The sequence below is a fragment of the Anser anser genome (genome assembly GCF_964211835.1).
Source record: "Anser anser genome assembly, chromosome: Z".
In the NCBI taxonomy this organism is placed as follows: domain Eukaryota; kingdom Metazoa; phylum Chordata; class Aves; order Anseriformes; family Anatidae; genus Anser; species Anser anser.
In genome coordinates, this window is record NC_139723.1 from 78,570,197 (window position 1) to 78,638,102 (window position 67,906).

Consider the following 67,906-nt stretch of genomic DNA (forward strand, 5'->3'; position numbering starts at 1 on the left):
TGTGCCTCCTGCGTAATTCACAGCAGCTTAACAAGGCCACCGATGGCAAATTAGCCAAACATCAGTAAGCAGGGAATGTGGTCGTTACATTCATCCTGTTAACTGGTGGCTAATTATCTCATTGTGCCTCCCATGTACTAATTGCAAAATAACTGTTTCCCATAGCCTACCAGTAGCATTTTAACTTTCAGGAAGGATCCAGGCAGCAGATGTATTTTGCTAGCATTTTCCATGCACATGCCCTCCAAGTGGGGACTGGCCCTCCTCCTTTTGGTGAGTGGTACTCATGGTTCAGAAAGGAGCTCTCTGCATCCATACCACATCCCTTTGCCCTCCCAGCTCCATCAGAGGGCTTGAAGATGTTGCAGCTAAGGGAAGGACAAGGCGGCTGGATGTCCTGCCCCAAGGACAGCTGCTTGCCCAAGGCTTGGGTGCAGCCTGGGAGCACAGGGCCAGAATTGTAGCTGCTTTCTGAGCCTGGGAGGTGCTGTCTGGGCACCCCACAGAGATATTTCACCACTGCTTTTGGCTAGAGATGTGCAGCTTCCCTCTGGGACAGCCCAAAGGCAGCTCTGGGCAATGCAGCAGGGCCACAGGAGGATGGCAGTGCTCCTCAGCCCCCTTTGCCCAGCACTTTGTGGTGCCGGCAGCACATCTGATGGCCAAAGGACGCTCGCTTCCCCACCAGCACCAAGAGAGAAGATCTCTGCTGGGAATGCAAACGGTGACGTGCAGGCAGGAAGAAGCCATGATAGGAGGTGCAGGACGGGGAGGACTCCTGAAAGCATCCTCGAGCACCAGGAATAATTAAGCGGGCTGCCTGCCAGATTCTCCAGATGTTTAATTAACACTGCAAGCCCCCCGCTCGGCTGGCTGATCCCGGTGCAAAAGGCTCCCCGGCTCGGCCTCCGCGGAGCTCAGCGGTGGGACAGAGGCAGCTAGCGAGCTGCGGGGCTTGGAGCTCTGCCCGCTGGCCTTCCTCACCCGGCCCCGATGCGCCGTGCCTCCAGACAGCACTGGGACAGGAATCCGGGCACGGGGAGACACGGGGAGCCTCAGCGGGGCAGGGGTCCCGGGGGTCTCCCAGCCCATCCCATCCCCTGGGTCTCTCCACCCGTGGTATGTTTCCAACGGAGGTGTGAGCACCAGCGACAGAGGAAACTTCCCTGAGGAACAAACCAGTAAATCCCAGTGGTCATGCTGAAGCTTGGCATGAAAACCTCTTCCCTTTGAGCTGTGGGTCTGCTGCAAGCATGAAATAATGCGTCGGTGTTGGGGCATAGCTCCTGGCACAGCTTGGCTGGTTGTGGTGACTGCCCAGAGCAGGCAAACAGGCTCAAACATGGGCAGTTGGCATTGTGAGCTGCAAGGTTTCTTTTTTTTTTTTAAAATATATTTTAATGAAGAGGACAACTAGCTGTTGCACAAGTGAAGGCTGATAGCAAGAAAAATTTTCAAAAAGGCCTGGCATGTGCTTCCTCCCCTGCTCACTAATCATTTCTGCAGGGCGGACAGATGTTTATCCCCAAAACAACCATGGAAAGTGATCTCCTGGATCCAGGTGGATACATCAGCTTTCTTCTGACCGAGCAGGGCTGTATGCTGGCTCTGCTGGGGTGTGGGATCAGCCAGCCTCCGAGCTGTGGGTTGAGAGAGGAAAGCAAGGCACCTCTCTTAGGGGAGAAGCAGGGGTGGGAAGCAGTGAGGCAACACTGCTGCCCATTTCCAGCTTGAAGGACACCTCCAGGGTCCCTCCAAACCATGGCTTCAGTGGCTCTTTGAAACCAAATTAGTGTAGAGCTTTTCTCCATGTGATGCTGAGATGAGGTTTTTGGCGCCAGCGAGGTCTTTGTGCAGAGCAGTCGGTCTCTGAGCCCACAAAGGATCCCTAACACCTTCCTGCATCCTCCAAGCCAGTGGTACCCAAAACCTGCCTGTGATGTGACCATTATATACGTGCAGGGACAGCAAAAATCCACCCTGCCAGTGTTTACTTGGAAAAAGGGAATGACATTGCAACGAGGGTGCTCATTAAAAAGGATCTAAAGAAGATAAAGAGCCAAAGGACGAAACGTGTGTGGGCAGCGCGGGGCAGGTTTAAAGATGCCCTTTTGGAGGCCAAGCACAGACACGTTCCTCCTTGCAGAAAAAGGCATTTGAAAGGGCATCCTGGTTAAACAGCAGGGCAAAGGAGGCTGTGAAGGAAAGGGGATGGTCTTTGCATGCTGAAGGCTTGTCCAAGTGGGGAATTAAAAAAGAGAACAGGCAGATTAAACATAAACACACAATAAAGCAGCCAGAAAAGAGTTTGAAGATGAATTTGCTGAAGACTTACAAAAAAAAAGGGTTCTTCTGGCAGCCACAGGAGCAGCAGGATCTGCAGCACTGTGAGCTGATCGGATGAGGACAAAGCAGGGCACTGCGTTTATCCAAGCACACTGCCAGCAGCTTAGGGAAGGTTCCCACCCTAGAGGTGTTCTTCATGGCCCATCTCAAAACAAACCCAAAGGCAAGCAGCTAAATGGTCATTAAAGGAGGGCAGCAGAAGAGCAGGGAGTTTTTCTCCCTGGTTAGAGATGGGCCAAGAGCCCAAGGCTGGTTTCTCAGGAAATAAACTGATCCGTGCTGGGCTTGTGAGCTGGGTGCGCCTGCTCTGCCCAGCAGGGAGCAGCACCAAGGTGGTCCCAAAATGAGAGCAAAACAGAAAACATCACCATGCAGCAGTGTAAATCTGCACCCTGTGAACAGCATGCTCCCCCATCTCAGAAAGACCAAACAGAGGTGGCCTAAGGTCTGAGACAGCTTCTGCATCAGTAGCAACTGGGTTGGGTGGGACTCTGCTGCCTGGACAAGGGATGGTGTGGAGCCGGGGAGGATAAAAGTCTGTAAAGGCATGGGGAAAGCACAGAAGAAATAAACATATTCTTCACTGTGCATTACTACAAGAAGGAGAGGTCATCAGGTGAATTTACCATGCTCCAGCAAGCCCAGGATTGGGCTGGGATATTATTGGGGGAAGGACCAGGCTTTGCTGGGTACATGATAGGCATGGGATAGGCATGGGCTAATGGAGAAGCCCAGGTCATGGGTTTGTCTCCTCTCCCAGCTGGATCTCTGGTCATCTTGGCTCCGATGAGCCCAGAGCAGCCAACAGCAGTGCACCTCCTCACTCTGCAAGAATAACTGCATCCTGAAGCCTGAGGGGCTGCGGGGAGAGGCTGGAGCAGGACCGCTGTCTCCAGCAGTCACCTCCCTGCCTGCAAAGGAAAGCAGACACCCAATTTCACCAGGACTCAAGGTCCTGCTCTCCCCAGGGCAGGCAGAGTGAGAACCTCCTGGAAACCCAGAGTCCATCCCCTTCTCTGCAACGGTTTGACCCCACACATCCCACGGGCCTCCAGCAGCTTCCACAAATACCTGCTGGGTCCTTCCCAGCCAGGGCAGGTGCCTCATTGACCCCGGCACCACCCAAAGCACCACAACTGAGACCCACAGCAGATGCCAGGTAAGTGCCACAATTTCTTTGTCTCCTGTCCACGAGGCTGGCAAACCTTTGGGTTTTGGAGGTAACGAGCTCACGGTGACCAGATGAAGTAGGAGAGCTGGCTGGCATGGCTAGCCCAAGTGCTCAATTAAAATGAATTATAATGCAGCTCCTCTCAGCCCTGATGCTGGGCAGCTCACAGCAGCACGGCTGGTGATGTCTGCAATGAAATTTGTGCCAATTTTGCCTGGACAATAATGCCTGGATCAAAGGAGCTTGTGAAAGAAATTAAATGGAGTATGGATAGGTTCCCTGTGCCTGCCTGTTATAAATACACACCACAAATGTTAGCTTTTAGGCTTAAATTCCACCTCCTGAATGAGCTATTATTTCAGCACAGCCAAGCAGCCAGATGAGATTCTTGCTTTTGTATTTTGATGAGTAAAGAGGATCTGACATCTTGGATGCCTCTGATCCAGCCCAGAGCTTTCTTCTGTGCCTAATCAGCTACGGTCCCTGAACCTCAGCCCTAATACGGAGCAGCAGGAGGCTTCAGGTATTGATCAGGGAGTGCAAAACCTTCTCTGAAAAGTGCCCAGCATCCTCACGGAGCTGTTCTGGCTTTGTTAGGATGTCTGCGGTGCCAGAGGGGTGGAGACGGTCATTTGCAGAGGGACCAGGTGCAGTACCCACCTTTTTCCTGGGCAGCACATCTCTCCCGGACCAGGAGTTAAACCTGGTGGTAGAAACACAGAAATCCCCCCTGAAATGCCGCAGAAACCTCCAGCTGCTGCTGACAAGCACTATCTTGGGTGCAGGACGAGGCATTTCTGGGGTGCACCTTTACCTTCTGGGGGCAGGCTGTCCCCAGGGAGGCAGCGGTGAGAAGCCCCCGGCCTTGCTGAGCCCCGTGGCTAACAGGCTGCTGGCTCATCACAGCTCCTTTCTCAGCTTCAGCTCAGATGCCCACGAGCAGATGCCAGTAGCTGGTGTGATCTGCAGAGCGATGATCTCTTCTGGGCAGGGCAGGAACCGGCTGCAGCTCTAAGGAACCAGATTCCTGCACAGCTCGAGCTCCAGCTTTCTCAGCTCATTTACCAGGAGCCAAACCCAGCTCTGACACAGACCAGAGACCGTAGATGGCAGAAACAAACCCTGGCGGCAGAACATGTCCGTGCCTGGTGTTTCAGCTCTTGGCCCCGTGCTTCAAGGTGATTGGCAGGGGACATAGCTTCTCTCCAGCTCCTTTGCAGTTGAAATGCAAACAAGGCCCATGTCCTGTGACAGCAGCCTCTGCCTGCTGCTGACAAGAGCAGTCTCCTCGAGGCGCAGCCACGGAGGGTGCTAGAAAAGCACCATTTAATCAGAAGCTGACCCAAAAACATGTGGGGGCTGCAGCACGAGGAGAGCAGCCTCTCCATCCAGTTATCAAGGCAGCAGCAGGCCCTGCTCCAAGGTAGACGAGACACCAGGGAGGAGAAACGTTCCCAGAGCAGCACCACAGCAGGCAGGCAGCAGCTGCATCTGTTCCTATACTCACGAATAGCAAGGTGTCACAGAAAGAGGGGAAAGCCCCTTCCCCAAAATTTGGGGGGCTAGACTCTGCCCATGGAGCCACTGAGATAACAGGCCTGGGTTCTGGGTTCGCTGTGGATTTGTTCCGGATTCACGGCGCTGGAAGCAAGAGCAGGATGCAGCCACACACCCCTTTAAATATCAAAAAGAAACATCTGTTTCTTTGATTTCTTCCTTTTTTTGTTTTTGAAACAAACCCCAGACAACAGCCTGAGTGACTTCTTGAAGATTTGGATTCCTTTTCCTTTTTTCCTTTTTTTTTTTTTATTTTTCAAATGGTAATTTCAGGCTGATGAAGGGGGAGCAGCCTGACACGCTGACTACACAGGCTGCCTCCGCAGAGGGAAGGGGCCAGTGCCCAGCAGTCCCCAGCCCTCCCCACCACCGATGCCATCACCCCGTGCCTCAGTTTCCCGCCTCGTGGCAAAGGGTGCTGTTTCCTGCAGAGGCACGGGCAGGCGGGGAGGTCACTGGCAGCCACCGCCGTGCCCCTGCGGCTACCCAGGGATGTTTTACAAGGCAAGGCTTCCTCCTCGGCACCGCAGGACAAACATCCGGCCTCACCCCTTGGCAGGGACATTTCCCTCTTATCCTGCCCATCGAGGCAGGAGGCCAATTTTAGCAGAGACCCTGCCTGTTGGGAGCCAGGGGGAGCCCACCGGTTCCATCTGGCCACCCCATCGTGCGAGGGCCAGCAACAACCCTTCGTGTCACCGGCTGCCATCCCCTTGTTCCTGTCCTGCACCTGGGTGTCACCCGTCCTCTGCCACCAAAACCGAGGATCGGCCACGCCAAGGCTTGTTTTCGCCTCCTCCTCGGTTCGGTTTGTTTTTCCACGGGCTATTTTTATTCGTGCCCTGATCCCAGTCGTACTGGGGATTTAATGTTTCAGCCAAAGCAATAAGAAATAAAGAGCAAAGAAAGTGAATCGGGATCCAGAGAATTTCAATAAATTAAAAGAAAAAAAATTAAAGGAGAAAAAAAAAAAAAGGCAGAGCCCAGCTCAGAGGAAACAAAGAAACCAGAGCAAAAAGCTGACGGCTTTGCCAGTTCCCGTTTGTTTGCAGATCAAGTTCTCTGCCTCCCTCGTCCAAAAGTAACAGCTCCGTAGGCTCCTCGCACTCCCGGTGGAGGTGTTTTCCAGACTGGAAACAAATCTGCTCTCACACTCCCGATGCTGTTTCACCCAAATTGCCCTCTGTCAAACCTCCTCCCGTGTTCCCAAGTGCTCCACACCCTGTCCCCGGGACAACTCCTGGGCCAAGGTGACCTCGGGCTGCCACCGGGTCCCTCTCCCACCCACCCCCTTGGGGCTTGGAGGGAACTGCCCCAAGCCCTGCTAACGAAAAGATGGAGAAAGGACCTACTGCTAGCTCCCCGTGGCACCTTCACGATTAAATAAATGCAGAGATGTCGTTTGGAGGAGGTCAACAGGATCTGCTCCTGCAGCAGTGGTGATGTAGGCTGGTGCTGTCAGGATGCTTAAGGGATGTTTTGCATGTAGCTGAGGTGTGCCAGTGGCACTGAATTATGCATGTGCTGGGGCTCAGGTAGGGTGGCAGCTGGCTGGTTTGTATGAAACGAGACAACATTTTGCAGCATCTCTCCTGGTTCAGCCGAAGACACCACAGTAAGAACCCTTGTGAGGAAGACTCCCATCACCACCGGTGACCAGCAGTCCTACCCAATGGATTAACTTCCCCATGCGAGTTTTATCCTATGCCAAGATCAAAGTGAATTAATTTTGAGGGGTTCCTTTGATACTCTGAGTGTCTGTGCAATGCTGGAGGGATGGAGCATCAACGGGGCTTTTCTCCCGCACACACCTATGGTCCCAAGCAGCCCCTCTGGACAGTTGCCTTTTGCAGATGCTGAACTCATAACCGAGGGCCTTTCTTCTAATCCTACCGCCCCGTTACAGCCCCAGCCCTGCTAAGCCACTGCCCAGCCTGGTCCTTGCTCCAAAAGCCTCCAAAGCATTGGGATCCTGATCCAGCCTCTGCACCTGATCTGCTTTCACCTGTGCCATCTTGTCTGCCAGGGGACTGTGCTCTCCTGATGGGTTGCTAATGGCCGAGGGATGAGGGGCGAGCAGAGAAGTCAGTTTAATATCATTTTCCTTGTTATTATCTCTCAGCTTCTCCCAGCAATTTGCTCGGATTTCTGTAAAACTCCTTGCCAAACAAGCCCCTGCCCAAATCAGCCTCCATGACCACAGGACTCTATTTATAACTGAGATCCCATTTAGCAGATAAGTGAAGGGAATTTGAACAGGTTTTAAGCTAAGCAGTTATCTGTGACCGGCGGATGCGTGAGCATCACGTTAGATTTACTGGGGGGGAGGAAGGCGGGGGGAGAGGAGAGCAAACAGCAGCCAGAGCAGCCAGCCAGAAACCAGGGGATGCAATCACTGCACAGCTCCGGGAGGCTTTGGCAGCAGCCGAAAAGGGAGAAAACCCTTACCTGGGATGTGGGGAGCATCCTACACGTGGCAGGTACCATGCAAGTATCAGCATCACCTCTCCCTGCTCCCCCGGCCACGTATCACTTGCAAGGACTTCTCTTGTTCTTCCTGGCTGGATATTACTGCCTAAGATGATGCACTTAACAGGGTTGTGAAATCTGCCATAAAGTTTACTGCAGTACATCAATATAATGCCCTGCAAAGTTAATACGGAGATACCTGTTTTATAACAAGGACAAATAAAAACATCTCCCATTAGCCCCTGGCATTAGGAGCCGTATTTCTGAGGGCCAGGTGCTGCAATGAAATGGGTGGAGAATATTAATACGCATATGTATAAAGCTACACACATATACATACCCATATATATATACACCTATATAAAATGAGACTATTGGATTTGCTCAGCTATTCTGCAGCCTTCAGAGCGCTTTATTTCCATGCCGCAGGAGAGATTGGCTGCAAATCCAGAGGCACTTCTCTGCTATTACACCATGTCAATTTTTCATCATCTCCGAGGCCCCTGTCATGGAAAATGGATAACTTTAAGCAAGAAATTGATCCAAGGTCAGAGTTAAACACCTGGACGTAAATGTGGCGAGGAGTAAAAAGCTGAGAGGAAGCAGTTGCTTCCTATGCAAAGCAATGGTGTCAGGGCCAGCCATTTGGGATGCTGAATTTGGGAATTCCTCTGGTCTCTGTAGGGAAGCAGGTGGCTGCTGGCCCCATCCCTGCAGCTCCGCAAGCCCACAAGCCCTCATCTGCCTCATCTCTGGCCATCCCGGCTGCTTGAAGCCAAAAACTTCAGCAGCCCTGCTCCTGACCTCTCCTCTTCCAGCTCCAGCAGGGAGCTCTTGTTTCTTTGGCGTTCAGCTCAGCAGCAGCTCCAGCAGGGAAAAACAGTGAGTTTTCCCCAGGTCTACCCCAGTCTCTCCCCCAGATGCCAACAGCTGGCCCCAAATCCACCCAGAAGGCGCTGGGTTAGGGCTTCGGGGCTGTTTGACACCCTCAGAGGTGGGAGAGGGCATCCAAGCTTCGCAGCCCACCCGTGCTCCTCTCTGGCCCCGTACCCCAAACAGCATCACCCCCACACATCCCAGCATCTCACGGCACCCCAAATGTTTCAGCTGAAGCTCAAGTCCCCATCTCCTGGAGGGGGGGGGACACCCTGGGGGGTGCTGATCCCCCAGCAGCGAGCCCCCCGCTGCCCCAGTGTCCCCCACATCCCACGTCCAGCCTGCGCCTGCCCTCTTCCTCCAGACACTGCAACCTCCGCGCGTCCCTTCAGAGCAGGCGCTATTACAGATATTACGGCTGTCGGTCCTATTGTGAAGTGCTGAAAGATGTGAAATGAAAGGTATTAAATACAATCAGAGAGCGGAAAGACTGTGTCAACCGGACTCATAGGCGTGATAAGAGGTTTCGCCTGTTTTCCCTCCAGATGATTGCTGCTGTCTGGCACTGACATGGCCCGGAGAGCAGCAGAAGGGAAGCCAGCGCCTGCACCCAGCCCAGGAAATGTTAAAGGAAATGTCTTACGACGCAGCAGGTGCCCATGAGCAACGGGCAATGCCCACCTGCCACCGAATACACCATTAAAGCCCTCCGATAAGAAAAGGCTGGGAGGAATTAGTTACACATGACCACCACCTGCTGGGTACCGCAGGAAGGGTCCCCAGCCACCACGGCCCCATGAGGAAGGGGACGCCCCAAAAAGCACCCCCGGAGCTGTGTCACGCTGTGGGGAGCTTAAAAGCATGTGTGCAGCCAGCCTGTGTTGTTACTGCATAGATCCCAGGTAAAATCACAGGCAGCTGGTGAGGATGGGATTAATAGTTATAAAGAAAGGTAAAATAATTGGGGCCCTGCTCACGGGGGCACAGGGAGAATAGGGCTTCTCAGATTGGCTTGCTCTAGTTTTCTGCGGAGATTATGAATTCGGTGGCAAGGGATAATGGCGTTGCTGTGATGCACTTAGGCCCTCGTAAGCCATTTGATCTGCCCCTGCCTGACACCCCGGTTAATAAACCCGAACCAACAGCGCAGTGACGTGGCACATGCAGCACGTGGGGAAGTGGCAAGTGAGGACGCCCAAATGCAATTAAAGAAGGGGGAGCTGCCCCTCAGGGAGCATTTCTTTCTCCATCTTTCTTTTCACCTCCCTTTATGGATTGGAGAGCTGCAGTGAGGTCTCCTGGAGCCTTCTCTCCTCCGGGCTGAACACCCCCAGCCCCCTCAGCCCATCCCCACAGCAGAGGTGCTCCAGCCCTCTGAGCATCCTCGTGGCCTCTGGATCTGCTCCAACAGCTCCGTGTCCTTCTTGTGCTGGGGCCCCAGAGCTGGGTGCGGGGCTCCAGGTGGGGTCCCACGAGAGCAGAGCAGAGGGGGACAATCCCCTCCCTGCCCTGCTGCCCACGCTGTGTTGCTGCAGCCCAGGACACGGCTGGCTTGCTGGGCTGCAGGTGCATGTCGCCATCTCACGTTCAGTTTTTTGTCCCCCCCCATGCCCCAAGTCCTTCTCCGCAGGGCTTCTCCCCATCCATCCGTCACCCAGTCGGTACTGACATTTGGGATTGCCTCAGCTGAGGTGCAGGACCTTGCCCTTGAACTTGTTGAACCCCATGAGTTTCGCTCAGGCCCACCTCTGCAGCTTCTCAAGGTCCCTCTGGGTGGCATCCTTTCCCTCTGAAGTTACAACTGCACCACTCAGCTTGGTGCCATCTGCAAACTTGCTGAGGGAACACCCACTCCCACTACCTGTGCCATTGCTGAAGATACTATATAGTGTTGGCCCCAGCACAAACTCTTGAGGGACACCTTTTGTTACTGGTTCCCACCTGGACATTGAGCCATAACTGTAACTTTGGCCATCCAGCCAATTCTTTATCCATCTAACAGTCCGTCCATCAAACCCATACCCCTCCAGTTCAGTGGAAAGAGTCTCGTGGGGGACCATGCCACAGGCCTTGCACAAGTCCAGGTGGGTGACACCAGTAGCTCTTCCCTGGTCCACCGACGCAGCCACTCCATCATAGAAGGCTACTGGATTATTCAGGCATAACTTGCCTTTGATGAAGGCAACCTACCTCCTTCCACGTGCTTCAACATAGCCTCCAGGAGGATCACCCTCTCCAAGGGGCTGGAGAAATCCCAAGATCCGGCTCCTGCCTCCACCAACCGCTCTCTCTACCGCTCCACCGCCCCAGGCCCCTCCGCTCCTGCCCTTTGCCTCAGAAACAACCAGGCGCTTTGGAAAGAAATGCTTTTTCATCCGAAAAGCGCCAGTTCATCAAAACACTTCCCAAGAAAAGGTCACTTCGGAGGAATTTCTCTTTCCAAAAACCTTGAGGGGAAAAAAAAAAAAAAAAAAAAGACATGCGATAGTTTAACTATCCTGTTTCAACAGCTTTAAATGAAAAAATAAATCTTTTTTTTTTTCCCCCCATGGGTGCCAAATGACTTTTCATTTGGAAATGGAAGATCATTATCATCTTCAAACAAAATCAAACAGAAAAGGGTGAAATCAGAAGAAAAATCTCTGGAAAATGTTAAACACTCGGCCGGGCCCAGAGCAGCAGGCCTGTGGATTCCCGGGGTGCTCGGCATCCCTGCTTGGGGCAGGATGGGATTCCCAAATCCAAGAGAACATCCGGGACAGCAGAGCCCTGTTGGCTTTGGGCAGCCCATTTCTTCATGCTTTGCCCCCCCCCCAGGTCGCCCCCGTCTGGGGCACGTGCTGGCAGCCCCCGGCCGTCACCCCCAGCCCCCAGCTGTTACAGTTTAGGCTGCGTGGGGAGCGGGAATGCCAGCAATCCGGCATCCAGAAGGGGATCCAGGCCCCGCTCAATATTGAAAGAGGAAGGGCTTTGAAAGGCGTACGCTCATTTTCCCGTTTCGTCCTTTGCCAAGAAAACCGGGGGGATGGAGGAAGGGGCGAACGGGTGGGGGGGGAGCAGTGGAAAAAATGTCTTGGCTGGGCCCTCTATGCCTTTTATCTCGTGGGCAGCCTGCCGAGACGGGGTCTTCCCCCTGCTGAGCCCGCTGGCAGATCAAACAGGAGCAGAGAAGAGTTATAGCCCACCCCCCCCCCCCCCCGCAGCCCCCTCCCCGCCCGGAGGCAAGAAAAGGAGAGGAAGAAAGAGCGAGCGGCCCCGCGATGCCCGCCGTCCTGCCCCGGCCTGGGGGCACCCGCTCAGCCCCCGGCACCCCCGGGGACCCAGGGGTGGCCAGAGGGGTGGTCCGTGTCCCCATGGAGGGGACAGCACTGCATCGTGGCCTGCAGCAAAGGGGAAGGTCAGCGGTGGCCCCAGCGAGCGTCGCCCCGGTCCCGCCGTGCCCGCTCCCCCATCGCGCCAGACCCTTCAGAGCCAGCGCTGAGCAAACAGCCTAATTAAACGCCTTTATTCCAAGGACTCCCTCTGTGTGTTTGTGTACTTGTGGATTAGCAGTTAATACAGTAAGAGGCTTTATTGCAGCTAAATTGATTTCTCCTTTTTTCTTTCCCCTTCCTTCCTTCCCCTGTATTTTCCTCTGCCCACTCAACAGCCCATCCTCCCATGGGGACCCATCACCTTCACCCCCCAAGGGGGCAGAAAAGGTTGTGATGGGCAGCGATCACAGCAAATCCCCGGGCAGGGAGAGCTGGGGGACTGATGCTGAGGGCTGATGTGAGGCTGATAAATGCCATCTCTGCAAGGCTGGGACCCAAGCATTGCTCCAGGCTTCCCAGGATGGGCACAAACTGGTACTGCTCCTTCTTTCCTTCTCTTTCCTTCTCTTTCCTTCTCTTTCCTTCTCTTTCCTTCTCTTTCCTTCTCTTCTCTTCTCTTCTCTTCTCTTCTCTTCTCTTCTCTTCTCTTCTCTTCTCTTCTCTTCTCTTCTCTTCTCTTCTCTTCTCTTCTCTTCTCTTCTCTTCTCTTCTCTTCTCTTCTCTTCTCTTCTCTTCTCTTCTCTTCTCTTCTCTTCTCTTCTTCTCTTCTCTTCTCTCTTCCCTTTTATCCATTCCTTCCTTCCTTCCTTCCTTCCTTCCTTCCTTCCTTCCTTCCTTCCTTCCTTCCTTCCTTCCTTCCTTCCTTCCACCCCTCCATCCCTCCATCCCTCCATCCCTCCATCCCTCTCCCCTCCTTCCTTCCCAGCTTTTTCCCTCTCCTTCCCCGGGCAGTGGGAGCCGAGGCCATAATTAAACTTGGCTGGGAGGCACGTGAAGCAAAAGGCTGTTAAAAAAAGAGAAGAAACAAGGGTACCTGTGGGATTACACGAGCCAGAAAAATGCAAAGCCGGCTTCCAGCCGCCCGTAAAATAGATGCCGTCTCCTTTCCCATTGGCAGGGTTTGGCTGCAAACAAAAAGGCTGGGAAGAGGATTTTATGGGAGTTATTTATAGCCTGGACGAGCAGCGGTGTGTCCGTCCTGGATTTCTGCCTCTTGCCATGTGCATTGCCACACGCGGCTTGGGACAGCCCCGGGGACAAGCAAGGGGCTGGCCACCAAGCCAGGGCCACTTGTGGGACAGCCCCTGTCCCCTTCCCCAGCACTGCGGGGCCTTCGCTCCTGGCCCTCCTCTTCCTCTCTCACCAGGTCTGACGGATGTCCCTGCAGAGCCCTTCCTCCACGCACACCAGGGGCCAGCACAGAGCTTCCTCTGCACCAACAAAATAAGTTTAAAAGCATCGCCAAACTCCAAGACAAGCTCCACAGTTGGCACTTCGAGGAGCACGTTCATTAACTAAGGGGTGGGGGGGAGAAAAGGGAGAGAGGAGGGAAAAAAAAAAAAAAAGGGAAAAAAAAAAAGATTACCTTGCTGAATTAATCAGGCTTCACTGTAATGTTCAGCCTCGGATTTTATTTCCTGTAATAAGCCCATTAATACGGGTGTCTATAGCGGGGGGCTTTTAGCAGCAGGCACCATTAGTGTAACGAGGAAGGGCTAATAGAGTTTTATTGGAATTTTTACTCCGACATCACAGCCTTTTAAAACAGCTGTCTCAATAGGCATTATTATTCTGATTAACATTTAGACAGCACAAATCATAGCGATGCCCTTGGTGTCCCGCAGGTTTTATCACAATCACGGCGAGGCCCCGATGCGCCTGCTGGTCCCTGCCGGGGGGGACAGGGGGCGGGTTATGGGCTGGGGGTCATTTCTTTCCTCCTGTGCCAATATTTCGGGAACTTCTAAGGGGCTGGGATGGAGCGGGGTCCTGCTGTTACCGAAACACTGCGGAAGCAGCCGGAATCGGGCAGTTGCTTTTTCAGCATCTCTGATCCCCGGGGGGATTTGCAGATGGGGTGGAAAGGGTCACAAAGCAAGCGGGGGGGGGATTTATGAGGGTGCCACCCCTGGGGGCTCCTGCCCATCCCCAGCCCTGGGCACAGAGGACATTTGGGGGTGATGGGGGGAACCCGCCGCTTACTGACCGCGTGGATGCTGCAGTGTGATGCTGTTTAATCACCTGCACGTCTCAGCTGATAACAAACGAGGTCCCAAGGGGCTGGGCTGCTGGAGCGCACACAGAGCCCGGACACCCAGCTGCAGTCCCACCGTCCCCAAGTCTCTGGAAATCCCTTATGGGGAGGTCTCAGGGACCAGCAGCCCAGGAAAAGACACCAGCTGGTAGAGACGCGGGCAAGTCACCTCCAAAATTGCTCCAAAATGGTCTCAGCCCCTTGGCAAGCCCCTGCCAAGGCAGCTGCCGAGCCCGGGGGCGATGCTGCGGGCTGCCCAGGACAAGCTGGGTGCTGTGCCAACAGCTAAAACGGAGTTGTTTTCTGGAATTTTTTTTTTTTCTTTTTTTTCGCTTTTCATTCCCCTGGCATCCCAGTTTCCAACTAGCACAGAGCTGCCTGCTGCAGGGCACGAGGGTGTTTAGCATCTGCTTAAATCTTTTTTAATTGTTTTCCATGTTAAGCACCTGATGGTGCCTTTCGGATAGGAACACGGGGATTTGGGCTGCTCCCTTCCCCCAGGAGCAACGGGGCCTTCCTCCCTCCCTTCCTCCTCCTCTTCCTTCCTCTCCCCCTCCCTTCCTTCCTCCCCTGTCTCCATCAATCCAATCACAGGCAACAGGAGGCAAGGAGAAACTCGACAATAAGGGCAAAAACAACACTAAAACCGGAATGAAATGACAGCCATAAAGCCGGTACCAGGAGGGACAGTAAAAGTGCACTTGGCAGGAGCCAGCAGGCCTGCACTAATACATTTTTTTTTTCCTGATTAAAACGCTCCGGTCACAGATTAACTTCCCTTATTTATTGTCTCACCTGTGCAATGAGGAGATGGGGGGGAGCAGCAGGATTTGGGGCTCGGGAGGTGGCACTAAAGGGATGAGCAGAGCCCTGGGGACAGAGGACTGTGGGATTCAGAGGGAGCTGGCGGTGCTGGGGGTCTCCCCCGTCCCCAAGGCCACAAGCAGTCCCCACAGCCCCCAGGGGCAGCCAGCCACCCCGCAGCCCCGCACCCAGCTTCATCTCTTCCCCACAAATCACGTCTTTGCCTTTCTGATTACAACCAGACTGCAACTACCGAAACATAAAAAGGCTCCGGGGCTTTATAGCGCGGCAGCGATGGTTCCTACAAATTGCAGGGCATTTGCATCCCCGGCTGCACCGGCCCCCCCGCCTCCCTACACCGCAGGAAAGGCTCCGTCTCTCCCTGCCAGGCTTTTCCACCCCCTCACACAAGCTAAAAATACAGGGGTATTTGTACCAGGAGCATTCAAGGGTACAAATACCCTGGGATATCTGTACCAGGAGCATCCATGGGTACAAATACCATGGGATCTTTGTACGAGGAGCATCCCCGCTTACAGCTGACTTCCCTGCTGAATTTTTCACATTTTGGGGGGTAAAAAAAATTGAAATTAAACCAAGGGAAGCCCGTGCAGTGTCTCAGTGCTGTTTCAGCAGTCGCTACCTGCGAGCAGGGCTTTGCTCCTCGGCACGCCCCGTCTCCCATCCTAAATCACAACACAACAAACAGGCTGTTCATTAGGTGCTGTTTAATTAAGCAATACGGATCCTGCCTTGATATTTACAATCCCACTCGCCGTGATTTATTGGAGAAAGCATCTCGTTTTTAAAGACGGCGACTGTAAAGTTTAATACCGCTTGACTTACTGCGAGTTTCATTTACGGCCCCGGGCTGACGCGCGGCGGCCCGGGCTGGGAGCCGGTGGGCTATTAAATCAGAGCTAACTGCGCGTGCAGGGGGATGACGAGCTTCGTTACAACCGGTTCAGCGGCTAATTACCCCAATCTGGATCGCCACACTTAAACCGATTCGTCGCCACTTTTCCAGCGAAGAGCCGGGAAGGTGCGAGGCGGCTGCGGATGCACTTGTTGCGAGGAGGAGGAGAGGGGATGAAGGCGGTCGTGGGGTTACCCCAATCGCCGCCTCCCAAAAACCCTGGGGACCTACAGGGCACTGGGGACCTGAGGGTCGGTGTGGGGGATGTGTCATGGGATGGGGACATCATCAGCACAGACAGGGACGTGTCCCTTCCCACGAGCTGCTGCCTTGGAGGAAGCAAATCAGTCCTGAGGAGGAGAACATCTCCCTGCTCACGGAAGATTTCTGGCCCCCACGGGACCACTCTCAGCCTTCACAACAATACGGGCCTCGTTAGGGAGTTATGAGAATGGCTCTTTGGTGATGATTTAAAAAAAAAACAACTGTGCGAGGATGTGATGGCAGGTGGTGCTCGGCCCCGTCCACCGAGCATCCCCATGGGGCAAACCCCATAATCAGCCGTGGGGCATCACAGGACCAGGGGTTTACCCAGGGCAAGGGGCTGCGGGGGGGAGTGGAGAGCACAGAGCTGCCTGAACCATCCCCCAGCCCACCCCAGGCACCGGGTGCTGCTGCCCCACACCGAGCCAGCCTCCCAGCCCCTCGCTGCATCCCCACACAGCATCCCTGGTGGGCAGGATGAGGGCTGCAGCCCCAGGTGGTGAGGAGGGGGAAGAAGAGGAGCAGCTCCTTGGCTCAGCAGCTGCAGGGGAGCATCCGTGCAGCGAGTTTGCCATCCCTCAGCCCTGCCCTGCGAGGTGGATGTGCCCTGGGCAGCACAAACCTCCTCCTGCTTCCCGCTCCTCCCAACCTGCAGCACACAAACAGGCTCAGAGCTCCCCCCAGGGAGGAAGAGGAGGCAATGCAGAGACAGCAGCGAGCAGCGCAGGGCTGCAGGCACTTCCCCTGCAGACCCCAGCATCATCCCCCCAACAGCTGGGGGTCCCCACCAGGGGGACCCCGAAGGCACTTGTGACACCCCACACAGCGCCAGGAGCCAGCAGGGCACAGGCAGAGGCACTTTGCTCATGGGTTTTATTGGAGATGCCCCATGGCATCGTTCCCAGTCCCACAAGTAAGACTGGACTGGGAGGAGGGTGAGCCCTTCGCTTTGGAAGCAGTAGGAACTGCACCACTCGTGCAAGGATGCTGCAGGATTAGGGCCGGGGTACCCAAACAGGTAAAAGTCACCCACGAGCCGGACCCAGCCGTGCCAAAACTCAGCAGAAGCCACCTCAGCAGGGAAACCAGAAGGCTCACAAGTGACACGAGCTCACCGGTCTCAGCTCCCACCACTCCCAGCTGGGTCCTCGCCCCAGCCTCAGAGCCCCTGCTGGCCCCCATCACGACGTCTCCTGGGGCCTCTGCTTGTAGTGCACCTCGGGGAGGCTCCTCAGGCGCTCTGCAGCCTGCGGGGACCAAACGGGGAGGCTCAGTGAGTGACCAGCCCTGGGGACAGTCCCCATCACGGGTCCCCTCCACGCTCACCTGCTCCGGGGTGAGGTCCCGCTGCGCCTGCGCCAGCATCTCGTAGCCCACCATGAACTTGCGGATGGTGGCGGAGCGGAGCAGCGGCGGGTAGTAGTGGGCATGGAGCTGCCAGTGCCCGCAGTCCTCCTGCAGGTGGGGGCCCGTGGGGGCTCCTGCCGAGGGAAGGGGGTCAGCGGCGGTGCGAGGGGACGGGGGCGCAGGGGGACGCAGCCCCCAGGGCGCAGGGGTGGGGACGCTCACCGTGCCAGCCCATGGAGTAGGGGAAGGAGACTCGGAAGAGGTTGTCGTACTTGATGAGCAGCCTCTGCATGATGGAGGCCAGGCCTGGGGAGGGTGGGCAGGGTGTCACACCCCCAGCTGGCCAGGCCAACGCCCCCCCCAGGTTGTGGGGACACTGGTGACAAGCAGGAGGCCACTTCCCTGATCCCCACCCGTGCAGACAGCATCCCGAGAGCATGGAGTACCACATCCCTCATCACCCCAAAAAGGAGGATGGACCCCCCCGCCAGCACCCATGGACCTTTCTCCCCAAAAGCACCGAGCCCAGGGGACGTGGGGCAGGATGTCGGGGCCACTCACTGTCCCTCTCGCTGTCACGCAGGTCCTGCAGGCGGAGGACGTGTCGGCGGGGCAGCAGCAGGGTCTGGAAGGGCCAGGTGGCCCAGTAGGGCACCACCACCAGCCAGTCCTCGTTCTCCACCACCAGCCGCTCCTGCGGGACACGGAGCTCCAGGGAGCCACCCAGGGACGGGGACATCCCACAGCAGGGGACAACGGGGCGACAGCCACCTCCTCACCTTGCGGCGCGCCTCCTGCTCGGCGTACTCCAGCAGCATGGGCACGCCGTGCTGGTCCCGGTACTGCCGCTGCGTCCGCTCCTCCAGGCGCGCCTCGTTGGGGAGGAAGCTGCTGGCCCACACCTGGCAGGGACACGGGGGGGCTGTGTCACCTGTCCCCAACCAGCCTGCTCCATCACCCCACCCACAAACCCCAAAACATCTCCTGGGCGCTCTGGGCTCACACCTCTCCCCAAAAGAAAACCCAAACCCTGCTCATCTGCAGGTCCGTGCTGCCATCAGGTGGGCAGTGTGACGAGTGGCAGCAAGGGACGGTCCCCAGAGGAGAGGGGACAGATCAGGCACTGGTTGGGGGGGACCCCAATTCAGGGAGGATTTGTGGTCGCATATTCCAGGGGTTTGCTCTTGTAGGGTGAACGCCGTGGGGACAGCCTCACCTGGCAGTGCGGGTGCGGGTTGGAGCAGCCCATCATCGCCCCCTTGTTCTCGAAGATCTGCAGAAGGAGGAGAGCAGGGGACAGGTGCCAGCACCCGTGTCCCCGCTGCCAGCCACCTCGGTGTCCCCAGCACACCGGGAAGAGCATGGCAGGGGCACGGAGCCCCCATCCACCTGGAGAGGCTCGGGGAGGGGTGGCAAAGCGGGGACAAGGGACCCTCACCCAGCCACGGGGTCCCAACCCCAGGAGCTACGCGGGCACCCACCCGCAGAGCAGGGAGAGGGGCACCCACGGACCTGCACCCAGGGGTAGGAGGCCCCCAGCTCGGCCGCCAGCTCTGCCCAGGCATCGATCACGGCCCGGATCTCCGCCAGCGACATGAGGGGCAGCGTCAGGTCGGACCAGGGGTGGAAGCACATCACCTTGCTGTGGAAAAAAGACACGCGTGGGGCACCCCGGGGACCCCTGGGGACCCCCGTGGCCCTGCCGGGGAAGCACAGCTCCCCAGAAATCCAAGCAGACGTGCACAGAAAAGCAAGGGAAAAGGGAGCAGGCTCCATCCTGCTCGTCCCATTGATGTCACAGCCATGTCCCCTCGAGTACTCACCACACACCCCGGGCGGCTGCTGCTTGAAACAGGGGGTGGTCGCTGTCACCTGGGGGGGACAGAGAGCAGGGAGGGAGACGGGGCCCCGGACAGCACCCACACCCCTCCAGCCCCTAAGGACCAGGGGGTCCCCAACACCCCGCTGTCCCCCCAGGACTTACCGGGTGCGGGGGCATCGGGCTGCAGCGCGGGGAAGTCGTTGGGGAAGACGAAGGTGCCCTCGTAGTGGGGGTTCACCTGCAGGGGGGGGGGGAAATGGGGGTCACAGGGGAGGACACGAGGCAGAGGATGGGGTGCGGGTGTTGGGGTGCCCAGCAGTACCTCGCCGTTGGCCCGGGTGGCCCCGGGACAGAGGGGGTTGGCGGGGTCCCATCGGGGCACGTCCTCGGCGGGGGGCTCCTCCAGCTGCCCCTGCCAGGGCCGCTTGACGCGGTGTGCGGACACCAGCACCCACTCGTCCCGCAGCGGGTTGTAGCGGCAGTGCTGGTGCTCTGCGGGGTGAGGGGGGGGCTGCAGGGTCACCCGCGGTGACAGGGGCACGGGGGACACGAGTGGGGTGTGGGGGGGACGCGAGTGGGGCACGGGGGGAAGCACATGGGGCACAGGGGGACACAAGCGGGGCACTGAGGGGCACGTGTGGGACATGAGTGGGGTGCAGAGGGGCGTGAGTGGGGTGCAGGGGACACTCTTTGGGGTGTGGGGGATCGTAAGTGGGGTGCAGGGGGACATGAGTGGGGTGTGAGGGACATGAGTGGGGTGCAAGGGACATGAGTGGGGTGCAGGGGGCATGAGTAGGGTGTGGGGGGACAAGCATGGAGAGCAGGGGGACATGCATGGGGGGACATGAGTGGGGTGCGGGGAGACATGAACGGGGTGCTGGGGGACGTGCATCGGGAGCGGAGGGACGCGAGTGGGGCGGAGGGACATGAGTAGGGCATGAGGGGACACGAGCGAGATGGGGGGGACACGCGTGGGGATGCGGGGGGGCACGAGCGGAACACGGGGGGGGCACGAGCGGAGCCCGCACGCCCCCCCCCCCCCCAGCTTCCCCCGCCGTACCGCTGGCACTGAACCCCCGTCCCCCTCCGGCCTCCTCCATGCCTCCACCACCCCGGAAGCCTCAGCGGGCCCTGCCCCGGGGCGGCCCCGTCCCTTCCCCGTCCCCCCCCCCCCGGCCAGGTCCCTCCCGGTCCTTCCCGGTCCCTCCCCTCCGCGCCGGCGCAGGCGGGCGGGGGGCGGCGGGGCCTCGCCGGGGCGGTCCCGGGGCGGAGCGGGCCGCAGCCATGGGGGTGCCGGGGCCGTGGGCGCTGCGGGCCGGGCTGGCGCTGGGGGCTTTGGCCTTGCTGCTGCAGGGCCTGCGGGGCTGGCTGGCCTGCAAGAGGTACGAGTTCCAGCCCGCAGAGATCGCCCAGCTCGCCCGGCACCACGCGGGTACGTGGGGGTGGGGGAAGAGGAACCCCAGGAAGGGGCTGGGGAGGGCCGGACCCGTAGGGCACGGGTGTGGGGTCGTGGCTTGGTTGGGGGGGGGGTGGATATCGGTGGGGTCGGGTCGATGTCGCCTTGCTGGGGTCCCGCTCGCTGCCCTGTAGGCGGTGTAGGGCTCGGTGCTGCACCAAACAGCGGGGCCTGGGGGGGTCTGGCACAGGGAGACCCCCCCCGAGGGGCACGGTGGGACCCCACGGCTGGGAATGGGGTCGCAGGTGGGGTCTGTCGGAGCTCGCTCGCTGCCGGGGACTGACGTCTTCCCCCCGGGTGCCGCAGGGCTGGACCATGAGCTGGCTTTCTCCAAGATCATCGTGGAGCTGCGGAAGAAGCACCCGGGCCACATCCTGCCCGACGAGGACCTGCAGTGGGTGTTCGTGAACGCGGGCGGCTGGATGGGCTCCATGTGCCTGCTGCACGCCTCCCTCACCGAGTACGTGCTGCTCTTCGGGACGGCCGTCGACACCGGGGGACACTCGGGTACGTGGGGACAGGGGGGTTCTCCAAGGTCTGCTAGCCCTGCTCCTGCTGGCAGCATCCTTCCCCCGGGGCTGGCATCCCTCCCGTCCCTGGCAGGGATGCTCAGAGCCGGTGCTGTGCCCTCCGCAGGTCGGTACTGGGCGGATATCTCCGACACCGTCATCTCGGGCACGTTCCGGCAGTGGAAGGAGGGGACCACCAGGAGTGAGATCTACTATCCCGGTAAGTGCACGGAGGGGGCTGTCATGGAGCCTCCTGCCTCCAGCTGGCACAGCCAGGAGCTTGGGATGGGGCGCCCCGTGTCCCCTGCATGCGTCCCAGCACCGTACTGGGTGCCAGTAATAAAAAAGCGGCTGGTAGCCCCGGTGTGAAAGGATGGGGAGGGGCAGGGGTGTATGGAGCAGGGCCTGGCCCCACACATCTCCTCTTTGATGTGGGACAGCCGCTGGCAGCAATGCCACACGCGTGTGTGTTTTGGCAGGGGATACCATCGTGCACCAGGCAGGAGAGGCCACATCGGTGCAGTGGAGCGCGGGCACCTGGATGGTGGAGTACGGCCGGGGCTTCATCCCCTCCACACTCGCCTTCGCCCTGGCTGACACCCTCTTCAGCACTCAGGACTTCCTCACCCTCTTCTACACCCTGCGCGTCTACGCCAAGGGCCTGCTCCTGGAAGCCAGCGCCTTCATCAGCACCTTGGGGTGCTGAGCCCGGCCATCTGGGCTTCCCTGCCAGCCTTCCTCCCTGCTCCTCCTCCTCCTCCTCTCCAGGCCGCAGGTCCCAAAACCTGGGGAGGAGGATGCTGGCGCGAGCCGGGCTGCCCTGTGCCCCTCGGGGCAGGGTGCACGGGGAAAGCCAGCCCTGAGCAGCCTCAGCAGAGGTCGGCTGGGAGGTTCCCTGTGTCCCAGCAGGGCTGGCGAGCTGCCTCCGCTGCGGTCAGTGCAGAGCGCAGCGTCCAGCTGGCAGCTCCTGCCCTGGCTCTTGTCCCCGTGGACATGGGTTGGCAGCACGCGGTGTCCCCACGGCACCGGGGGGCTCTGCGCCGGGACCCCCAGGCGGCCAGGGGATGCCCAGCCTCTGCGCTGGAGGGCCGTCCTGGGCTGGCTCCTGGCCCCAGTGTGCCATCTCCCCCGGGGATACGGGGGCTGGAGGAGGGTCCCTTTCCCACACACCCCCCTGCTGTCCCCCTAGGGGGGACAGCCACCGTCTGTCGCCTTAACCAAGCGTGGCCTCCAGGCTGTGCACGTACCTAGTGTCTGCGGGTGCCCGAACCCCCGAATCAGCTCAGGATGGGACTTTGCCCCTCAAAATGCTTCCCCTGCCCGAGGCCCGTCAGGGTCCCTGGCCGAGCTGGGGTGCGGACCCCGCTCACAGCCCTGTGCCCGACGCCGGACCCGCGCGGGCTCGCTGCTCGGTGAAGGGCTGTCACTTCCGTGCTGTTGCCAAAATTGTGTGTGTGTGTTTGTGTGTGTGTGTGAGTGTGTCCTGGCCACCAGGCCTGTAGCATGTCCCTCCTCCCGCTCCCCATACTGGCCCTGTCCCGCCGACCGGCAGCCCCACACGCGGGCTACGTCTTAATTTGCCACCCAAAAAGAGATGTCAGTAATAAACGTCTTCATCCCACCCGCCTGGGAAGTCTCTGGAGCGTGCTGAGCCCCTGCCACGGGGCGTGGGGCAGGGTCCGGACGGCTCCAGGTCCTGGGGACAGCCGGGTGTCCCCAGAGGGGTGCTGTGGGTCAGGGGCGGGCGTGTGGAGAGCAGGGCGACGTGCATGGGTGTGAGACGGGCACAGGAGGTACTCGGTGGGTGCACAGGCTGTGTGCGTGCACAGGTGCAAGCAGGACCAGGGGATGTGCGTGGGTTGGGCGTGCACAGGTGTGGGTGTACATATAGGTAAAGGCTGGCAGGGGATATGGTCAGGACGTGCCTGCACACACTGGGATATATGTAGAGCAATTGTGCACCAATCCATACGGTGAGGACGAGCGTGAGCACGCACGTTGGGCACGTATGCACAAATCTGTGTGTGTGCACATAGAGCAGTGTGCGTGCCTCTGTAGGGTGCACACGTGCACAGTCCAGGAGCATGTGTGTGTGTGTGTGCGTGCACAGGGATGTGTTTGTGTGTGTGTGCGTGCACAGGGGTGTGTTTATGTGCGTGCCAGCGTTCCTGCGGGCCTGTCGGGGGACGTGAGTGATCCTGCGCCGCCCCGCGCGGGAAGGCGCTAACTCAGCAGCTCGTATCAATACCGTTCCACTTACAGCGAAGGCCGCGTAATGAAAATCCGATGGGCACGCTGGTGGGAGTAAATAAGTATGCCATTAAAATGAGAAAATCAAAGCTCTGGACAGGTCTTTTCTCTTGCCCATTGATTTCTTTTATTACGGAAATATTGCTGCTAAATAACATTAGTGTGAACAATCTCAGCAGTGTTTTCCGTAGCGCCCGTGTCAATAACTCCATCGCGGGCGGGGGTTCCCTGCTCAGCTCAGGGGGCCTGGGGCTGCTCTGGGGGTGCCCTCGTCCCCCCCCCCCCCGGATGTGCCTGGCAGAAGAAGTGGGCAGCTCAGGGGGCTTAGGTGAGTGTCACTGGTACGGGGCTGGGCTGGGAGCCAGCAGCCCCAGCAGCTCCGCTGCAGCAGGAGGGGTTGTCCCTATCCCCGTGCTGAATGGGGACAGTGCCAGTAGTGCCAGGGCACCAAAAGCAGCCCTTTCCTTCAGGGCAGCCTGACGCTGAGCAGCTGGATGTCCCCAGTGATCATCAGGCAAGAGGTGGGTGCTGGACATGCTGTGTCCCACAGGCTCCTGCTGGGTCTGCTTCCTCGTCCCCACGTGTCCTCACTGGGACCTGTCCGTGCCAGCCTGACCCAGCTCCCTGCAGCCTGCCCTGTTTTGGTTCACATGGGGAAACTGAGGCATGGCGTGGGGTGGGCGTTCACCCACTGACACCCAGCTCCAGCACAGCTCCTGTCCCAGGGCCAGGGCTCATGGTCAGTCCCCGATGCAGGCATCCAGTGGCTCCTGAGATGCCCACGGGTGGCCTGGACATCCCCATGGGGCCAGAGGATGTGACCAGCACACGCGGGAGATCTGGACCTTAATGGACCCCAGGACAACAAGAGTGACCAGAGGTGGACAAGGAGACTCAGCCACGCAGGTCCAGCTCCAGCTGGAGCAGCAGCTCCCCGGAGCCATGGCCAGGACAAATGCACTTCGCTGCCCACCCAACACCTTCCCCCCGCAGCCCGCTCTATCTTGCCGTCCCTCCGCACGCAGCAGGTATTGATCGGCCCGCAGGATCTATCTCCCGATTCTTCCTGCGGTATCTCTCTGCTCCGAGTATCTCTCAATCTGCTCTGCTGTCTGCCATGCCCGTCTATACCTACAGTATCTATCCGCGCCGCCTCCACCGCGGCCGTCGATACCCGTTTGTCTGGGGGATTTCTCTTTCTCTCCACCTAGGAGCTTCACCGGGCCCCGGCAGCGCAACGATGCCGAGCGGGAGGGTTTTGGGGACGCGGCCCTGCCAGGGACAACTGGGCCAGGTCCCCGTGGTGGCCTCACCTGGGGTGATGGGGGATGCTGCACCCCATAAATCATCCTTAGCTCCTTACGCGCAGGGGATGGGCGCAACCCAGCACCCTTGGGTGCAGCCCAGATCCATGGGGACCTGCAGAGCGAGCCCTGGGGGGCTGCTGGCCCTGCGGTCCCACCGCCCCCCCCAAACTAGACTGGGGTGTAGATTCCAGAGGCACATTGTGCAGGAGCATCAGCCCATAAACTGGTGCCTGGGGGGGCTGGCAAGTGCTGGGAGGTCGCTGCCACGGCAGGAGAAGATGGGCCGGGGCGAGCTCCAGCTGTCCAGCCCCGGCACGGGATGGCCGACAGCTGCTTTATCTCCTGCACAAAGATAAACAGCGCCCGGGGGCCCTGCGGGGTCGGATGCTGCCCCGCTCCTGCAGGAAGGGGCTGTTTTCCTGCAGAGCCACAGCACGGTGCTGCGCGAGCCCCGCGGGTGCAAGGAGCCGGGTGGGCACCCGAAGCGGCGGCTTTTCCCTGCAAAGGGAAGCAGCGAAGGGGCAGCAAAGAGGCTTGGACCAGCCTGCGGAGCCCAAGAGCAAAATGTGGCTGCCTCCGGGGTGGCTTGCGTGGTGGGGCGGCTGCTGGCAGGCAGGTGGCTCCGGAGGGGACAGAGCTCCTGTCACCCCGTGCTGCCAACACCCAGCTCAGTGGCAAGCTTTCCCTGGCTGCGTGGGGACAAAGGTCTCTGTCCCCTGTGTCCTGGCGTTGGGTGCCGCTGCTGGTGCTCGTCCCCCAGAGGTGCTGGGGACCTGTGTAAGCCCTGCAGCTGCTCCAGACGAAAAAGCCCCAGGAAGAGCAGGCAGCTCCTCTGCCTCCTGCCAAAGCTGCCTCCAGAGAGGAGCTGGGCAGGAAAAACCTGGCAGGCAGGCAGCCAGAAGGGGAGCGTGGGGATGCCCCCAGCAGGGCCGAGCCCCGTGCTTTGTCACGGCCCTGGCCCACCCAGGACATCGCGGTGCTGCGGAGATTTGCTTGATGCCACCCCCCCGTGCCTCAGTTTACCCAGCTGTACGTGGTGGTACAGGGCAAGGCAGCACCACCGGCACAAGGGCCTCATGACCAGGATCAGCCCCCGGCTGGATGCTGCATATACAGGTGCACATGCGCGTGTGTGTGTAAGGGGGGGGCAGGTTTGTGCCAAAAATACGTGTTCCTGCAGGGCTGGGGGATGCACACAGCCCCCCTCATTGGGACCCCCCGGTGATCCTGGCCCCAGCCCGCACACAGGGCTTGCACAGAGGCCAGGGCTCGGTGCTTGCTGCTTGCTTCACCCTCCCCTTTGAACCCACCCAGGGACAGGCACTGCGGGTGCACACACCCGCTCCAAACCACACACGCGTGCACACACCTGCCTGTGCACACAGCGCACCCGCACCCCTCCCGGCCCCGTTTGCACACGCCTACAGGTAAGCACACAAAACGCACACGCCCAGCCCCGGCAGGCACACGTAAACCCTTATTTCTGACCCCAGCAGCGTGCAAACGCACACACGCACATGCCTGGCCCCTCCAGCAATGCACACAGCTGCATGTGTGCGTGAGCGTGCGAGTGACTGCACGACGTGTGCACAGACCTCTCCCCAAGGCAAATGCATGCCATAAACACGTGTGCACACATGCGTGCAGTGCAAACCTGTTGCATGCACACACATGTTGCATGCACACACCCATTGCATGCACACACACACATTGCGTGCACACACACCCCCACTGCATGCACACACACCCCCGCTGCACGCACACAAACCCCTGTTGTAATGCACACACACACGTTGCATGCACACACGTACTCTTTGCATGCACATACACACCCCCGTTGCGTACACACACACCCACGCAAGGTGCTCGCCTCCCTCGCTGTGCACAAGCACACGTGTGCTCACACCCGGCGTGCACCCACGGAGCACACGCACACCTCCCCACGAGCAGCACATGTGTGCGTGCAAGCGCAGCCCCTCTGCACACGCAGCCACACGCGTGCAACGTGCACCGCACGCTCCCAGCGCCCACCTAGGCGTGCGGGCACCCCCACGCGTGCACACCCACTCGTGCACACACAGCCCCCCCTCCCCAGACCCCAGGGCCCTCCCCGGATGCCTCCCTTCGCCGTGCGCTAGCAAATGGGAGCGGGGAGGGGTGTTGCTGCCCGCCTGCCACTTGTTGCAAAAAAAAAAAAAAAAAAAAAAAAGGAAGAAAGAGAGAAAGAAAGAAAAGAGGGGGAAGAAAAAAAAAAAAAATCCCTCCCACCTTCTCTCATCTGCTGCGGAATAAAAGAAATATCGGCGGGCGCGGCGCCATGTGAGCGGCGGCCCGGGGCCGGGCGGAGCAGCGGCCGTGCCCCCGGGACGGCGGGGGGAGCCCTGGGAGCCGGCGGCATGGTGGGGACCCCCAGCCTGGTGGCCAAAGCCGCCCCGGTGAGGGCCACCCCGCGACGGGACGGACCGGAGGGGCCCCGGGAGCGCGGGGGTCCCGTTGGGGACGGGACGGGGGTCCCCGGGATGGGGGGGGTCCCGGTGGGAAAGGGGGTCCCCCCTCTCTCCCCCGGTAGGACGCGGTGCCCCCGGGGGGGGGGGAAAGAGGGGAGGGGGTGGCTGGGGCTTGGGGGTGGTGGCGGGGAGGGGTCCCCGGTAAGACGCGGTCGCGGGTGGGAGCGGGGCGGGGGTCCCCGTACGGAGCCCACCCGGGAGGGACCCCCGGAGGGGGGGGGGGGCGCGGGGAGGGGTCCCGGGGGCTTCACCCCCTCCCCAAACCGGGCAGCGGCGGCTCCTTCAACTTTTGGTGCACGGCCCCCGGGGTGGCTGGAGGTGGGGAGAGAGAGGGTGGGGGTGCTTCCTCCCTTCCTTCCTCCTCCTCCTCCTCCTCCTCGTCCTCTGAGGCCGTGCCCTGTGCCCGCAGCCGGCCGCCCCACCGCGGGGGTCCGGGCCGCCGGGGGGGCTGCGGCTGGCGGCGGTGATGGAGAGCCTGCAGCGGCAGCAGGCGGCCCGCCTGGCCCGCAGCCCCGACGGCGCGCCCCGACGGCCCCCGGCCGAGCCCGCTCCGGCCCCCGGCCCCGCTCCGCCGCCCCCCGCCGCCCCCCGCCGCCGCCCGGCCCCCGGCCCCGCTCCGCCGCCCTCCGCCAGCGGGCAGGAGGAGGAGGAGGAGGAGGAAGAGGAGGAGGAAGAGGAGGAGGGGGAAGGGGAGCCCCGAGACCCGCCGCCCCCCCCGCACCACGAGTGGACCTACGAGGAGCAGTTCAAGCAGGTAAGAAGCGCCCGACGCCGCGCCCCGTTTCCAGCCCACCCCAACCAGGCGTCCTCGCTGCCCCCTACCCCCCGTCCCAGTCCTGCCCCAGGGAAACATCCCCCACCCCCCGTTGCCCCCAGACATCATCTCCATGCCACCCAAAACGGGATGCCCCCCCCAAATCCCCCTCCACTGCCCCCAAACCACATCCCAGACAGCCAGTGCGCCCCAGCACCCCCGTCCTGCAGCCCCATCCCACCCCAAATGGGCACCCCCAAATGCTCTGTATCGCCCCCGTCCCTTATCCCACCCCAACAGGCATCCTCTCGTGCTCTCCATCTCCCCCCCACACACCCTAAACCCTGTCGCACCCTGTCCCTGTCCCCCTACCTGCCCCCCATCCCCTCTGCCTGCCCCCAGGTCCCCGTGCTCGCCTCCGGCACCGCTGTGCAGAGCAGCTTGGGCAGCCCCAGCCCTTTCTGCCCCGTGGGGCTGGGAGGATGCCCTGGGGCACAACGGGGTGCCCAGCATCCAGGCACCTCCCTATGCCCGCCCTCACCCATGGCAGGCTCTGTCCCCCGTGGTAAAACGGGGTGTCCCCGGTCCGTGGAGGCTTTGTATGGTCCCCGGGCAGAGATGGAGAGGGCAGAGAGGGAGCAAGTGGAGCAGCAGCCCCGGGGACAGCCTTGGTTTTGAGACAGGATTCGGCTTTCCCCTTGTGTCTTGCTGCCGAGGGGACGTGACAAGGGTCCTGGTGCACGGTCACCCCAGGAGCTGAGCTTCCCCCGGGTTTCTGTGAGGGCTGGGGTGTGTTGCGGCTGCTGGATGCATTCTCTGATTCTTATTTGGGTTTCTTATAATTCTTATACGGGCTGCAGGGAGCAGCACCTCGACCCCATCCCTTTGCTCCCAGTGGGCACAGGGGAGACCTTCGTGGCACAGAGATCTGGGGGATCACAGGGCCCGTGGGGCTCATATGTAGGGTGGAGAAAAGGCCTCGGTATTTAATACCATGCCCCCTCGCATGGACACCTCCCTGATGTGTTGTGCAAGCCCTGGTGTGCACGCCGCGGGTGCAGGGGGGTGAGCACGGGTCGCACTGCTCAGGTTTGCGCTCCCGGTGTGTGCGCGTTGGGGTTGTGGCGAGACAGAGGGGTGATGCCCGCAGCAGGGAGGGTGCAGTGAAGGGACGGAGCGGGCAGAGATGTCCCTGTGTGTCTGCTGCCTGGCTTTTTAGGCTGGCGCTGCTCGGGGGACAGCAGGACGTCCCTCACGTCCACCCGATGCTGCAGGGACCGGGACGCTTACCGCGGTACTCACCCCCATCAGGAGGGGACGGGGACGGCCGCAGGGACCAGCCTTACTGCCTGGACATCCCATGGCACGGCAAGGTCCCCGGTCCCCCCCGAGACCTCAGCACCGCAGCCGTGGTGCCGGGGAGCCCGGCCACCCCCGGGGTGGGTGCGCTGCGTAGGCCGAATATCTCGGCGGGGAAGTGTTACGTTACAGCCCGCTGCGCAGAAAAAGGCTGACTGTCCGGTTCCCGGGGTCAGGCAGGAGGTGGGACGCGGCTCCTCCCTCGCTCCCGGGGCCGGGGAGGCTTTGCAGAGAGAAAGCATCCCAGGCATTTCTTCTCCTTCGCCCCGCGCCCTGCCCCTGGTCAGATCTGCTGCCGGGAGCAAATCACGGTGTAAATGCGAGGGGACGGATCGGAGGGGACACCGGGGTGGGGGGATAAATCCTGCCAAGGTTTCTGGGGTGAAGCTGGCAGCTTGCTTGCTTCCTCCCCTCGTCCTGTGCATGGATCTCCCGGCTGGGGGCTTACCCCAGCCAGCCAGGGGACAGTGGCATGTCCCTTAGCTTTGGTGCCCCCCGGTGCATAGGGACAAAGGGACCAATTGCTGCTGGATGGCTTATATGGGATGGGACAGGGAGAATGGAAAGGAGTTTTTCGTGGTGCTGCCCCATACGGGTGGCAGTTTGGGGCAGGCTGCAGTGCTGGCTTGCCCCAGGGGCTGCAGGGTGGCTGTCACTTCTGTCCCACCCCTGTCATCTTCTTGGCGGGGGGACACATCCCCCGGTCCCTCCCCAGGCTGCGGGGCTGTGTCTGGCCCAGCCTGGAGAACAGGTTCCCTGCTCGGGAGGGAGGAAGGGGCAGAGGAGGAGGTGGTGAAGGTTAAAAGGCAAAATGTGCTTCGCCCAGGGGAAATACGTGGGGACGTTCCCCGGGGCATGAATCTGGGGGGCCAGCAGGACCTTTGCTCTGATCTGGGAGGGCTGCTCTGATGCTGGAGGGTTGTGAGACCCCCTCACCCTGCCACCTTTCATGGGGTGCCCCCTGGGTTGTGTTTTGGGGCACGAGTTTGTCTTGGAGGTAGCTGACAAGAGCCCGGCGTTGCTCGCCCTCCTGCTCTCTCCTCGTCGCTTTCTCCATTGGGTTTTTGTCCCCGCCATCCATTGGGTTTTTGTCCCCGCCAGCTGGGACGGATGCAGCTCACGGGGGATCCCCGTGGGGAGGAAGGAGGTGGTCGCCCTGCCCCGTCCCTCCTCCCGGCGCATCTTCCACCCAGGTGCAGGAACAACAACCGCAGGGCTCTCGGGGCTAAATTAGAGGGTCTCTGGTTACACCGCAGCGGGACGGGCGCCGTGTTTGTTCCTGGCCATGGCTGCCGGCAGATTTCTCAACCGCAGACCTGCGGGCAGGGCTCAGCCGGGGTCGGGACCACCTGCGGCGAGGGGGCTGCGGGGGGAGCGGGGCTGCGGTGCCGAGGGTCAGCGCGGTAATCCCCGGTGAGCAGCAGCTCCGGCAGCGAGCAGGGGGGCTCCCAGGGTGCCTGTGGGGGTGTCCACGGGGGTGTTGCGGGTGTGGGGGTTGTGTGTGTGTGTGCGTGGACTGATGTGAGTGTATGGGTCCATACAAATGTCTGTGCGTGCGTGCTTGTGAGCCCGTGTGTTTGTGGACCCACACGAGCACCCACGTGTGCACGGACCCCTGCGAGACCCCCATGCGTGAGCATGTCTGGGGACGCGTGTAGTGCCCCGGCATGTATAGGCACCCCTGTGCGTGCACGTATGGAGCCATATGGACTCACGGCTGTTTTGGGCAGGGTTTGGGGCTGACCCCCCTCCTTGCCCCAGCCTGAGGTGCCCAGGGGGTGCCAGCCCCAGCCCCGCTGTGGTCTGGGGGTGCCGGGAGCCTCGGCGGCCACCGCAGCCCCAGCCCCCCGACTGCAGCTCCCTGGGGCTCTGCGTCGGGGCTCCAAGGAAGAGGTGTAAAAACTAATCAAGGGTGTGAGGAGACAGGCGCTGCGTGCGGGAGGGGAGCAACAGCAGCCCGGGCTGGCATGGGAGCTGGGGATGAGCGCATGGAGAGATGGGGACAGCAGTGTCCCCGCCCCCCCCCCCCCCCCAGCAGCACAAAGTGTGGGGAGAGGAGGGGTGCCGGGGCTGGCAGGAGGACCCTGTGCATCCCCTCTGGGGGTCCCCACCCCACAGCTGCCCCCGGCTCTGTCCCCAGCTGCCACCCAGTAATCAGATGTGAGTGGTGGGTTTGGGGGTGTGTGCCCCCTCACCGGCTCCGGCTCCTGATAATCCACTAATTGGGTTAATGATGGAAGCAGAGCCCCTGTGCCAGCAGCGGGGTGGGCAGGGTGCAGTGGGGAGGGGGGATCCAGACATGGGGAGGTGGGATCCGGCCCCACCGGGACACCCACGGGGGTGTGCAGCTGCGTGGGGGCGTGGGAGCGAGCGCAGGGGTGAGTGCACACAGGGGACAGCGTGGGGGGACGTGGGACTGTGCATGGGAAGAGTGTGAATGGGGGGGGGGTGTGTGCAAAAGGAGAGTGACTGGGGATGCAGTAACATGCAATTTCTGCTCCAGCCCTTCCTCCCCCACCACTGCTCCACAGCCAGCCGGGGGATGGTGATTGGGACGGAGGTGTGGGGGGGTCACTGGGCACCCAAGGCACAACCCAGGTGTGTGTGCAGCCCCCCCAGCTGTGCACCCATGTGCGCAAAGGCACCCACCACGTGCACACCTATGCGCATACACCATGTATGTCCATGCCTGCATGCACTCGTGCCTCCCCATGGCCACGTCCCCGCCTCGGGGGACACCTTGGGCCCGGGGGGGGGATGAGGGAGACAGGGGGCAACGTGGCCAGGGGTTAACCTGCGCAGATCCCTCCTTGGCTCCCTGCTTGTTCAGCCACGAACAAGCAACAAGGCAATGAGCTAGGGAGGAGTGCGCTTGCCAGGACCCCCCCCAGGATGAACGGATGTGGGGATCTGGGGATGGCGACTGCAGTGGCGTCATGCAGCACATTTCCTCCGCACGCACAGCTCCGGCCCTTGGAGCAAGCCACGCTGGCACCTCGTGCCTCAGTTTCCCCTCCTGTGAAATGGGTTGAGTAGGAGCCTGGGGACCCAACGAGTCCCCCCTCACCCCAGGGCCGGGGGCTGCCGTCCCAAGGCCGGCGCCACGAGCAAACAGTCCCTCACCTTGCCCCGAGCCGGGTTAATGTTTGCAGCAGGCAGCTCCCCGGGCAGGGACCGGCGGCGGCAGGGAGGGGGTTTTAATGGCCTGCCGGATCCGCCGCGCTATCAGCGCTGATTAAACCTGCTGCTCTATAAAGCGCCGTTAAATATTAAGCACGGCGAGTGGTTTTGGGGAGGGGGCGCTGGGAGCGGGCTAGGGGGGGCTCTGGCATGGGGTATCCTGCTGTGCTGGTGGGGCAGGGCTGAAGATGGGGACACCGGGGGGAGCGTGGCCCCCGTGGGGGCTGTGGGATCAGGGCAGAGCCCCCCCCGCCAGCCGGCACCGCTTGCAAATGCAGCCAGCACCCGGGCAGAGCCGTCCCGTAACCATTAACTTATTAACGGCGCAAGGTCAGGGGTGGTTGGTGCCCGGCAGGGAGCGAGCTACGGGATGGGGGGGACCCCAGGAGGGGGGCCCAGAGCCCCCAGCTCCTGTGCTCACCCTTGGGGTGCATTCAGGCCGGGTGGTGGCGAGGCTGTGGGTAAATGGAGGCACCGGTGGCTCCCCAATCCCTTTGGGACACAGGGGGCACTCGGTGTGCATGCACCTGGCCATGCACCAGGGACCCCCAGCTCAGAGGTGCGGTGATGCTCCAGAGGGGTGCGAGGTCCCCAAAGGAGCGTGAGGTCCCCAAAGAACCCCGTCAGTGCTCGGCCACCCGCAGTGTGCCGGGGGCCGGGGGGATGTGGGGAGTTGCATCTCCTGGGCTCCCTGCGTGAGCAGCAGCCGGATGGAAAAATTAGCAGGGCGGCTAATCAATGCGGTGCATATTAAGCGGCTCAGGGTTGGGGGGGACGCGAGGCAGGGGGGAGCCGAGCAGGGTTCGGGATCGATGCAGCCCGTATTAAGTGGATTAAATCCTGGTTGCTGATCTGAGCCCTGGCTGCCGGCGGGAGGTGGCAGCCGAGCCGGGGCTGCGGGGGTCCCCGCTGCGATTGCTTCCCTTAGAAGTGCTGTGGGGGGCCCCTCGGGGCAGCCTGGAGGGGCTTTGCACCCCTTCTCTGTGGGATCAGCTGGGTCATGGGGGGGCTGGAGACCCCATCTCCACCCCTGCAAGCCCCCCGGAGCCGGGAGAGGCACCTCCAGGATTAGCAAGTGTGCTAACGATGTTATTTAATTGTGGCAAGGCGGCGGGGGAGGCACGAGGTCTATTCACATCCCTTTAATAAACCATGTTCGACCCGCTGCCCTTTAACCTGCCCGGCCAGCCCCGTTATCCCCATCCCTTAAGGAATAAAGACGTCGCCATGGCGATGGGATGCCGGCAGCGAGCGGGGTGCCCGGGCATGGCCAGAGCTGCACCCGCGGTGGGTCGGGGGCGAGGACACCCCGAGCGGCTGCACCAGGCTGGCACTGGGGGTGCCGTGGTTTTTTTGGGGGGCCAAGCCCCGCAGACGGGGTCCCCGAGGTCGGTAGAGCAGAGCAGAGCTGCGCACCGGCGGGGTATCGATCCCCAGGCTTGACAGTTTAATACTTGTGTTTATAGAGGAATATAGTTACATCGATGGCGTTAAATGAGTTACTAATTATATCAATACAAACACGATTAAAAGGGTCCTTGCTCATAGGTCACCACAAGCAGGAGACGCTGCTCGTGTTGCACAACTGCCCCCTGCTCGAGGTGCGCGGCGAGGGCGTGCTGGGGGTGACCCTCTCTGGGATGGGGTGGCCCTCTGGGGGTCCGTGTCCCCCTCCGGGGTCTCTGTGCCCACCTGGGGTGTGCGCCCATGCAGGGCTGTGCGTGCTCATTTGGGGTTATGCATGCTAATAGGGAGTAGGAGTACCCACGAAAGGTTGTGCGTGCCTGTTCGGGGTTGTTTGTGCCCGTTTGGGGCTGTGCGTGCCCTTTTGGGGTTGTGCATGCCCATTTGGGGCTGTGCGTGCCCATTTGGGGTTGCGCCTGCCTTTATGAGGCCATGCACGTCCATATTAGGTTAGTATGCCCGTATGTGCTTGTAAGGTTTTTGCAGATGGGTACAGGGCTGTGCACACTCGTGCAGGTGGTGTGTGCACTGATGCAGAGTTGTGCACACTCGTGTGTGCCTTTGCAAGCCTGAGCATGCTCCTGCAGGGATGTACAGGGTGCATTCCCTCGGGTGGTTGTGCGCGCTCATGTTGGGTTGTGCGCACCCTTGTGTGGGGTCGTGCAAGCCCATAAAGGGTTGTGCGTGCTCGTGCAGGATTGCGTATGCCTGTGTGGGGTTGTGCACACCTGTGTGGGGTTGTGTGTCCCCGTCTGCAGTTGTGTGCACCTGTACAGGATTGTGCATGACCCTGTGGGGTTGTGCTCTGCTGCTCCGATGGCTGCTCCCCAACGGAGGCAGAGGGGACTGCAGTGCCCGCCCTGCAAGAGCAGGAGGAGGGTGAGTGGCAGGTGGTGGAGATGGTGCCTTCCCTGGGGCTGGGGGTGTCTGGGGGGGACCCTCCTTTCCTACAGGTTGTGGCAAGCCATCCCTGTGCACCCACACATAGGGTATGGATCCCATACCCTGCTTTGGCTGGGACCCAGCCCACCCCCCAGCAGCAGAAATCCCCCAAGCCCACCTCCTCTCCAGCCTGAGCATCCCCGAACCTCACGGGACACCCGGCGCATCCCCACGCGCCCAAGGGCCGTGCCAGCGCATCCCCTGCTCCTCACTCAGCTCTCGCCTCCACTTAAAAGCCGACCTTTGCTCCCTGCTTGATGTAATGTGTTTTTGCGTCTCGCTGCCCCGCAGATAAAAGGTTAGAGGTTAATGTATGGTGGAAAGGAGGTCCCGGCGCTTGGAGGTCACACCTGTTTGGGGGCTGCGGGCGCACGGTGGTGGGGAGCGCGCCTGGGCTTTGCGGGAGCAGAAGTACACGTGGGCAGCTGGGGGTCTTGCTGGACACCGCCTCTGAGAGACCCCTGGGAAGGTCATGGCTTGATTTCCCACACCAGGAGGGATGGAGGGGGCTGGGCTGGTGGCTAGGCAAGGAAATGTGGGCTCCCACGGCGCTGCTCCCAGCGTGAGCCCGTTGCTGGCAGCGTGAGCAGGAGACAGGGAGGGGGGTGACAGGGACAGGGAGCTCCTGCGTGCAAGGGGTGTGCAGGTGGCACCCACAGGGGGAGGAAGGGACAGCAGCGGAACACCACGGAGCACCCACAAATGGTGCTGAGGGCTGTGCAGAAGTGTCTGCCCGATGGTGGGAACAGAGAGCAGAGCCACGTCCCACATCCCCACATCATCACATCCCCATCTTCTCACGTCCCCGTGTCCTCACATCCCTGTGTCCTCTTGTCCCCGTGTCCTTGTGTCCTCTTGTCCTCATGTCCTCACATCCCCATCTCCATGTCCCCATGCCCTCACGTCCCTGTGTCCCCATGTCCCCACGTCCCTGGGTTCCCGCACCCCCACATCCTCACATCTCCCTTTATCTGCCCGTGAATTATGTGCTGTGCGGAGGGGGGGTGCTCCCTGTCTATTGGTTTTTAACGGCCTTTCCCAGCACAATTGTTTTTTAAACGACTCTATTTTGTGCCTGACTTTGTTTTCCAGCTTGCATTTCTTTGTATATGTTTTGGAAATCCATTCCGGACTGCTGAGTTTTGTTTCTTTTCAATGGCTTTAAATTCTTGCCGGGCTCGCTGGGAGGAATCGGTGTCTATAGCGCCTTCGATTGGTGCTAATTTTTCCTTCATGTGCTCTGACTTTTACTGCTGGGCCATCGATCTGGCGGTCTCCAATTTGTCATGGTCACCGAGGCGCTGTGCTGGAATCAGGCGAGCCCCGGCTGCCGCACGGCGCGGCTACATCCTGCCCTGCCACGGGGCTCCGCGCCGCTGTGCATCCGGGGCAGGGAAACTGAGGCACGGAGGCAGCCAGGGTGCAGGGCAGGTGGGGAGCCCACGGCAGACCCGAGCCCAGGGATGTGTCGGGGAATCCCTTTGGGGCGAGCTGGGGGGATGAAAGGGGTGATGCCAGGTGCTGGTGCCAGGAGGGTCCCCATCCCCGGCACTGTCCCCTGCCGTCCCCCTGCCCAGCGCATGCCGGCAGCGCTGACCCCTCTCTCTCCTGCCCCAGCTCTACGAACTAGACGAGGACCCGAAACGCAAGGAGTTCCTGGACGACCTCTTCAGCTTCATGCAGAAGAGAGGTAAATGTGGGTGGCTCGGGTGGGTGCCCCCCCCAGCTGCCGGTTCGGGGCTCGTCTCTGCGAGCTGCACCCCACGAGGCTGGCCGAGCGCAGACCGGGCCACGCTGGCCACTGTCACGCACGCGGGGCTCAGCTCTGCCTCTGCACCCCGCCTCTCCGGGTGTGCACTGTTAGACCTGCACACCACGTCCCGCAAATCCGCGCTTACACACGCCCCCAGCAGGGTGCTGCCAGCCAGCGGGGCTGGGACCCTGAATTTGGGCTGGTGGTGATGCCCCTTGCTGATGCCCACCAGAGGGGCGCAGCAGGGTTGCAGCAGAGCCCTTTGGCGATGCCCGTTAGCAAAACCCATTAATTATGCCCGTTAGCCGTGCCCAGCAGCGTCACCCAGCGGGGATGCCTACTTGCAGTGCCTTATAGCGATGCCTGGTGGCCATGCCAATTAACAACGCCCGTTAGCAGTGCCCATTAGCAGTCCCCGTTAGCGATGCCAGTTTTTGGGTGCTCAGAGCCGTACCCGAGCGCTGCCAGGGGGCTGTGGGAGCAGCACGGGGGCCCAGGGGTTAAGAGCCCTCCAGCCCACCCGGCCCCATCGGAAATCTTTGCTATCGGCACGGGGACGAGCCAGCTCCCGGGGACTCGATAAATGCTTTAACCTTCGCCCTCCCCATACGGGCCCGCGACAATTAAAAGTTGCCGAGCGCGGGCGCGCGGCCGGCTGTATTAATTAGAGCCTTTTGCCGGTGTGTGGATTAATGAACACGCCGCTCGATAGCCAGTAAACCCCAGGCAGAGGTTAATGCCGAGCTAATTAACGGGGGAAGGCTTGGGGAGGGGGGCTGGAGCTGGCTGTGCGTGGGGCGAGAGCGGGTGGGAAGGGGCGGTCGGCCCTGAGCCTGCTTTTGGGAGTGTCGGTGAGGGTGGGTGCCCACCCGTGGGGCAGCGGCACCCGGCTCTCAGGGGGCTGAGACCCCACAGACTCGTGCCATGCAGGGGCTGCTGCAGCCGTGGGTCTCCCACCAGAGCGTGGCTGGAGGTGGATGGGGTCTGGGTGCTGCCCCGTGGGCTGTGGGTGCCCCCCAGCTGTGGGGCAGGCTGGGGGGAGCCGGGGGAGCACCGGTGCTCTGCGACCCTCGTCTCCCCCCCTCAGCATCCATCGGGGCCACAAGATTCATGGGCTGCTCGGCGGCTTCATTATCTCTCTCTCCAGAGCTAATTAACTCCCTCACCATTGGGGCCGGGGCTAATTAAGCGAGCTGCCTGGTGGTGGTGCGGGGAGGAGGGAGGGAGCCTGGTGCTCCCCAGTCCCGCTCCTGTCCCCTCGCCAGGCTGGGTGACATCTCGGGGTGACCCTGGGGGGGTACAGCAGGTGGTGCCGGGTGCCCCAGCTCCGGGGATGGGCAAGGGGGCACCCCCAGAGCTGGGTGCTGCCGAGAGCCTGTGTGGGTGCCTCTGGGGCACCCAGGGGCGCACGGGCACGGGGCTGCATCCCCAGGGTGGCAGCGGGTGGGGGATGGACAGCGAGCCCTAGGAAGGGGCTGCGCATCCCCCCCGCGTTTGCGCCCTCCCCGTCCCCACACCGAGTCGAGGGCCCTGCCGATAACGCGGCATCATTAATCAATCCGGGAGCTAATTGCAGCGGCACAATGGCCCCGCCACCTCCCCGGGCTTTTGTGCTGCGCAACCCGGCCACTGCCGGGGCCATCACTCTGCGGGACGCAGACAGGTCCCTTTGTCAGCGGGACGGGCAGCGGCCGCCCGCTCCGTGCGGCCCCGAGATTAATTGCGAGCCGCTTTCATTAGCCATCGCGGCCAGGGAGGGGGAGAGAAGAAGTCCGGAGGGCATCGATCTGGCCCCGGCACCCACAAACTCATTCGCAGATTCTGGGGTGATGGGGAGACCCCAAATCGGGGTGATGAGGCCGGTGCTGGGCAGGGCTGGTGAGGGACCACCAGCAGATATCAAGTCGATATCTCTGCTTTCTTCCCAGGAGGAAAAACTCCTCTCCCCCTTCCTGATCCAGCAAACAACACAGACACACACACACACAAAAAAAAAAAGTTAAATGAACTCAGTAAAGGAATAAAAAGAGCTCATTTTTCAGGCTTATGCGAAGAAGCCGAGCCAATATCGGGGCCATAAATTAGGGATGCTGGAGGACGGCGGTGAGTGACGGCTTCGTTTGAGGGGTGAAGCATGGCCGTGACAGCCTCCCCTGGCAAAACGGATGGCTTTCCGATACCACCCGCACCCCGGCAGGGAATAAATACGGGGTGGGATGGGACAGGATGGGACGGGACGGGATGCTCATCCCTCCTCTGCCCTGCCGCAGCCCCCGGTGGCTGCCGGCGCTGCCTGCCCGAAGCACTGCCCCCAGGCACCGCGGGGCTATTTGGGGTGCTGGGGAAGCGGGGAGGGGGTTGTAGCCAGACCTGGTGGCTTTGGGGACAGTGCTGATCCACGCTGGGCTTGCAGAGCCCTGTTGAGTGTCCCTCAACTCACAGGGGGTGTGGGGACCCTGGGTCCCCCTGCCCCAGGGGCTCTGTTGGGGGTGATGCTGGGGGGCCTGGGGGCCCACCCCTCCCCCTGCTAGGATGCTCTGGGAGATGTATAGGTGCTCTGTAGGGAGCTCCAAGTGTTATAGGGGCAGTAGGCATCTGTAAGGGGCTCTGGAGGAGCTGCTGTGCCCCCACAGCCCAGCTGAGAGCCCTGACGGCTTCTGGGGGCAGCCAGTGTCCGCGGTGGCCGTGGGGACAAGGCAGGGGCCATGTCCCTGGAGGGTGAGGGTCCCCGTGGGCTCACCCCTCACCCTTCTCTCTCCCAACTCGCCCGGCCCGAAGGGACGCCCGTGAACCGCATCCCCATCATGGCCAAGCAAGTGCTGGACCTCTACACGCTGTACCGGCTGGTGACGGACAAGGGCGGCCTGGTGGAAGTCATCAACAAGAAGATCTGGCGGGAGATCACCAAGGGCCTCAACCTACCTACCTCCATCACCAGCGCTGCCTTCACCCTCCGCACGCAGTGAGCACCCAGGGTGTCCCCAGGGGGGACAGAGGGCTCACCCCGTGCCCGGGTGCTGTCCCCAGCCCGGTCCCTGCTTGGTTTGGGGCTGGCTGGGAGGTGCTCAGCGCCGGCTCTGATCCCGGCTCCCTTCCCCACGCAGATACATGAAGTACCTGTACCCCTACGAATGCGAGAAGCGGGCGCTCAGCTCGCCCGGAGAGCTGCAGGCCGCCATCGACAGCAACCGGCGGGAGGGGCGGAGGCAGACTTTCGGCGCTGCGCTCTTCAACTACTCGCCCGCCGGCACCCCGACCCTGCTGGGCTCCCCCAAAATGCCGCTGCCGGCCCTCAGCATCTCCACGCACAGCTGCGGCCAGATGGGCCAAGTGCACGGCGTGAAGAGAGGTGGGTGAGGACCACGGCTGCCCCGCCTCGGGCAACTCCATTGGGGGGACGCTCCTTCTCCCAGGTGGGAAGAAGGAACGATTTCGTTCGTCTGGTCCCCTCTGGGGTGAGAGGGGGACAGCTCGGGATCTGGGCCCAAGCCCTGACGCGGAGCTGGCGGCCCCTTCTCCGTGCCCACCCGGCCCCGTGGCGCGGGGATGGCGAGATGGGGCGGCGAGGCCGGGGTCTGGCTGAGCTCTCCCTGTCGTTGCAGAGGACGGCGCGGTGCCGGCGGTGCCCGGGCGCATCGCCATCCCGGTGGGGCTGGCCGGACACCACCTCGCGGCGGCCCAGGCAGCAGCAGCGGCGGCCTCGCAGGCGGCGGTGCTGGAGCAGCTGCGGGAGAAGCTGGAGACAGGGGAGCCCCCGGAGAAGAAGGTGGCCCTGACGGCGGAGGAGCAGCAGCGGCTGATGCAGCAGGCTCTGCAGCACAACCTCCTGGCCGTGGCCTCCCAGTTCCCCATGAACATCAAGGTCTCCAACCGAGGTAGAGCCCTACAGCCCCCAGCCCGGCCACCCTGGCGCCTTTGGGGAGGAACACGGCTGCCCGGGGAGGACGGGGCCCCTCTGCTCCGGCAGGTCGCTTCTGTTTCTTTTGATGCTCATATTGGTATTTCCTTCCCCCAGATGACAGACAGGAGACCGCATTGAACCTGTCCACCAACGGCATTAGCAGTATCAACATGTCAATAGAAATAAATGGAGTTGTCTACACAGGTAAATAGAAGGGCCGCTTGCCCCGTGTAATTGCGGCCGGGAAATCCAATAACTTATAGCCACTGCCTGGCCAGCAAGTCCTTCCTTCAATCTGATGTCTTTACTATAAAATCCATCGTAATGAAGTGGCAGGGCCTGGGGAGAGGGGGCAGGTGAAGGAGGGGGGGCGGCGAGGCAGGCAGCTGTCCCCCAGGAGGGGCTGGCAGAGAATGGCCGAAGCTGGGGACAGACAGATGGCAGACGGACAGACTTGGGCTGAGAGGTGCTAAAAGCCCTGGGGCATCCCCACCGCACGGAGCCTGGGCTCAGCAGACGGGGATTTGGGGTTTGGCGTCCCCCCGCAGGCAGGGTGCAGACAGAACGGTGTCAGGGTGCTTTGGTGGAGCAGAGGCTCCCTCATGAACCGGCAAGAGGAGCCAGGAGGGGCTGTGGGTGCCCGAGGGAGGATGATCCCAAAGCTGCCCCGTACCCCACTATGGGGCACGGGGACCCCTGACCCCCGCCGTGATGCAGCCTCCTGTGCTGGCCAAGCAGGTCACCCTTTGCCCCCCAGCTGCCCCGCTGAGACACCCCCAATTAAAGCGGGCAGCTTTTCCTCCAGCACGTAAATATTTAACGAGCCAGAAAGGTCAGGGCTCAGCAGTGCGTGAGGCCACCAGCCACAGGGTCCCTGGCCACTCCAGGGGCCTGTATAGGGGGACAAGGGGTCGGGTGGCAGTGCGGAGCCGGGGGAGACACCGAGGGCAACGGGGGTTGAAGCCCCTGGCGGTGCTGGTCCCTAACCCTATTTCTCTCGCTCCCCAGGTGTCCTGTTTGCTCGCCGGCCCGCAGCCCCGCCGGCCCCCGGTGGAGGGAGCACCCAGAGCCGGCTGAACCCCACAGCCGCCCCGAACCCGCTGCCGCCGGCCCCCTCGCACAGCCACACTCCTGCCAACGCCGCACCGTAGGGGCGATGCTCCCCGAAGCACGCGGGGTCCCTGGAGAGGGCGTGGGGATGCTGCACCCCTGGCCGTGGGGCAGGGATGTGCCCGGAGGGGTCTGGGGGATGGAGGGTGGCTCTTGGTGCCGAGCGGAGCTGTGGCCATGCAAGGCCGAGCACCCACGGGGCCCTTTTGTCCCTCACCCCAGGCGTGGGACCCCTTGCCTGCATGCACCCCCAAAACATGCCATCTGTGGCACCCCCCCCCGAACAGCTCCTGCTGGCCTGGGCTCCCCTGCACTCTGCAGCCCCTCTGGGCACCTCGATGCACTCGCCATATCCCCCGTACACGCCTCGATGCACTCTGCAGCCCCTATACTCACCTCGAAGCACACGCTGTCCCCCCCACTTTGGCACATGTGGCATCCCCTATACACCCTCCACACACCTCATTGCACGCTGCGTTCCTTATACACGCTGGCAATGCAAGCACTGCATCCCCCCCGCACTGCCCCCCCCATACATCACACTCTGCGTCCCCTATACACCCCCCACACCCCCATGCACACTCAGTGCGATCACTGCAGACCCCTTCTTTGTCTCCCCCCACACTGCCCCTGCCCTGTGCCACGCCAGGATCACCCCTCGAGTGTGTGTGGGATCACACTGGAGGACTGGAGGGCAAATACTGGGGAAACTGGTGGGACTGGGGGGAGGGGGGAGGGCTATCGGGGTGGGGCTGGGAGGAATTTATGCACTGGGAGGGGCTTGCTGGAGGGCAGGGTGGGGAGGCCCCCAAACAGACCACCCGGATGCCGGGGTCCCCAAGGGAGTTAGAGGGTGGGGGGCAGTGGGATTGGGGGGTGGGGGGGCTCCAAACTACCTCGTCGGGGCGGGGGGGGGGGGGGGGGGCGCCTCCTCTACCTGCCCGCACCCCTGGGTGCCAAAGCAGGCGAGCGCGGGGCGACGCTCGCCTCTACCTCAGCGGGGGTCGGGGCTTGGTGCCCCCACCCCGCGGCAGCGCGGCTCTGTGTAACTATTAAAGGAACTGAACTGCTGGACCGAGCCGGGGATGAGGGCGACACGGTGCCATGGGTGCCCGTGGTCGGGCTGGGGACAGCTCGGGGGTGCAGGGTGACTGTGGCATCCCAGGGTGGCTGCGGTGTTGCCCAAAGTTGCCCCCGCTCCTGGGGTTCAAATCGGTGTCCCCCTGCTGGAGCTCCCACACACAGGCTGGAGCGGGACGGGCCCCACAGGTGGGGGATCCCCACAGGTAGGGGATGTGGCTGTGGGGGTGCCAGCAGTGCCTACAGTGGGCACCGAGCTGGGACGGACCCCCTCCCAACAGCAATCCTCAGCACGGGCCCCCAGCACCCATGGGGACGGATCCCAGCGCAGCCACCAGCCCCCCGGGCAAGGGGGTGTTTGCACCAGGCCGGGGTGCGGATGTCGGGGTCGTGTGGGTGTGACACGGCTCAGCCCCAGCACAGAGCTCCTGCGGCCCGCTGAGGGGATGAGAGTGGGATCGATGCAGCCTTAATTGGGGTCTCGTGTCCCCCGTCACTGCCGGGCAGCACCGGCCGTGGCACATCGAGCGCCAGGGCCCCAGGGGGCCGGGAGGGTGCAGTTGGGCCCGCATCCCCCCTCGTTACGCAGCTCGGGGGGCGATGTGCGATGCCACGCTCCCCGGGGGGCTCGGGGACACAGCTGCTGTCACCTGAGTAACCAGCCCCGATCGATGCCCGCTTCCCGCGTCCCGCAGGGACTGTAATTGAGCGGGAGGGAGGAGATGGAGGGGTGCGGGGATGAGCCGGTCTGGCAGGAGGAGCGCTGGATCCGGCCTCAGCAGCGGGCTGGAGGCAGGTGGCCGTGGCATCGCTGTGCCACCGTGGAGATGGGGACGGGGACAGAGACCTCCTCTGAGCACCCAGGAGTGGGGGCAGATTCACTGCACACCATGCTGGGCTGCACGCAGCCAGTGCTGTGGCTTCAGGCTCCTCCTGTGACCCCATGGCCCCAGTGCCCAAGTCCCAGGAACACCTGAATTCTTCCCCATTTTGGGGTGGGTTATCGGTGACCCTTTAGCATGGGGATTTGGGCATTCCTGCACATCACCTGCCCTGCTGCACAGGCTGCAGGAGAGACAGTCCCCTCTAAACACAGCCCAGCGCTGCGTGCACAGCCCCCAGCCCCTGCTGCAGCCCCCAGACACTCCTGCTAACGAGGCAGCTTCTAATTGTCGCCTTTGTGGAACAAAGCACAGCTCTTCCCTCTGAAGACGCCTCTCCCACAGCCCAGCTATCGATCCCTGGGAAGAAAGGCAGAGCGCACAGGGCCTCAGCCTGCTCCTCTGCACGGCTCCTCCAAGGAGATTTTGGGGTCACAGGGTGCTGGGGCCGTCCCACAGCTCACTCCTACAGCCTGGTGGCCCCGTACAGATGCTCCCTGTAGGAGCACATGTAGAAGGACCAAGGATTTTCAGCGCACAGTGGGTTTTGCTCTCAGCAAGGGGCACGGGAAGGTCCCCAAAGCCATTCGGCTGACGAGGCACTCGCTGTTAGCAGACGGGTTTGACCTGGGAGCCTGGCCTGGGATTAACCGAAGCCAACCGTGGTCTCCCAGCACGACACACAGCAGGGCACACCTCAGGGTGCTGCGGAGGCCCCCAGGCTTCTCCCCCTCATCCCAGAAGGTGCCTGGATGCGGTGGCTGCCGTGAACTCATCCCGTCCCTCGGAGGGATCTCAATAACTGCGAGCACCAGCTGCGCTGCCGCTTCCATCGGCCCTTTGGCGACCGCTGCTGCGCGGGTCGATAGCGGGAAGGTGAGGGCGATGGGGGGCCGGGGGCAGCCCTGCGGCAGCCCCCCGCCCTTCAAAGCCCCATCTTCATGCCTCCGAGCGCCTCTCGCCCGCAGCAGCGAGGCAGCTATCGACCTCCCTTGAAGGCAGAGCCTCCCTCTGCAGTGCAAATCAGCATCGAGCGGCCCCGGCCGCCCGCAGGGGAGCTCCGAGGCCCCAAAAACCCAAAGCCCCCCCCCCCCGCCTCCATTAAGGCCTGCCCGTTGCCACGGCAACGGCACCCCCCAGCAACGCGCCGCCATGGCAACCAGGCCGGAAGCGGGCGCGCCGGAAAGCGGAAGAGAAGGCCGGGCTGCTTCCGGGCCGGTCGAGAAGATGGCGGCGGGGACGGTGGCGCTGGAGCGGCTGCGGTGGCGGCTGGAGGAGCTGGAGCAGCGCCTCGGCGGCGGGGCCTGCGAGCCTCGTAAGGTGCTGGGCCACGTTCTGTCACCCCCTTTTTTATTCCCTCCCCCCCCCCCCCCGCCTCCGAGCCCCCCTGCCCGCCGCTGGCGGCAGGTAACGGGCCCGCTCCCTCCCTGTGCGCCCCCGCAGGTGGCGGACGAGCTGGTGAAGGTGCAGGTGGCGCTGAGCAACATCGCCGGCAAGAGGGAGCGGGTCAAGATCCTGTTTAAGAAAAGTGAGTGCGCTGGGAGGGGTTCGAGACGGCTTGCGGGGCGTGCCTTGAGCCAGAAATCCCCTCCTCGGAACCCAAAAATCCCAGTCTCGGTGCTCCCCGGATCCCAAAAATCCCCTCCTCGGTGCTTCTGGGTTGTCGTTTGGCCCGCAGGTAACCCAGCGGGGTGTCGTCCTGCTTGTGCCTCTTGCGCAGAGGTGCTGGGGTGGGGAGCGGGCCCCTTCAGCCTTGAACGATACACGGCTGTGTGCTCTGCCTGGAATACAGCTCCTGAAGGGGCTTTTTGCATGTTCAGGCTAACCATGCCCACGTGTCTGTCCCCGTTGTGTGTGCTGGGAGTGGTGAGGAGCACGTACCACCCCCTGTGGCCACATCTGAGGAGCTTTCTCCGAACCAGGGAGCATCAGCTGCAGGCACTAGAGTCATGCTTTGCCTCGTAAAGCCTCCTTGTGGCAGAGTTTCGTGGCTTCATAACGCAGAAGCAGCATTGGGAGTGTTGGTGTGGTGCAAGGTTGCGGTGGCTGCTGAGTGTGAACATGTAACCTGTGTATTTGTAAATGACTTTAGGGATCAGGACGGAGAGCAGTTCTCAGGTTTTATTTCAAGGTTAGGAAGAGGCAGACTTCATTCACCTCTAGTATCGTTAGCCAAAAAGCTAAGTATTGGAGGTGTCTGTAATGAAGCAGTTATTTGTTTGACTCATTCGTAAGTTCTTGGTTGTAGCCTTCTAAAGTAACCTGTTTTCAAGCGTTGCAGAAATCCCTGAATCTGAACAAAAACAACCTTAAATGGGCAGGTTTGTTCTGTAGCCCAGGGAGAATTGCACTTGTAAAAGCGATAACATCTCTCCTACTTGCCTTAAAACCATTTTTTCCTCTAGTTGAAGATGTAATAAAATACCTTGACCCTCAGTACATTGACAAGATGGCTGTTCCAGACACCATGAAGCAGCAGTTCATCTTGGCAGGTACGGCATCACATGAGAAGGAACAGGTTTTTAGCACTGCAAAAGTTGTATTTTAATAAATAAAGTTGTTTGGGATGGACTTATTTTTTTGCTTAGTTATAAACATTTGGAAGGATATCCTATTTAGAGCTACCCAAAATGTGACTTACAAGGATGTCCATCACCCTTAGTGCTCCCTTGTGCATGTCCATGTAGTTTTACCAGTTCTGATCTTAGTATTGATCAGTTTAACCCTAAATTAATGAAAGGTTGAAAAGAAACTGGAGCTTGAACGGTTTTCCTTACCCTACTTCCCATATTCTGAGGACTGTAACAAAACCAGAGTTTAGGATATACATGAAACACCTTCTAGCGTTGTCCGCTTTTGCTTCCAAAGACCTTGGTTCAACCTTTTTTTTGGTATAGTCTGGGAGTGAAACTTGGCGAAGATTCTCCTGACTTAAGTTAGTGTGAATGAGAATCCATTGGTGAGCATCACAAAAGGCTAAATAAAATTATAAAAAAGCCGTTTTCTGTACAGCTGGGTCAGCTGGAACAGGGCAGCTGGAATACAAGTGTCAGTCCCAGCTGATGATCGGTTCAGAGTGGGACAAGCCCCTCTGCGAGGTGGGGGCTGAGATGCTGCTTTGTCCTTTCCTGATGTTCCTTCTTGTCTCTCCCTGATCAGAGGAGCAGGTCATTCCTTCCCGAGCAGCCCTCTTGGAGCAGGTGAAGAACCTCCAGCCCGTCTTAGACAGTGCCTCTATCCAAGGTATGCCTGTTCCTCCGCAAGTTTGAGCTGCACGTGCCACCCCCGAGCTGTTGCCTGTGCTGTTTGCTTTTTCTTGGGTGTCAGACCTGAGGCGAGGACAGCTATGCACACAGCTCAGTGTGAGTAAAGTAGGTGCAAACACAGCAGTACGTTGGCTCCTCCCTCACCTAGCTCTCATGTTCCGTGTCTGATCTCTGCTGGAAAGCACACGGTGTCCTGCAGAGCGTTGTAGCTGTCACCCAGCATGGCTCGGGTGGGAACGTGGCTCCTGCACCAAGGGTGAGGGAGGTGGCTTGGGTTAGGAAGCAGGTTAGAGACAGCAGCCCTAACTCACCCAGAAGGTAATTAGCAAATTTAATGATGCTGAACGTACAGTGTGGCTAGAGGTTTTTTATGGTATAAAGGTGTTTGTGGTGCGTGGCGCTTGGATTCATTGAGTGGAGTTTTGCTGTGACTTGCCCTTGGAGAAGGAATGGTCCTTGTCTTGGTAACTTATCCCACGTGATGCGAAACAAACAAAATGGATGTCTGTTCTGTGCTTTCAGCCGTTCCTGACCACGCAGCGAAACTGCAGCGACTCTCCCAAATCCAGATGCAGCAGCAGGTAGTGTGAATGCTCGTGGCAGTCTTGACTAGCAGGGAGAAGGAGCCATTTGTTGGTGACTGCACTGATGCCCTTGTATCTGCAATTGTTTGAACTGCTTGTTTAGACCACTTATTTTCATTTGTCCAGGGTATTCGTGCTGCAGTTTTAAAGAGGTTTAAGCACACTGCAGGGGGAGAACTAGCCAGGATTTCTGGTAACTGAGTCTGAATTGGCAAAAATCTTTGCCTACGATAAGCCTACTCAAAACAAAGGTTTGAATGCAATAAGTTGCGGTCGATTTAACAAACTGCTATTCCCTTTTTCAGTGGGACACTGAAGTGTTGCGCTTTTTCAGTCTCCCAGTCTCTGGAGGGGTTTTGATACTGCCACGTTGTCTCTTTGCCCTTTTCTTCCCCATTTGAGCACTCCGTGAGGTGGCAATGAGTAGCCTGGGCATTGCCTAATGCCTCCTTTCAGTGTTTCCCTGTGGGTTTTCACTCTGAGGCAAGCTGAGGATGCTGACAAAAAGCAGATAGATGGCAAGCACAGGTGCTTTGGCACTTCCTGAATAGGGGTGTGCCTTTGTAACCTTTCTCTCGTCTGCTGAAATGCTTTCAGCTGCAGTGAGTGGCCAGGGCCTGAGCTTTAGTCCCAGTATTGGCCCTGTACTGCCAGGGGCTGGAAGGAGAGATGTCTTTTTAGTTTATTTACTGCTTACTGGCTGAGGCTCTCTCCTTTGCAGGATCAGTGCAAGCAGTTTTCTGATGGTGTCAAGATGCTCCTTGAAGACTACAACAAAACGGTATCCTTTCAGCTGGTGCTCTGGGCCTGACAAAACCGAACCATCTGCCTGTCTCCTGGCCCACCTTACCCCAATCAGATGCTGGAAACAGGCAATCCCCAGCCCCAGGTTTAATGGCCAGTGCCCTTTCTGGTGTGGTGGTGCTTGTGTTCCCGTCATGCTGTAGAAAGCCCTTTGAGATGTAGTGCTGTGTGGTGTTTGGAAGTTGCTGGGGACTGCAGTTGACATGTGGCGCTGTGTGGTGGCTCCAGGCCTTGTCAGTTTGTGTCTGAGTAGGTTTTGTACACCCTGGTTTCCCATACCCTTTTTTTTGTTGTTTTTTTTGTCTCCCAAGGAATCAGGATTGTAATGGTGCTCTCAGGTTACCAGGGGGTTTTTGGGCTGTGCTCTGTGGTTTCCTCCCTGAAGTTTCTACGTCTCTTTCCTTAAGAGTAATGTCCAGACCCTGCTTCTGTCCAAGCAGTTCGTCCAGTGGAATGAAATACTGATGCAGCTGGAAGCAGCCAAGGAAGCGAAACCTGTGGCAGAGTGATGGCAGAGCTGGGAGTGCGGAGAACCGCCGCCGGGGCCTTGGGATTCTTCTGGCCTTGGGTCACTCAGGAGATGCTGCAGCACAGCCTGCACTCTCTGGTCTCAGCATCTTTCCACTCTGTGAATGTGCTGCGAGTGACATTGCAGGCTCTTGGGGGCACCCTGGCTTTGCGGCTGCACTGCGGTCACCCTGAATCAAAGCCACACTCCTGGTATTCTCTTAATATGCCACTGTTTGTCGATCTTGCACTTCCTTATATCTTGGTTTGTAACATATTTAAAAATCCCTTCCTGCTGTTACTGTGGACCATAATAAAGCCCTGAAACACTACCTGTCTTGTCTTCCCTGGGTGCAGCCATGGCACGGACTGTCTGGCCAGGCTTAAGAGGGCAGATGTACGTATGGCCTGCACGGCCTGTACTTGATATTCCATGAGGAAATGCTACACCTATGCATGAGAGGGAAGCGGTAAGCTGGAAGGTGGGTAAACCTTCTGTAAGCAGTGACTGGCACAGGTGTTTTGGCAGTCTGCAGGAGATAGCTTCTCACACAGCCTGACCTGGATTGCCACACGGGCTCTCCCTGCTGTTTCCTCACAAGCTGCCTGTGCCCTGCCAGCAGCAGGGTGCTGGGCGATTGTTCCTCGTGGGCTTTGTCCCCAGGAAGTTCTCCCGGCCCTGTGCTGGCGGCAGCTAGCGCCCCTGGCCTGCATCCTGCCACTGCTTTCCAAAATGGCTGCTCAGAGAGAGCAGTAATGGCTGCCTGCTCCTGTGCCTTTAAGATTTCTGTCTTGAGGAGCATCCAGGCTTCCTGGACCCCTTTACCCTTCAGGAGTGAATCCCAAGGGACCCCTGCAGAAAAGGCCTGGACAGGTCAAAGTCCGCCCTCTGGAAGTTCAGGAGAGCAGTTTTGTTAGTATCCCTTCTGACATCACCAAGGATAGAAAACTCTACAATTTCATGGTCACTCTGCCCAGGACAGTCCCCAGCTTTCACACCTCCCACCAGTCCTCCTCTGTCAGTGAAGAGCAGGTCTAGTGGGGCACCTCCCCGGGTAGGCTCTTGAACCAGCTGTGCCAGGAAGCTGTCTTCCACGCATCTAGAAACCTCCGGGACTGCTTCCTCTGCGCAGTGCTATATTTCCAGCATGTATCAGGGAAGTTGAAGTCTCCCATGAGAACGAGTGCTGGTGATCGTGTAACTTCTGCGAGCTGCTCGCAGAATGCCTTATCCATATCTTCATCCTGATGAGGTGGTCTATAACAGACCCCCACCAAATGTCAGCCCTACAGGCCCTCTCCCGATCCTTCTCCATAGACATTCAACTTTATCATTCCCAACCCCAAGCTCTTCAACATCAAAACACTCTTTAATATGAAGAGCCACACCACCACCCTGCCTTCCTTGCCTGTCCCTTCTGAAGAGCTTGTAGCCGTCCATCGCAGCACTCCAGCCGTGGCAGTGATCCCACCATGTTTCAGTTATGGCAACTAGGCCGTAGTCAGCCTGTCACACAGTCGCTTCCAGCTCCTCCGGTTTGTTGCCCGTGCTGCGTGCATTGGTGTAGATGCACTTCAGATGAGACATCTGCCTCACCCCCAGCTTCAGCATTGTTCCCCCAGGCTCTTCTCTGGTGAGCCCTGTTTTATGCCCTTCCCCGCCAAAGCTGGTTGTCCTCTGGTGGGACAGCACACCTTCCCTGGTATCCCTGAGCCCACCTTCCCTCTTCATCCCCAACACACACTATGCAGGAAGGCTCCCATACCTATAAGTTTATTTACACAAATAAGTTTATTTATTTTCAATATTGGAGCTTTTGAAAATCACAAGCTCCGTGGACGCTGGCCCTGCCTCTCCTGTAGCCTGCATGGCAGCAGTGCTCAGATGTAGAGCTCTGCGGCGATGCAGACATCTTCTGCTGCCGACAGCAAATCCTATCCCAGACTGAGCGGATGCTGTTGCCGTTTGGTTCCGCTGCAGTGCCCTGGGTGCCACAGGTTTGGCGCAAGTGACACGAGCACGGGTATCTGGTGATAGGGGCACTGCAGTGCTCTGAAGACGACGAGCTGGAGTAGCCATGGGGCTCCTGGGCTCTTGTGGAGGCCGAGCTGGGAGCTGGCCTGGCCCGTGCATTTCCCCGAGGGAGGTTGCTGCCTGTCCACTTTTGTTGGCTGTCGGTGCCCTGGGAGCAGGCCCCGTGATCTGGGGAGCTCTCGACGTTGCCAGGGCACTTCTTCCTCCAAGGCCACCACTTAGGTCCCCTGGTGCCTGCCTCAGCCCCAGATGTTTCAGACGCCGTGGTCACCTCCGCACTGGTGTTTCCTTTCTGAGGGACAGCCGCAGCCCGGAGGTGGAAGCTGCTGTCAGAGCATTGGGTCTGCTCGCTGCTGCTGCCCCACTGGCCTTGTGGGGCTCCTGCGGCTGGTCCCACAAAGTGTCTGCGGTGCTTCCGGCGGTGCTCACGCCTCAGGCTTGTAGTTTGGATCACGGGCCTGAGGGCTGGGTAGACTGCGGTGGGCTCTTGTCCTGCCCACGCATTCGGCAACCCATAGGGCGTCCTCAGAATTTCACCCTTGGGAGCTGTGTCCATGCTGTGGCTACACCAGCCGTTCTTGGTGTAGTGTGTGTGAGCCCTTGGGGCTGCCCAGCCACCCTCCTCCCAGGGCACTGCTCGCTGGCATGGGCGCTCCGGGCCGAGCTGGTCCCCGCGGTGCTGCAGCTCCTGAGGCATGAACGTGGCCTCGGGCCTGTGGAAATGGACAGGCTGAGGGCCGGAGCATGGTGGTCCAGAGGCCGCTGGGCAGACAGTGGAGGCCCCGTGCTTCTTCCAGTTCCTCTTGACCTGGTCCGGATGGAGGAGAGGCTTGTATTTGAGGAAGGCGACACAGGGACATTGTGGTGGCAGGGGGCCAGAACAGGCATTTTGGGGCAGTGCTTCATGCTCCTCTTCAGTTGACTGCTGCACTGTCCCAGAGGAGCTTTCTAGGTTTTCTTCGCTTGCTGTCTGCATGCAGGCCTTGCTGTGCTGCTCAAGCCTCAGCTGCAGCTCTGAGATGTCGACAGGCGCTGCAGTTTGGGGCTGGTTCCCATTACCAGCATCAGCCCCCAGTGGTCTCAGGATGATGACGAAGTCGGTTTGGCAGCCCTGGTCTTTTCGTAACACTGTGTTGGCTGGGCTGGGAAGTGCTGAGAGGTCCACGGACAAGCCGAGAGGTTGCTGGGACACCTCCACCCACTGCTGTCGCCCCTCATCTGGGCGAAGGAGACTCTCACGCACGATCGTCCCCATTTCTGGTGGCTGCATGGAGGAGGAGACCTCAGCCGGTGGCTCTTCATCTCCGCTGCCTGGCTTGGAGGCCTGCTTCCCAAGCCTGGGGCTCCTGGGGGCTGTCAGAATCTCTAGGCACTGCCTCTTCCCAGGAAGCTCATCAGCCTCCTCCGCACTGCTGGTTTTGCTCAGGGCAGAGTCCAGATGTTGGTCTTCTGCAGGGATGTCTGCGGGATGTGTCTCCTTCCTGGGCGCTGGGTGGCACGGAGGCTCTGGCTCTGTGGGGGCTCCTCCATCGTGCTCCAGAGAGGTGTTGCTCCAGCTCCGAGGACAGCTCTTGATCCTGGGGATGTCGCAGCCACAGCAGGACAGGCTGCCCCGCTTCACCAGCTCCTCCACGTCCTTCGATGCCGCTTGCCAGAAGTCAGGCCTCAGCCCATCAGCCTCACACCTGGGCAGTGCCGACAGCACCAGCTGCTGCAGCTCCTGCTTGGCCTTGATGCACGCCGTACAGCCAGGGCAGCAGCGCCCTGACCCGCACAGCTGCTTGGTGCCTGCAAAACAGGGAGGGAGTCTGAGTTGCGGTGGGACAGAGGCACCAGGGCCACCTCGGGCCCATCGGGATGGGCTGCTCGGTCCTGAGGCCAACCCAAAGGGGACTCACCAGGCTCCGCTGCTGCTGCTTGTAGCCGCCATCCCCACTTTCGCCAGCACAGACCGTCACCCTGTGGGCACAGGAGCACAGCACAGTCACCAACCTGGGGAGGGATCCGTGGGGCCACTGCCGACACCCCCTGCCCCCGGAATCCCAGCCTCATGTCCCCCCACCCTCAAGCCCCATGTACCTTTTGGCGCCGGCCCCTGGAGAGCAGGGAGAGCCCGGTCACCACAAGCAGGAGGCCGGGGACAAGGAAAACGCTGCTGTCGTCAACCATCGCTCACAGCCAGGTACGACCGCACTGGCAGACGTGGGGTGCTGGCCGGTGCTTTATAGGGACACGGCCCTGAGGTCACAGACAGCACACGGCAACGCCTCTGTGAGGTCACAGCCCCCAGCCCACGTTGAAGCAGGCCGGTGCCCCTGTGCTGCATTTGTGGGGAGGCGGGGGACCAGGATGGCTCCGCCGGGCTCCTCGCTCGGGGCCAGGGTCACAGCCCACTGCCCAGCTCCAGCTGTGTCCGACAGCCTCTCCTGTCCCCCACCCCAAGCTCCTTAGTCTGCCACACTACACAGATTCGCTGTCACAGCTGGGAAGGAACTCTTCATTGCTTTTGGTCCCGCGTGACGGCGGAGCTCCCAGCACAACCACCTGGCTTATGAAAGGGCGCTATGACTTCACGAAGGGCCCTGCAGTTTGAGATGCCGACAGGCACTGCAGCACGGGGCTGCTTCCCGTCCTCAGCGCATCCACTCGGTGCTCGCAGACACCGGTGTGAGAAACAAAGCTGTGCTTTTGCAACAGAAGGTGTTTTTGTGGTGGGAAATCCACTAACCTTGCATATTCTAAAGGGATTGTGCAGGCACGACAGCAGCACAGCAGTGGGGAGTTTGTTAAGCAGAGAAGAGGAAGGTCCCGGCGTCCCAAAATAAGGAGGATAGCTAGGAAAAACAGGACGAGCAGTGTGAAATCGGTAAAAACACAAATCACAGGATCTATAGTCATGAGAGAAGAAGGAAAAAGAAAAAAAAAAAAAGGATAAACTAACATTTGGTCAAATAAAATTGTACGTATGTGGTATAGAAAGGCGTTGAGAAGTTTGTGAACCTGCAGTACTCAGCCAGTGAGGAAACAGGGGAGGAATCAGTTGTCGGGCAGTAGGGAATGTAAGGTGATGATGAACTGTTACTGTGCGCTCCTGCTTGCAGGACGCTTGCAGGACGCCTGCCATGACCTCATCCATCTCTCCATCCTGATGAGGTGGTCTATAACAGACCCCCACCAAATGTCAGCCCTACAGGCCCTCCCCCGATCCTTCTCCATAGACATTCAACTTTATCATTCCCAACCCCAAGCTCTTCAACATCAAAACACTCTTTAATATGAAGAGCCACACCACCACCCTGCCTTCCTTGCCTCTCCCTTCTGAAGAGCTTGTAGCCGTCCATCGCAGTACTCCAGCCGTGGCAGTGATCCCACCATGTTTCAGTTATGGCAACTAGGCCGTAGTCAGCCTGTCACACAGTCGCTTCCAGCGCCTCCTGTTTGTTGCCCGTGCTGGGTGCATTGGTGTAGATGCACTTCACATGAGACATCTGCCTCACCCCCAGCTTCAGCATTGTTCCCCCAGGCTCTTCTCTGGTGAGCCCTGTTTTATGCCCTTCCCCGCCAAAGCTGGTTGTCCTCTGGTGGGACAGCACACCTTCCCTGGTATCCCTGAGCCCACCTTCCCTCTTCATCCCCAACACACACTATGTGGGAAGGCTCCCATAGAACGCTTTCAAGTACAAGTAAAGAAGTTTATTTATTTTCAATATTGGAGCTTTTGAAAATCACAAGTTCCATGGATGCTGGCCCTGCCTCTCCTGTGGCCTGCATGGCAGCAGTGCACAGATGTAGAGCTCTGCGGCGATACAGATGTCTCCTGCCAAATAACTGCGAGTTTGAGGCTGCTTCAGCAACAACAGAGGAGATGCAAATTCTTCACTCGTGTGCTATGTGGCCAGTCCAAGGGAGAGCTTGGGGACTGCCCATCCAGGGAGGACAATGGGTGCCATCAGCCAGGGCAGGGCTGAGGAGGAGCTCCAGGAGGAGCAGCCGGCTTGCCCTGGCTTATCCTCATCACCTTGTCCTAGAATCATAGAAACACAGAAACACAGGGTTGGGAAGGCCCTACAAGGTCATCAAGTCCAACCGTCCTCCTGTCACCAATACTACCCACTAAGCTATTAAATCATATCTCTTAGCACCTCATCCAGGCGCTTCTTGAACACTGCGAGGGACGATGACTCCACCACCTCCCTGGGCAGGCTGTTCCAGTGCCTGACCACACTCTTTGAGAGAAAATGTTTTTCCTCATATCTAATTGAAATCTCCCCAGTCAAAACTTGTGGCCATTTCCTCGAGTCCTATCATTAGTTATCTGAGAGAAGAGGCCGACCCCCTCCTCATCACAACCACCCTTCAGGAAGGTGTGGAGTGCAATGAGGTCTCCCTTGAGCCTCCTCTTCTCCAGATTAAAGAACCCCAGCTCCCTCAGCCACTCCTCCTAAGTCTCGTGCTCCAGACCCCTCACCAGTTTTGTTGCCCTTCTCTGGACATGCTCCAGGGCCTCGATGTCTTTCTTGTAGTGAGGGGGCCAAAAACTGAACACAGTACTCAAGGTGCGGCCTCACCAAAGGTGAGTACAGGGGGATGATCAGCTCCCCGCTCCTGCTGGCTGCACTATTCCTGATACAAGCCAGGATGCCATTGGCCTTCTTGGCCACCTGGGCACACTGCTGGCTCATGTTCAGCCGAGCATCAATCAACACTCCCAGGTCCCTTTCCTCTTCACAGTCTTCTAGCGACTGTGCCCCAAGCCTATAGTGCTGCATGGGGTTATTGTGGCCAAAGTGCAGAACCCGGCACTTGGCCTTGTTGACCGTCATCCCATTCGCCTCAGCCCTGGAGTCCAGCCTATCCAGATCCCTCTGAAGGGCCACCCTACCCTCGGGCAGATCGACACTACCTCCCAGCTTGGTGTCGCCTGCAAACTTACTGAGGGTACACTCAATCCCCTCATCCAGGTCATCAATAAAGATATTAAACAAGATAGGCTCCAGTACCGACCCCTGGGGGCACCACTTGTAACAGGACGCCAGCTGGACTTCACTCCATTAACCGCTACCTGCTGGGCACGGCCCTCCAGCCAGTTCTTGACCCAGAGAAGAGTGTACCTGTCCAGGCCACAGGCAGCCAGTTTCCCCAGGAGAATACTGGGGGAGACCATGTCAAAGGCTTTGCAGAAGTCTAAGTAGACTACGTCAACAGCCTTTCCCTCATCTACTAGTCTGGTCACACGGGCATAGAAGGAGATGAGGTTGGACAAGCACGACCTGCCTTTAATGAACCCGTGCTGGGTGGGCCTGATCCCCTGGATGCCACACATGTGCCGTGTGATCCCACCCAAGATGATTTGCACCATAACTTTCCCTGGAACCGAGGTCAGGCTGACAGGACTGTAGTTCCCTGGGTCCTCCTTATGGCCCTTCTTGTAGATGGGAGTCACATCGGCAAGCCCCCAGTCCTCTGGGACCTCTCCAGACAACCGTGAACACTGGTAGATGGTGGAAAGCAGCTTGGCAATCACCTCCGCCAGCTCCCTCAGCACCCTAGAGTGGAGCCCATCTGGTCCCATGGACTTGTGACATTCCAGATGGAGGAGCAGGTCTCTGACTGTCTCTTTCTGGATCGCAGAGGGTGAGTCTCTACCTCAATCACAGGGGACTTCCAGGTCAGGGCGTAAAGTACCCTGAGATACCAAGGGACCCCTGCAAAAAAAGCCTGAACAGGTCAAAGTCCGCCCTCTGGAAGTTCAGGAGAGCAGTTTTGTTAGTATCCCTTCTGACATCACCAAGGATAGAAAACTCTACAATTTCATGGTCACTCTGCCCAGGACAGTCCCCAGCTTTCACACCTCCCACCAGTCCTCCTCTGTCAGTGAAGAGCAGGTCTAGTGGGGCACCTCCCCGGGTAGGCTCTTGAACCAGCTGTGTCAGGAAGCTGTCTTCCACGCACTCTGGAAACTTCCAGGACTGCTTCCTCTGCGCAGTATTGTATTTCCAGCATGTATCAGGGAAGTTGAAGTCTCCCATGAGAACGAGTGCTGGTGATCGTGTAACTTCTGCGAGCTGCTCGCAGAATGCCTTATCCATATCTTCATCCTGATGAGGTGGTCTATAACAGACCCCCACCAAATGTCAGCCCTACAGGCCCTCTCCCGATCCTTCTCCATAGACATTCAACTTTATCATTCCCAACCCCAAGCTCTTCAACATCAAAACACTCTTTAATATGAAGAGCCCCCACCACCACCCTTCCTAGAATTATAGAATCATAGAATATCCCGAGTTGGAAGGGACCCATAAGGATCATCCAGTCCAACTCCTGGCACCGCACAGGTCTGACTAAAATTTTAGACCATGTGACAAAGTGCACAGTCCAAATGCTTCTTAAATTCAGACAGGCTTGGTGCAGTGTCTGCTTCCCTGGGGAGCCTGTTCCAGTGTGCGACCACCCTCTCCGTGAAGAACCTCTTCCTGATGTCCAGCCTAAACCTCCCCCGCCTCAGCTTGACACCATTCCCACAGGTCCTATCTCTGGTGATACCGGAGAATAGGTCACCTGCCTCTCCACTCCCCCTCGCAAGGAAGTTGTAGACTGCGATGAGGTCCCCCCTCAGCCTCCTCCAGGCTGAACAGGCCCAGTGACCTCAGCCGCTCTTCCTATGTCTTCCCCTCTAGGCCCTTCTCCATCTTCGTCACCCTCCTCTGGACACTCTCCAACAGTTTTACACCCTTTTTGTACTGTGGTGCCCAGAACTGCACACAGTACTCGAGGTGAGGCTGCACCAGCGCAGAGCAGAGTGGGACAATCACTTCCCTCGAATGACTAGCAATGCCGTGCTTGATGCACCCCAGGATACGGTTGGCCCTCCTGGCTGCCAGGGCACACTGCTGGCTCATATTCAGCTTGCTGTCAACCACAACCCCCAGATCCCTCTCTGCGGGGCTGCTCTCCAGCGTCTCGTCGCCCAGTCTGTACGTATAGCCAGGGTTGCCCCGTCCCAGGTGCAGGACCCGGCACTTGCTCTTGTTAAACTTCATGCGGTTGGTGATTGCCCAGCTCTCCAATCTGTCCAGATCTCTCTGCAAGGCCTTTCCACCCTCGTCCGAGTCCGCAACTCCTCCAAGTTTGGTGTCGTCAGCAAATTTCCTCAAAACACCTTCTAGTCCTACATCCAGATCATTTATAAAAACATTGAAGAGGACTGGCCCTAAAATGGAGCCTTGGGGGACCCCACTAGTGATCATCCGCCAGCCAGATGTGGCCCCATTTACCACAACCCTTTGAGCCCTGCCCGTCAGCCAATTGCTCGCCCATCGTATGATGTTTTTGTTTAGCTGTATGCTGGACGTTTTGTCCAGTGGGAAACCGTGTCAAAAGCTTTGCTGAAGTCCAAAAAGATCACATCAGCTGGTTTCCCTTGATCGACTAGATGGGTGATCTTATCATAAAATGAAATCAAATTTGTTAGGCAGGACCTACCCCTCGTGAACCCATGTTGGCTGGGACCAATGACTGCATTGTCCTCCAGGTGCGCTTCAGTAACTTCAAGGATCATCTTCTCCATGATTTTACCAGGCACTGACGTGAGACTGACAGGCCTGTAATTGCTAGGGTCTTCTTTTTTGCCCTTCTTGAAAATTGGCTCAACATTTGCCAGCTTCCAGTCTGCTGGGACCTCTCCAGATTCCCAAGACCATTGAAAAATAATTGAAAGAGGTCCCGCGATGACGTCAGCCAGCTCCTTAAGCACCCTGGGATGAATCCCATCCGGACCCATGGACTTGTATGGATCCAGGTGGAGCAGCAAATCCCGCACACGTTCACGGTCGGTTGGGAGTTTATCATTCCCACTGTCATGGTCCTCCAGCTCAGGGTACCCTGGGTCCCAAAGCCCATCATCACTGTTGAAGACAGAGGCAAAGAAGGCGTTAAACGTCTCTGCTTTACCTAAGTCCTTGTCTGTGAGGTGACCTTCCCCATCCAGTAGCGGACCTATGTTTCCTTTGGTCCTCCTTTTTCTGTTCACATATCTAAAAAAAACGTTTTTATTGTCTCCCACACACTTGGCCAGCTTCAACTCTAGGTGGGCTTTAGCTACAAAAATTTTCTCCCTTCAGACGCGAACAGTGTCCCTGTATTCCTTCCACGTTGCCTGACCCTCCTTCCAGCAGCCGTATGTTTTCTTTTTTCGCCTAAGCTCCAGTAGGAGATCAGCCAGGCCAGCCTTCTGCCCCGCCTGCTTGACTTCCGATATTTGGGAATCGCCTGATCTTGTGCTTTTAGGAGGCAGTGCTTAAAGACTGACCAGCGCTGATGGACGCCAATGCCTTCAAAAGCAGTTTCCCAGGGGACCTTGCTGACTAGTTCCCTGAGCAGCCTGAAGTCTGCTTTCCCCATATCCAGGGCTGAAGTTTTGGTGACAGTTTTCCTTCTGTCGTCAAAAATTTTAAACTCAACCACTTCATGGTCTCTATGGCCGAGACGGCCACCAATGACCACGTCCCCCACAAGACCCTCTCTGTTCTCCAGCAACAGATCAGGAGGGCACCTTTCCTAGTTGGCTCCCTTAGCACCTGCACCGAGAAGTTATCATCTAGGTGCTTTATGAACCTCCTGGACTTGCTCGTGTCAGCCGTGTGGTGATCCCAGTTGACTTCTGGCAAGTTGAACTCCCCCATAAGGACAAGGGGAGTTAATCTCGAGGCATCTCTTAGTTCCATAAACTAATTCATCAGCATTGTCATCCTGGCCAGGTGGTCTGTAATAGACTCCCGCAACAACATCCCCTTTATTTGTTCGTCCCCTAATCCTTACCCAGAGGCTCTCAACTTTGCCATCACCAACTTGCCTCTCCCTTCTGAAGAGCTTGTAGCCGTCCATCGCAGTACTCCAGCCGTGGCAGTGATCCCACCATGTTTCAGTTATGGCAACTAGGCCGTAGTCAGCCTGTCACACAGTCGCTTCCAGCGCCTCCTGTTTGTTGCCCGTGCTGCGTGCATTGGTGTAGATGCACTTCAGATGAGACATCTGCCTCACCCCCAGCTTCAGCATTGTTCCCCCAGGCTCTTCTCTGGTGAGCCCTGTTTTATGCCCTTCCCCGCCAAAGCTGGTTGTCCTCTGGTGGGACAGCACACCTTCCCTGGTATCCCTGAGCCCACCTTCCCTCTTCATCCCAACACACACTATGCAGGAAGGCTCCCATACCTATAAGTTTATTTACACAAATAAGTTTATTTATTTTCAGTATTGGAGCTTTTGAAAATCACAAGCTCCATGGACGCTGGCCCTGCCTCTCCTGTAGCCTGCATGGCAGCAGTGCTCAGATGTAGAGCTCTGCGGCGATGCAGACATCTTCTGCTGCCGACAGCAAATCCTATCCCAGACCGAGTGGATGCTGTTGCCGTTCGGTTCCGCTGCAGTGCCCTGGGTGCCACAGGTTTGGCGCAAGTGACACGAGCACGGGTATCTGGTGATAGGGGCACTGCAGTGCTCTGAAGACGACGAGCTGGAGTAGCCATGGGGCTCCTGGGCTCTTGTGGAGGCTGAGCTGGGAGCTGGCCTGGCCCGTGCATTTCCCCGAGGGAGGTTGCTGCCTGTCCACTTTTGTTGGCTGTCGGTGCCCTGGGAGCAGGCCCCGCGATCTGGGGAGCTCTCGACGTTGCCAGGGCACTTCTTCCTCCAAGGCCACCACTTAGGTCCCCTGGTGCCTGCCTCAGCCCCAGATGTTTCAGACGCCGTGCTCACCTCCGCACTGGTGTTTCCTTTCTGAGGGACAGCCGCAGCCCGGAGGTGGAAGCTGCTGTCAGAGCATTGGGTCTGCTCGCTGCTGCTGCCCCACTGGCCTTGTGGGGCTCCTGCGGCTGGTCCCACAAAGTGTCTGCGGTGCTTCCGACGGTGCTCACGCCTCAGGCTTGTAGTTTGGATCACGGGCCTGAGGGCTGGGTAGACTGCGGTGGGCTCTTGTCCTGCCCACGCATTCGGCAACCCATAGGGCGTCCTCAGAATTTCACCCTTGGGAGCTGTGTCCATGCTGTGGCTACACCAGCCGTTCTTGGTGTAGTGTGTGTGAGCCCTTGGGGCTGCCCAGCCACCCTCCTCCCAGGGCACTGCTCGCTGGCATGGGCGCTCCGGGCCGAGCTGGTCCCCGCGGTGCTGCAGCTCCTGAGGCATGAACGTGGCCTCGGGCCTGTGGAAATGGACAGGCTGAGGGCCGGAGCATGGTGGTCCAGAGGCCGCTGGGCAGACAGTGGAGGCCCCGTGCTTCTTCCAGTTCCTCTTGACCTGGTCCGGATGGAGGAGAGGCTTGTATTTGAGGAAGGCGACACAGGGACATTGTGGTGGCAGGGGGCCAGAACAGGCATTTTGGGGCAGTGCTTCATGCTCCTCTTCAGTTGACTGCTGCACTGTCCCAGAGGAGCTTTCTAGGTTTTCTTCGCTTGCTGTCTGCATGCAGGCCTTGCTGTGCTGCTCAAGCCTCAGCTGCAGCTCTGAGATGTCGACAGGCGCTGCAGTTTGGGGCTGGTTCCCATTACCATCATCAGCCCCCAGTGGTCTCAGGATGATGACGAAGTCGGTTTGGCAGCCTTGGTCTTTTCGTAACACTGTGTTGGCTGGGCTGGGAAGTGCTGAGAGGTCCACGGACAAGCCGAGAGGTTGCTGGGACACCTCCACCCACTGCTGTCGCCCCTCATCTGGGCGAAGGAGACTCTCACGCACGATCGTCCCCGTTTCTGGTGGCTGCATGGAGGAGGAGACCTCAGCCGGTGGCTCTTCATCTCCGCTGCCTGGCTTGGAGGCCTGCTTCCCAAGCCTGGGGCTCCTGGGGGCTGTCAGAATCTCTAGGCACTGCCTCTTCCCAGGAAGCTCATCAGCCTCCTCCGCACTGCTGGTTTTGCTCAGGGCAGAGTCCAGATGTTGGTCTTCTGCAGGGATGTCTGCGGGATGTGTCTCCTTCCTGGGCGCTGGGTGGCACGGAGGCTCTGGCTCTGTGGGGGCTCCTCCATCGTGCTCCAGAGAGGTGTTGCTCCAGCTCCGAGGACAGCTCTTGATCCTGGGGATGTCGCAGCCACAGCAGGACAGGCTGCCCCGCTTCATCAGCCCCTCCAGGTCCTTCGATGCCGCTTGCCAGAAGTCAGGCCTCAGCCCATCAGCCTCACACCTGGGCAGTGCCGACAGCACCAGCTGCTGCAGCTCCTGCTTGGCCTTGATGCACGCCGTACAGCCAGGGCAGCAGCGCCCTGACCCGCACAGCTGCTTGGTGCCTGCAAAACAGGGAGGGAGTCTGAGTTGCGGTGGGACAGAGGCACCAGGGCCACCTCGGGCCCATCGGGATGGGCTGCTCGGTCCTGAGGCCAACCCAAAGGGGACTCACCAGGCTCCGCTGCTGCTGCTTGTAGCCGCCATCCCCACTTTCGCCAGCACAGACCGTCACCCTGTGGGCACAGGAGCACAGCACAGTCACCAACCTGGGGAGGGATCCGTGGGGCCACTGCCGACACCCCCTGCCCCCGGAATCCCAGCCTCATGTCCCCCCACCCTCAAGCCCCATGTACCTTTTGGCGCCGGCCCCTGGAGAGCAGGGAGAGCCCGGTCACCACAAGCAGGAGGCCGGGGACAAGGAAAACGCTGCTGTCGTCAACCATCGCTCACAGCCAGGTACGACCGCACTGGCAGACGTGGGGTGCTGGCCGGTGCTTTATAGGGACACGGCCCTGAGGTCACAGACAGCACACGGCAACGCCTCTGTGAGGTCACAGCCCCCAGCCCACGCTGAAGCAGGCCGGTGCCCCTGTGCTGCATTTGTGGGGAGGTGGGGGACCAGGATGGCTCCGCCGGGCTCCTCGCTCGGGGCCAGGGTCACAGCCCACTGCCCAGCTCCAGCTGTGTCCGACAGCCTCTCCTGTCCCCCACCCCAAGCTCCTTAGTCTGCCACACTACACAGATTCGCTGTCACAGCTGGGAAGGAACTCTTCATTGTTTTTGGTCCCGCGTGACGGCGGAGCTCCCAGCACAACCACCTGGCTTATGAAAGGGCGCTATGACTTCACGAAGGGCCCTGCAGTTTGAGATGCCGACAGGCACTGCAGCACGGGGCTGCTTCCCGTCCTCAGCGCATCCACTCGGTGCTCGCAGACACCGGTGTGAGAAACAAAGCTGTGCTTTTGCAACAGAAGGTGTTTTTGTGGTGGGAAATCCACTAACCTTGCATATTCTAAAGGGATTGTGCAGGCACGACAGCAGCACAGCAGTGGGGAGTTTGTTAAGCAGAGAAGAGGAAGGTCCCGGCGTCCCAAAATAAGGAGGATAGCTAGGAAAAACAGGACGAGCAGTGTGAAATCGGTAAAAACACAAATCACAGGATCTATAGTCATGAGAGAAGAAGGAAAAAGAAAAAAAAAAAAAGGATAAACTAACATTTGGTCAAATAAAATTGTACGTATGTGGTATAGAAAGGCGTTGAGAAGTTTGTGAACCTGCAGTACTCAGCCAGTGAGGAAACAGGGGAGGAATCAGTTGTCGGGCAGTAGGGAATGTAAGGTGATGATGAACTGTTACTGTGCGCTCCTGCTTGCAGGACGCTTGCAGGACGCCTGCCATGACCTCATCCATCTCTCCATCCTGATGAGGTGGTCTATAACAGACCCCCACCAAATGTCAGCCCTACAGGCCCTCCCCCGATCCTTCTCCATAGACATTCAACTTTATCATTCCCAACCCCAAGCTCTTCAACATCAAAACACTCTTTAATATGAAGAGCCACACCACCACCCTGCCTTCCTTGCCTCTCCCTTCTGAAGAGCTTGTAGCCGTCCATCGCAGTACTCCAGCCGTGGCAGTGATCCCACCATGTTTCAGTTATGGCAACTAGGCCGTAGTCAGCCTGTCACACAGTCGCTTCCAGCGCCTCCTGTTTGTTGCCCGTGCTGGGTGCATTGGTGTAGATGCACTTCAGATGAGACATCTGCCTCACCCCCAGCTTCAGCATTGTTCCCCCAGGCTCTTCTCTGGTGAGCCCTGTTTTATGCCCTTCCCCGCCAAAGCTGGTTGTCCTCTGGTGGGACAGCACACCTTCCCTGGTATCCCTGAGCCCACCTTCCCTCTTCATCCCCAACACACACTATGTGGGAAGGCTCCCATAGAACGCTTTCAAGTACAAGTAAAGAAGTTTATTTATTTTCAATATTGGAGCTTTTGAAAATCACAAGTTCCATGGATGCTGGCCCTGCCTCTCCTGTGGCCTGCATGGCAGCAGTGCTCAGATGTAGAGCTCTGCGGTGATACAGATGTCTCCTGCCAAATAACTGCGAGTTTGAGGCTGCTTCAGCAACAACAGAGGAGATGCAAATTCTTCACTCGTGTGCTATGTGGCCAGTCCAAGGGAGAGCTTGGGGACTGCCCATCCAGGGAGGACAATGGGCGCCATCAGCCAGGGCAGGGCTGAGGAGGAGCTCCAGGAGGAGCAGCCGGCTTGCCCTGGCTTATCCTCATCACCTTGTCCTAGAATCATAGAAACACAGAAACACAGGGTTGGGAAGGCCCTACAAGGTCATCAAGTCCAACCGTCCTCCTGTCACCAATACTACCCACTAAGCTATTAAATCATATCTCTTAGCACCTCATCCAGGCGCTTCTTGAACACTGCGAGGGACGATGACTCCACCACCTCCCTGGGCAGGCTGTTCCAGTGCCTGACCACACTCTTTGAGAGAAAATGTTTTTCCTCATATCTAATTGAAATCTCCCCAGTCAAAACTTGTGGCCATTTCCTCGAGTCCTATCATTAGTTATCTGAGAGAAGAGGCCGACCCCCTCCTCATCACAACCACCCTTCAGGAAGGTGTGGAGTGCAATGAGGTCTCCCTTGAGCCTCCTCTTCTCCAGATTAAAGAACCCCAGCTCCCTCAGCCACTCCTCCTAAGTCTCGTGCTCCAGACCCCTCACCAGTTTTGTTGCCCTTCTCTGGACATGCTCCAGGGCCTCGATGTCTTTTCTGTAGTGAGGGGGCCAAAAACTGAACGCAGTACTCAAGGTGCGGCCTCACCAAAGGTGAGTACAGGGGGATGATCAGCTCCCCGCTCCTGCTGGCTGCACTATTCCTGATACAGGCCAGGATGCCATTGGCCTTCTTGGCCACCTGGGCACACTGCTGGCTCATGTTCAGCCGAGCATCAATCAACACTCCCAGGTCCCTTTCCTCTTCACAGTCTTCTAGCGACTGTGCCCCAAGCCTATAGTGCTGCATGGGGTTATTGTGGCCAAAGTGCAGAACCCGGCACTTGGCCTTGTTGACCGTCATCCCATGGCCTTGTTGACCGTCAGCCTCAGCCCTGGAGTCCAGCCTATCCAGATCCCTCTGAAGGGCCACCCTACCCTCGGGCAGATCGACACTACCTCCCAGCTTGGTGTCGCCTGCAAACTTACTGAGGGTACACTCAATCCCCTCATCCAGGTCATCAATAAAGATATTAAACAAGATAGGCTCCAGTACCGACCCCTGGGGGCACCACTTGTAACAGGACGCCAGCTGGACTTCACTCCATTAACCGCTACCTGCTGGGCACGGCCCTCCAGCCAGTTCTTGACCCAGAGAAGAGTGTACCTGTCCAGGCCACAGGCAGCCAGTTTCCCCAGGAGAATACTGGGGGAGACCATGTCAAAGGCTTTGCAGAAGTCTAAGTAGACTACGTCAACAGCCTTTCCCTCATCTACTAGTCTGGTCACACGGGCATAGAAGGAGATGAGGTTGGACAAGCACGACCTGCCTTTAATGAACCCGTGCTGGGTGGGCCTGATCCCCTGGATGCCACACATGTGCCGTGTGATCCCACCCAAGATGATTTGCACCATAACTTTCCCTGGAACCGAGGTCAGGCTGACAGGACTGTAGTTCCCTGGGTCCTCCTTATGGCCCTTCTTGTAGATGGGAGTCACATCGGCAAGCCCCCAGTCCTCTGGGACCTCTCCAGACAACCGTGAACACTGGTAGATGGTGGAAAGCAGCTTGGCAATCACCTCCGCCAGCTCCCTCAGCACCCTAGAGTGGAGCCCATCTGGTCCCATGGACTTGTGACATTCCAGATGGAGGAGCAGGTCTCTAACTGTCTCTTTCTGGATCGCAGAGGGTGAGTCTCTACCTCAATCACAGGGGACTTCCAGGTCAGGGCGTAAAGTACCCTGAGATGCCAAGGGACCCCTGCAAAAAAAGCCTGAACAGGTCAAAGTCCGCCCTCTGGAAGTTCAGGAGAGCAGTTTTGTTAGTATCCCTTCTGACATCACCAAGGATAGAAAACTCTACAATTTCATGGTCACTCTGCCCAGGACAGTCCCCAGCTTTCACACCTCCCACCAGTCCTCCTCTGTCAGTGAAGAGCAGGTCTAGTGGGGCACCTCCCCGGGTAGGCTCTTGAACCAGCTGTGCCAGGAAGCTGTCTTCCATGCACTCTAGAAACTTCCAGGACTGCTTCCTCTGCGCAGTATTGTATTTCCAGCATGTATCAGGGAAGTTGAAGTCTCCCATGAGAACGAGTGCTGGTGATCGTGTAACTTCTGCGAGCTGCTCGCAGAATGCCTAATCCATATCTTCATCCTGATGAGGTGGTCTATAACAGACCCCCACCAAATGTCAGCCCTACAGGCCCTCTCCCGATCCTTCTCCATAGACATTCAACTTTATCATTCCCAACCCCAAGCTCTTCAACATCAAAACACTCTTTAATATGAAGAGCCCCCACCACCACCCTTCCTAGAATTATAGAATCATAGAATATCCCGAGTTGGAAGGGACCCATAAGGATCATCCAGTCCAACTCCTGGCACCGCACAGGTCTGACTAAAATTTTAGACCATGTGACAAAGTGCACAGTCCAAATGCTTCTTAAATTCAGACAGGCTTGGTGCAGTGTCTGCTTCCCTGGGGAGCCTGTTCCAGTGTGCGACCACCCTCTCCGTGAAGAACCTCTTCCTGATGTCCAGCCTAAACCTCCCCCGCCTCAGCTTGACACCATTCCCACAGGTCCTATCTCTGGTGATACCGGAGAATAGGTCACCTGCCTCTCCACTCCCCCTCGCAAGGAAGTTGTAGACTGCGATGAGGTCCCCCCTCAGCCTCCTCCAGGCTGAACAGGCCCAGTGACCTCAGCCGCTCTTCCTATGTCTTCCCCTCTAGGCCCTTCTCCATCTTCGTCACCCTCCTCTGGACACTCTCCAACAGTTTTACACCCTTTTTGTACTGTGGTGCCCAGAACTGCACACAGTACTCGAGGTGAGGCTGCACCAGCGCAGAGCAGAGTGGGACAATCACTTCCCTCGAATGACTAGCAATGCCGTGCTTGATGCACCCCAGGATACGGTTGGCCCTCCTGGCTGCCAGGGCACACTGCTGGCTCATATTCAGCTTGCTGTCAACCACAACCCCCAGATCCCTCTCTGCGGGGCTGCTCTCCGGCGTCTCGTCGCCCAGTCTGTACGTATAGCCAGGGTTGCCCCGTCCCAGGTGCAGGACCCGGCACTTGCTCTTGTTAAACTTCATGCGGTTGGTGATTGCCCAGCTCTCCAATCTGTCCAGATCTCTCTGCAAGGCCTTTCCACCCTCGTCCGAGTCCGCAGCTCCTCCAAGTTTGGTGTCGTCAGCAAATTTCCTCAAAACACCTTCTAGTCCTACATCCAGATCATTTATAAAAACATTGAAGAGGACTGGCCCTAAAATGGAGCCTTGGGGGACCCCACTAGTGATCATCCGCCAGCCAGATGTGGCCCCATTTACCACAACCCTTTGAGCCCTGCCCGTCAGCCAATTGCTCGCCCATCGTATGATGTTTTTGTTTAGCTGTATGCTGGACATTTTGTCCAGTGGGAAACCGTGTCAAAAGCTTTGCTGAAGTCCAAAAAGATCACATCAGCTGGTTTCCCTTGATTGACTAGATGGGTGATCTTATCATAAAATGAAATCAAATTTGTTAGGCAGGACCTACCCCTCGTGAGCCCATGTTGGCTGGGACCAATGACTGCATTGTCCTCCAGGTGCGCTTCAGTAACTTCAAGGATCATCTTCTCCATGATTTTACCAGGCACTGACGTGAGACTGACAGGCCTGTAATTGCTAGGGTCTTCTTTTT

At 59.1% G+C, this 67,906-nt stretch overlaps 4 protein-coding genes across 4 annotated transcripts; 3 read left to right on the forward strand and 1 right to left on the reverse strand.

Annotated features, from left to right (window-relative positions):
* Positions 1–15,504: 15,504 nt before the first annotated feature.
* GALT (galactose-1-phosphate uridylyltransferase) lies at positions 15,505–20,344 on the reverse strand. The gene is made up of 11 exons (XM_083816654.1): positions 20,201–20,344; positions 19,463–19,632; positions 19,303–19,378; positions 19,142–19,190; positions 18,831–18,960; positions 18,535–18,591; positions 18,098–18,220; positions 17,880–18,012; positions 17,541–17,624; positions 17,298–17,452; positions 15,505–17,218 (listed from the first exon to the last, which is right to left on the reverse strand). The coding sequence occupies exons 1-11, from the start codon at positions 20,238–20,240 to the stop codon at positions 17,153–17,155; spliced, it is 1,083 nt and encodes a 360-aa protein (XP_083672780.1). The 5' UTR covers positions 20,241–20,344; the 3' UTR covers positions 15,505–17,152.
* Positions 20,345–20,357: 13 nt separating this feature from the next.
* Positions 20,358–22,726, forward strand: SIGMAR1 (sigma non-opioid intracellular receptor 1). The gene is made up of 4 exons (XM_083816655.1): positions 20,358–20,572; positions 20,903–21,103; positions 21,233–21,325; positions 21,585–22,726. Exons 1-4 carry the CDS (start codon positions 20,425–20,427, stop codon positions 21,809–21,811), a joined length of 669 nt encoding a protein of 222 aa, XP_083672781.1. The 5' UTR covers positions 20,358–20,424; the 3' UTR covers positions 21,812–22,726.
* Positions 22,727–26,861: 4,135 nt separating this feature from the next.
* ARID3C (AT-rich interaction domain 3C) lies at positions 26,862–42,354 on the forward strand. Its single transcript, XM_083816653.1, has 8 exons — positions 26,862–27,097; positions 27,579–27,923; positions 36,486–36,558; positions 39,400–39,583; positions 39,726–39,970; positions 40,224–40,496; positions 40,637–40,726; positions 41,531–42,354. The coding sequence occupies exons 1-8, from the start codon at positions 27,059–27,061 to the stop codon at positions 41,671–41,673; spliced, it is 1,392 nt and encodes a 463-aa protein (XP_083672779.1). The 5' UTR covers positions 26,862–27,058; the 3' UTR covers positions 41,674–42,354.
* Positions 42,355–44,757: 2,403 nt separating this feature from the next.
* DCTN3 (dynactin subunit 3) lies at positions 44,758–49,086 on the forward strand. The gene is made up of 7 exons (XM_083816993.1): positions 44,758–44,913; positions 45,037–45,121; positions 45,999–46,085; positions 46,753–46,836; positions 47,382–47,440; positions 48,165–48,224; positions 48,667–49,086. Exons 1-7 carry the CDS (start codon positions 44,821–44,823, stop codon positions 48,754–48,756), a joined length of 558 nt encoding a protein of 185 aa, XP_083673119.1. The 5' UTR covers positions 44,758–44,820; the 3' UTR covers positions 48,757–49,086.
* Positions 49,087–67,906: the final 18,820 nt, after the last annotated feature.

Bases quoted from the DNA above. Each gene is read 5' to 3' on its own strand.
- ARID3C (XM_083816653.1), top strand. From the start codon at position 27,059: ATGGTGGGGACCCCCAGCCTGGTGGCCAAAGCCGCCCCG. The intron at 27,924-36,485 runs GTAAGAAGCGCC...CTCCTGCCCCAG, and splicing joins ACGAGGAGCAGTTCAAGCAG to CTCTACGAACTAGACGAGGA. The intron at 39,584-39,725 runs GTGAGCACCCAG...TTCCCCACGCAG, and splicing joins GCCTTCACCCTCCGCACGCA to ATACATGAAGTACCTGTACC.
- DCTN3 (XM_083816993.1), top strand. From the start codon at position 44,821: ATGGCGGCGGGGACGGTGGCGCTGGAGCGGCTGCGGTGGCGGCTGGAG. The intron at 45,122-45,998 runs GTGAGTGCGCTG...TTTTTCCTCTAG, and splicing joins CAAGATCCTGTTTAAGAAAA to TTGAAGATGTAATAAAATAC. The intron at 48,225-48,666 runs GTATCCTTTCAG...AGTAATGTCCAG, and splicing joins TTGAAGACTACAACAAAACG to ACCCTGCTTCTGTCCAAGCA.
- SIGMAR1 (XM_083816655.1), top strand. From the start codon at position 20,425: ATGGGGGTGCCGGGGCCGTGGGCGCTGCGGGCCGGGCTGGCGCTGGGG. The intron at 20,573-20,902 runs GTACGTGGGGGT...CGGGTGCCGCAG, and splicing joins GCTCGCCCGGCACCACGCGG to GGCTGGACCATGAGCTGGCT. The intron at 21,326-21,584 runs GTAAGTGCACGG...GTGTTTTGGCAG, and splicing joins GAGTGAGATCTACTATCCCG to GGGATACCATCGTGCACCAG.
- GALT (XM_083816654.1), bottom strand. From the start codon at position 20,240: ATGGAGGAGGCCGGAGGGGGACGGGGGTTCAGTGCCAGCG. The intron at 18,961-19,141 runs GTGAGTACTCGA...TTTTTTCCACAG, and splicing joins GCAGCCGCCCGGGGTGTGTG to CAAGGTGATGTGCTTCCACC. The intron at 18,013-18,097 runs GTGAGGAGGTGG...CGTGTCCCGCAG, and splicing joins AGCAGGAGGCGCGCCGCAAG to GAGCGGCTGGTGGTGGAGAA.